The sequence below is a fragment of the Homo sapiens genome, chromosome 22, assembly GCF_000001405.40.
Source record: "Homo sapiens chromosome 22, GRCh38.p14 Primary Assembly".
In the NCBI taxonomy this organism is placed as follows: Eukaryota; Metazoa; Chordata; class Mammalia; order Primates; family Hominidae; genus Homo; species Homo sapiens.
The window spans coordinates 35,563,323-35,624,270 of NC_000022.11; the positions used below are offsets into that span (position 1 = coordinate 35,563,323).

Genomic DNA, 60,948 nt, shown 5'->3' on the forward strand with positions numbered 1-60,948 from the left:
GAAGGAAGGGGTGATTGCTGGAGAGGGGACTCTGGAGACAGAGGAAGTGCTGGGACCCAGGCGCAGGCAGACGGGTGTGACCATCAGGAGAGATGATGATCTGCAAGGAGAAGGCTGGGAGAGGAGACTGCAGTGGACTGAGCTGAGCCTGGGCTGCGGGGAAGCCTTTGTCCTGCCGTCCTAGGCTCTTGGCTTCCCGGTGTGTTGCCTGTTGGAGACAGAGCTTGGGCCCCAAGAGAGGACGTTCTCAGCTCTCTAGTGTTTTTATGAGAAATTAAACTTGAATTCGAAAAGCCCAAATCAATTTTATCTCAAATGAGAGGAAGTGAACAGAGACAAAGGCTTTGGTCCAGAAAGGCGGGGAGTGGAATTCATAGGACATTTAATATTCACTCCACAAACACAGAGCTCTCTCTGGGCCCTGGCGGCTCTGGGTGCTGGAGGCAGATGAATAAATTTCTCAAGGAATCTGGGGGGCAGGAGGGAAACAGACAGACATTGCAATTAAGGAATGTAATTGCTAACATGAATAGGAAAGTTTCTCAGAGGAGGTAACAATTCTAGCTGCCTCTAAAGGATTTATAGAGTTTTACCAGGAAACACTCCTAGAAGTGAAGAATCATATTATTCTACTTAATATAAGTGTAATTTTACTTAATATAAAAGCCCTTAGCTCGGTACCAACATACCATCAGCTTTCAATATCATTGAGCTATTAAAATATTATTATTATTTATTATTATTATTTTCAAGACAGGGTCTTGCTCTGTCGCCCAGGCTGGAGTGCAGTGGCACAATCATGGCTCACTGCAGTCTCGACCTCCTGCGCCCAGATGATCCCCTCCCACCCCGCCTCAGCCCCCCATGTAGCTGGGATTATAGGCATGCGCTACCACGCCTGGTTAATTTTTGTTTTATTTGTAGAGATGCAGTTTTGCCGTGTAGCCCAGGCTGGTCTCAAACTTCTGGGTGCAAGTGATCCACCCACCTCAGCCTCCCAAAGTGTTGGGATTACAGGCGTGAGCCACCGCACCTGTATCCCAATTTTTTTCTGATACTTACAATTACTGTGAGCCCTTGACATTCACATGAAATAAGACAAGATCTCTAAGAATCTCACGCTGGGAAATACTGTCTTCTGCATAAACTATCCCTCTTTAAAAGGAGCAAAGCGCAACTGAAATGTTAAGCTACTATCTTGGACATTTAATGACTATAAGAACAGAACCAAAGCCATTTCCACAGTTATTAACACATTGGAGGCCTGAAGCCTCCAATCTCACTTGAGCTGTTCTTTGCTGGCTCCAGAGGCTCTTGAGCTGCGTGGGGAATCACTTTTCCTGGTTTCCACTGAGAGCAGCATATGGTGGGCTCACTTGGACCAAAGATTCAAGCCAGGGCCAAGTTCAACTCTCCACTCTTTAATCCACTCCTTGCTCCTACTTTTCAGACTAAAAGCCAACACATTCCCAGATACCTTCATCTTTCTCTCCATTATTAGCACTAGCAATTGGAGTTCTTCTGAGGTCATTTTCCAGAAAGAAGCTGTGTTTATTGCCAGGTCATCAGCTGGCCTCACTCACTAGCTCAGTTCCACGCTGACATTTTTGCCCCAGCAAAATTACAAATTAGTACCAGCCACGGACCTTTGGATTATTTGAAACGACCCAAAACTGCATGTTAAATTCTTGAATGTCAAGGATTTCCTGGGCTTTCCAGTCTCTACCACTCCTGAACTCAAGCTTTAAGTCACCTAATGTCCCATTACCACTTAACACACATGCACACATCATGTGCACAAAGCCACGTGCATGCATGCTCACACAGACACATGCATTGGTACATGTGTATATAAAAATGCACATGAACACACAGGCATGTGCCATGCACATGTACACATGTACATATATGCACCCCCATACATGCTCAATGCATGAACACATTCATGCATAGTATGCACGCACATATCTACCCTCTGTCATCACACATGCTTACACGCATATAATGCATACACACAAATGCACAACACCATACACACAGACGTACACATGCATTTACAGCCATGCACACACACGGACATACAAATGCTTGCACACACATGTGTATAAGCACACACAACATGCATGCATACAGAGGCACAGCAGGCACAGGCTTGCCCACACACTCTGCCAAGAACAAGTCAGGAGGAGGAGGAAGGTAGACACATCATTCTTCTCCCTCTAGTTCAAATGACTTCTCTTCCTTGGCACAAACTTTTGTTTTGATATCTTTTGTTATTTTTTTAGATCGCAAAGACATGGGATGGAAACCAAATCCCTGGGGTTTCCAGATGGAAGATGTGGTTTCTAACAACGCATCTACTTAGGCAAACTGGAATAGCAAAAGAATCTGGAGGCCTCTTGGAGTGTTTGTGATATCTGCAGCACCCCTCCAACTTCTCCTCCCCCTCTCACCCGCCTACCCCACCACAGGGAGGCAATGCAGGGCTGGACGCCCTGCTCTTGCTGCTAACTGCAGCTCTGCCATCTTTTCACTGTGTGAACTCAATCAATCCCCTCCCCATCTCTGGTCCTTCCAGATTTGATGGGGAGTGGATAGACCGAGGTTCAGTTATCCCCATACACAGATGAAGAAATCGTGGCTGCAATAGGTGAAGAGGGCCTCCTGAAGGTCATACAACCAGAACCCACATGTTGCAGCTTCCTCCCAGTGCCCATCGCTACGGGGCTTCTCGTGCTTGAATGTGCATATGAATCTCCCTGGGGTCTTGTTAAAGTGCAGACTCTGATTCAATAGGTCTGAGGTGGACTTAAGCTTCTTTCTAACAAGCTTCAGTTTTAAGATTCTTTCTGGCTGGGTGCGGTGGGCCCATGCCTGGAATCCCAGCACTCTGGGAGGCGGAGGCGGGCGGATCACCTGAGGTCAGGAGTTTGAGACCAGCTTAGCCAACACGGTGAAACACCGTTTCAACTAAAAATGCAAAATATTAGCCAGGCATGGTGGTGCGCACCTGTAGTCCCAGCTACTCAGGAGGCTGAGGCACGAGAATCGCTTGAACCTGGGAGGCAGAGGCTGTAGTGAGCCAAGATCGTGCCATTGCACTCCAGCTTGGGCAACAAGAGTAAAACTCCGTCTCAAAAAAAAAAAAAGATTCTTTCTGACAAGCTCCAAGGTGATGCTGATGCTGCTGGTCTGTGAGTATACTTTTACTAGAAAATTATGTCACTCAGACCAGGCACCGTGGCTCACGCTTGTAATCCCAGCACTTTGAGAGGCTGAGGCGGGCGGATCACGAGGTCATGAGTTTGAGACCAGCCTGGCCAACTTGGTGAAACCCCATCTCTACTAAAAATACAAAAATTAGCCAGGTGTGGTGGTGCATGCCTGTAATTCCAGCTACTCAGGAGGCTGAGGCAGGAGAATCGCTTGAACCCAGGAGGCGGAGGTTGCGGTGAGCCAAGATTGTGCCATTGCACTCCAGCCTGGGTGACAGAGCAAGACTCGTCTAAAAAAAAAAAAAAAAAGAAAAAAAGAAAGTTATATCACTCTTCCATGGTTTTTAAAAAGGTGTAATGGGGCTGAGGTTTGACTCTCCTGCACAGCTCCCCACTCCCCTGGCTGGGACAGTGATGACAGCATCTTGTGTCCTCCCTTTCTCTTTGGTTCTAGGCCCCTGGTGCGACCCACCTCCCCTTCCTGAGCCATTTCCTCACCTATCCCACCTTTGGAGCTGAGGATGCTCAGTGGGATGGAGATCTGATTCCGCACGCTCCGAGTGCCTTGCTACCTGGATGCCTAGGACACATCCCTTCTCCTCCTGAAGCCTCAGTTTCCCCATCTGTACAGAGAGTGGGTTAGATTTGTCCTCAGAACTGGCTGCACCTCAGAAGCACAGGCAGAGTTTTTACGAAGTACCCTGGCCAGGATGCCACTCAGATTTTATTTCATTGGATGGGGGTGAGGCCCAGACGTGGATATTTTTAAAAAGCTGCCCAGGTGATGCCAACGGGGTGCCAGGGTTGAGAAGCACAGATCTGGTGATCGCTAAAGGTCAGCCCAGCGCCGACTGTCAGAGTGTGTGGTCCCATGGCCAGGTCTGCACACTGACACCATGCTGTCCTATGCAGCGCTCAGAAGCAGATTGGAAAAGTCTCAAAAAGATCTCAGTGCAGCTATTAGACAAGGTCACGCGCCCCCTCATGGGAAACGGCTCTTGAGTTGATGATCAGGATACAGACCCTGGCAGAGAGCTGAACTTTCTTTTCTGCTGACTGACACATGATGAATACTTTAATTAAAGACTCAACCCCACACATCAATCATCAGCAGACCTCCCCCACCAATGTGCCCTCCCACGGGAGGGCTGGAAAAGCTGTCTCTGTGTGCCAGGTGGGACAAGGGGAGGGTGCACCCAGGCTGCCGCTGAGCGCTGGGAGTTAACCTGACATCATGTCCAAACAGGGGGCCCGATTAGCAGGAGGACCCTTGGCTGCCTCACAGCAGAGACAGACCCATGAAAAGATTTTCTTGAAGCCAGCCGGTTGTACGTCTGTACAGTCCAGAGGTTTCCATAGCGACCCGTCTCTTCCTAAGGCTGACAATGGGCTCCAGCACCAGGGGAAGGCTTTCAACGTCCTGAGGATCCCAGCCCGAAATGGATGGGCTGAGCCTGTCTAATCTTGGCTCCACTGGTCCCTCGAGGCACGTCCTTTCAGAAAGGACACTGAACAGGCGGCAGCCCCGCCCCCACTGAGCCCTCAGAGGATGGGAAAGCAATCTTTAGGATGACAGCAGTTAGCGGGTACCTCTCCGTGGTCCCTCTCCACCAATTAGGGCGGTGGATAAGCAGCTGTACCCTGAAGTTAGACCACCCAGGATTCAAATCCCGGCTCTGCCACCTGGGTAACTATGGGCAAGTGACTTGATAGCTGCCTGCCTCAGTCTCCCCAACTGTGAAATAGGGATAATAATACTATCCTCTTCATAGGACTCTTTTGAGGATTACCTGAGTTCATTAAGGGAAGTCCTTACTACAGAATCCGGCACATTGCTCTCATTTTTTACAGCCCAATAGTCATAGATCATGAGACGGTCTCAGTCCCCAGGCTAGAAGGGCTATGCCAGGCCCCCAGTCTCTCCACTGCCCAGGGCGGTGTTTCTGAGGCTTGACCTGGAGGATTTTTAGTCACCCCAATGTCCAGTGCACCCTCCATCTGTGCACCAGGATCTCTGAGGGTGGGACCCAGGCATCTCTTTTTGGAAAACTTTGCAGGTAGTTTCAATGCTTAACCAAAGTTAAGAACAATGGAAATCTGTCAGCTTTTGTGCCTGTAAGGTTTATTTGGCCTGAGTCGTGAGACCCCATGGAGCTCCTGCAGCCTGTGTGGAATCAGGGGAGGGAGGAGTGGACACAAACAATATTTGCACAGTACTAGGCACCCTTTGTGTGCTCATTCATTCATTCATTCCACACAAGCACTTATGCACTTACAATGTGCCCATGCTGTGCCGATAGCCAGGAATGAGACAGAGGGGCCCCGCCCCATGGCACTTACTGACCCGTAGGGGAGGCAGACATTTATGGTTTATCACACAAACACGCTGGCAATGATAAGAACCACACAGAGCAGCTGAAGTGGTCAGGTGGCTTCCCATTCCAGGTGAGATCTGGAGGTTGCGGGGCAGTTAGCAAGTGGGAGAGAGCTGCATGCGGGGAAGGTGGGAGGCGTTGCAGGAAAGGTGAGGGAGACACAGCTGAGCTGTGGTGCTGGCCAGCTGGGGCCTTGCGCCTTATCCGGGCACTGTGACGGCCACTAACAGGTTTTAAGTACCGGAATGACATGATCGGATTTGTAATTTAACTAGATCCTTCTGACTGCTGTTGGGGGAACAGACTGTCAACCTCACAACAGCACTGTCAGCTGAGTATTAGACAAATGATGAACCTGGGCCCAGGGAGCTGAGTCACTCATCAGAGACGTGTGGCTAGCAAGCAACAGAGGCCAGGCCCATCCCAGGCCCCTGCTCTCAGATCTGGGTTCTTTGCACCCCCTCCCCTGGCTGTGTCCATCTCTCTCTCTGCTCCCCGTTTCGTCCCCATTATCTCAGGATCGACTCCAAACTCCCTGTGAGACAATACGATCATCCACATTGGATGACAGCCTTTCTCAAAGCCTCTGTGAGCACAAGTCTTCATTCTTTAGGGATCACTCTGATTTTGAGAAGCAGCCAAAGGCTTTCCAAGCCAAACTTGGCAGGATAAGGTAGGTGATTATATTAGTCACCTATTGCTATGTCACAAATTGCCCCAAAACTTAGTGGCTTAAAACAACAATAAACCTTAATTCTTTCACACATTTCTGTGTGTCAGGAATTGGGAGCAGCTGAGCTGCATAGTCTAGTTCTGGTCTCTCCTCTTTCCCAATGCCTCAGTTTCCCCAATTATAAACCAAGGTGCTTGAACCGGACCCTAATATCCCTCTTAACCTTGGTGCTTCCAGAAAAGGTTTGATTCTCCCACTCTTGCCAATTCCTCTTCCTCCTTAGGCGGTGGGCCCAGGCTCACAGAGAACTGCAGGTCATTAGCCAAACTTTTTTTTTCTTCCACAAAGAGCTTCGGCCTATAGCTGGGCGCTTTCTACCTACCTGCTGCAAAGGGCCGGAGGTGAAACCCTGAACCTGAGATGAGGTCAGAGCAAAAACCCAAAATGTCATCCCCCAAGACTCCTGAGCTGTGGCGGGGTGCACTGAGAATGGGTTGCAGACTTCCTTGTGGTCCGCTGCGGGGCCACTAACTGCTCTGAAGTGTCTTTGCCCTGAGTTCTCTGAAACACTGAGCACCTAAGGGAGAGCAGGCACGCGGCAGATGGGTGACAGCAGCCAGGCACACCTGCCGCACTCCGATCCCTCCTGGCTAGGGGCTAGGCATCTTGGAACGCTTACGAACGGGGTCTTCAGCTCTGCAGCCCCCAATCTCAAGACAGCTGGCTCTGTTCTGCCCATCAGGTCCTGAACCCGGAGGCAGGACCTGAAATACCCCAAGGCAGGGACTCACATCCACTGACCTGCTGTGTATCTGGGATTAACTGGAGTCTGGAAGACAACGGGGAGCCTCCAGCTCACCCCCAAAATGAAAGACAGCTCCTGGGGAGCTTATCATTTAGTAGGACAGATGGATAGTTGCCAAATAACCACGCAGGTAAAGGGACCATCACAAGTCTAGCAAGGGCTATGAGGAGCACAGTGGAGCTGGCTGTTAGTGGAGGGCCCCTGGCGAGGCCTCCTGGGGAAGGGATGGTTCAGCTGAGCTTACATCACAGGCAAAAATAAAATAGGGAAAAGAATATCCACCCTCCAAGGGCCCATTTAACTTAGCAAGGGAGAAATGGGGCAGGGAGATTAATGGAAAGAAGGAATTTGGTGGCCGTGCAGCAGGGTCCTGAGCGTCAGCGGCCCGTCATCCCAGTGTTCCTGGGAGGCCAGCACTGGGAGGCACTGGCATCCCAGCCAGCAGCCAGGGTCAGGATTCTAGCCAAAGAGACCTGTCAGGGCCTTGGCACCACCTTGGAGGGACTGCACCGTTCCGCTATCCATTGCTCCTGGAAGTGGCATTACCCTGCCTCCTGGCTGGTGCCGGCCCCTCTGAGCCTCAGCCTTGCTGCTGCTTCCCTGGCTGCATCAGATGCAAGTGGAACAGCAACAGGCCGGCACCCCCAGGGCTGTGTTCGGCCCCTCCGAGAGTCTGCCCTCTGTGGAGTGGAGTCCGGCTAGGACCGTCTTGGCCGCATGCTGAAAGCAGCCCCCAACCCCTCTGACCTACCAGCAACCCACCCACCAGCACGTGGTTGCAGCCTGCTTCTTGGGTCTCCCTGTTCTTGGTGCTTCACCCACCCAAGGCAGGTCATATCTCTCCCGGAGCCAGACCTTCCAAAGGCTTCCCACTTCACCCAAACAAACCCAAGATCCTTCCCCAGGCCTCCGAGGCACCGGCACATCTCTGGCCTCATCTGCTACTCCTCAACCCAGACCTCCTTGCTGTGCCTCCAACTCACAGGTACAGGCAGCCACAGGGCCTTGGTACCTGCTTTCCCCAATGACTTTTCTTCCAAATACACACGCGGCTTCATCTGTCACTTCCTCCACATCTCTGCTTAAATCCCGTCTATTCAAAGAGGGCTTCTTAGCTACTCCATCCAAAATAACCCCTCGGGCACTCTTTACTCCCCCTCTCTGCTTTTCTTCTTTATAGCATCTATTGCATTATATATATATATGAAATAAAAATTTTATTTATTATTTGTGTCTCCCCTAGAATGTAAATCTCAAAGCTCAGAACACTGGTTTTGTTCACTGCTATATGCCCAGTGCCGGCCAGATGCGGTGGCTCACGCCTGTAATCCCAGCACTTTGGGAGACCAAGGCGGGCAGATCATCTGAGGTCAGGAGTTCGAGACCAGCTTGGTGAACATGGTGAAACCCTGTCTCTACTAAAAATACAAAAATTAGCCAGGCATGGTGGTCCACATCTGTAATCCCAGCTACCCGAGAGGCTGAGGCAGGAGAATCACTTGAACCCAGGAGGTGGAGTTTGCAGTGAGCCGAGATCATGCCACTGCACTCCAGCCTGGGCAACAGAGCGAGACTCAGTCTCAAAAATAAATAAATAAATAAATAACCCCAGTGTCTATAGCATGGCCTGACGTATAGGAGGCCCTCAGAAAATATTTGTTGAATGAACAAATGAATCAAGCACAAATTAGGTTGTCAAAATACAGAATGGATGGGGGAGAATGCTATGATTGCCAAAATTGTGCCGAGTTGTTGGGTGGCAAATGTTTGTTGAATGACTATATGAATATATATTGACTGGGGGTGCCATAGGAAGAGTGCTCCTGCTGGGTACATGTCCCAGCTCTGCCACTGATGAGATAGGCCTGTCATAGGCCTATTCATGCCTATCTCCTTTTGAGGTCTTGATCTTCATCTGTGTAATATGAGAGAATTGTGTTAATATCAGGTCATTTTTTTTTCCATTTTTTAAAGCAGCTTTGAGGTGAAAACACACATGGCAACCCAATGGATAAAGCGGAGGTGGTGGTGTTGAAGGCAGGAATCTTAGAACCCTGTCCATTTGGACTCCTTTCTTTCCCTCCTCCCCTGTGCCCCAAGGTGGTTGGAAAGGCCCCTTCTGAGAACGGTTGAACTCCCCTGGACTCACAGTTCCCTAAATCCTGGTAGTAAATTGCATCTTTGTTTAGCAACTATTCATCACCAGCTCTGTCAGTTGATGTTGACTTGACTGCGTGACTTTATTTTCCCCCAAAATGTGGGCCCGTGTGACAACGTGATGGATTCCAGTGGAGGCTTTAAGAGGCGTTGCAAGTTCCTCCTACCACCTTGCACTCCTGCCCTGGGCCCTGGGATGAGAGACACGTGGACCAGGCCTGACTCTGGCCACAGCCCGCACTAGAGCTTGTGGCAGCAGTTCCCCCTGCCACTGGCACACAACCTGAGGAAGAAATAAAGATTTATTGCTGCAAGAAACTGAGATTGAGGTTGTTTCTTATGCAGCATAACCTGGTGAAAACGAGTACGAGCCCCTCTAGCTTTGCTGTGCCTGCAGCTTAAGTCTGGAGGGGGCTGTTGGCATTATTCACAGAGTATAGGAACCCAAATTTGGAATTTCTTTTGTCAAATTTTCAGCTGTTTCCTTAGCTTGTGATCTTCCCCTTAAAATACTTCTCCACCTTACCTTAATCAGAGATCTCAAACTGGTGGTTCCTGGCTACTTGTAACTCGAAGTCATGCCTTGTTGGGCTCCAATTAATTAATTAATTAATTCAACTTACTATCTGCCTATCCACTTACACGTGAATACAGATGATTGCACAATTGTAGTTTTCTGAGTGGCCATTCAGAAAAATCTCCTTTTCAGTAAATGCTAATAAGGTACCTACTCTGCCAGGGCTGCATAGATGAAAAAATAAAAGTGGTCCCTGACTCGTTGAAATTTAAGCTATTACACTCAGGGTATGAAAAGAGTCTGTCATAAATAAACCACCATCAACAACATTTAAAAAAAAACCCATCTTCATCTCGAATTCGAAAAGCCACCCATCATTTCTACTTAGTGAGGCTGGATAATTTCTGAAATTAACGGATGCTTATAGCATACCCAAGAAAAGCATTTTTGCAACAACAGAACCTTTTATCTGGCTTACAGGCAGCTAAAAACATCCCAACCCATCCTTCTTAGCTGTCTTTACTGAGACTAATTTTCACAAACATCGTTTTGAAAAGGAGCCGTAGTGTGCCAAAGCAGGAAGCGCGTGCCCCGGATTCAGGCACGCCGTGGGGCCAGGTGTCCTCGGGAAACTGGTTCTCTGAGCCTCACTTTCTTCATCTGCAAGGTGGGCTGTGTGAACAGAGGGGGCTGGGTCAGAGGACCTCTTATTATCTTAGGGCTCTTTGGCTGAATGCAGAATTTCTTTTCTTTCTTTCTTTTTTCTTTTGTTTTCTTTTCTTTTTGGAGACAGAGTCTTGCTCTGTTGCCCAGGCTGGAGTGCAATGGTGTGATCTCGGCTCACTACAACCTCCACCTCTCCGGTTCAAGCAATTCTCCTGCCTTAGCCTCCCAAGTAGCTGGGATTACAGGTGTATGCCACCACACTCAGCTAATTTTTTGTATTTTTAGTAGAGGTGGGATTTCGCCATGTTGGCCAGGCAGATCTCGAACTCCTGACATGACCTCAGGTGATCTACCTGCCTTGGCCTCCCAAAGTGTTGGGATTACAGGCGTGAGCCACTGCACCTGGCCGAACGCAAAATTTCAAAAGTGTGTTCCTGCCCATCTGCTAGGTTCAAGTTGTTACTGCCTTTGGGGTCCGGGGTCTCGGAGGAGTGATCCCAAAGAATGTCCCCTCTCCCCAGCTCCAAAATCAAGATGGCCTGAGGGTCCCCTCCCAGCCCCTCAAGCCCAGGATTCTGAGCCAGGTTCTCTACCATCCCCTGCCCCCAGCTTTCCCTCTCTGAACCCACCTGGCTCCTTGCTTGCCAGCCCCAGTGCCTTCTTGCTGGTTCTCAAACACATCAAGTGGGTACAGCCCCGGGCTTTGCACGCAGCATGCCCTCCTCCCAGAATGTGCTGGCCCTGATTGTCCATGTGGCTCCCCGCTGACTTCCGTCGGGGTCCTGCTCAAATATCTCCCCTGGAAGAGGCCTTCTCTGATTCTCCCACCTCACGAGCAGCCCAGTTATTCCCCATTTCCTTCCCCTGCTTGGTTTTCCTTCATAGTATTCATCATTATCTGCTCTCCGCCGTCTGACTGCCCCCCACCAGAATAAAGCAGTGGTCTTGCTCATGGCTGTTTCCCCAGCGCCTAGAACCTGGCACATAGTAGGTACTCAGAGGTATTTTTTGAAGGAAGGATTGAATAAGCAAATATGCAGTTCAACAAATATGGACCCTTATTTGTCTGCTTCCCCCAACAAATGTGGAGAAGATTCCCCAAACTTCACCCTCCCCGGCCCCTGGTTTTGCCCAGTAGACACCCCCAGCCCTGGAGGCTTTGCGATGCCCGCCCTGCTCACAGGTTGTTAAAGCTGGTGCAGGTCTCAGAGATCCAGCTGAGGAAAGGGCAGACCAAGGCCTGGAGTGGGTTTAGAGTCCATTCATCGAGCTCAGGCAGGCGCAGAGCTGGGGCCCTGAGCAGCTGTCCTGATGACAAGAAACTGAGATTTCTTCTCCCGCACAGGCCACCGCAGTCCACTCCAAGCCCCCAGCCATGGTCACAGCTAAACTCCTGTCCCTCTGACAAGATGCCGAAGGAGGGCACTTCCTGTCTCAGGCCTGAGTCCCTCTCAGCCTCCAGAGGGGAGCAGGGATGGGGAGGAATTGGTAGTTTTGAGAGCCTGCTAGGGGCTGGGGCTGCCACACACAGCCTCTTCCACTTGTCACCTTCACCACAGCCCCGCGCGGAAGGAGCCATTGTCCCCATTTTGTGGATGAGCAAAGTGAGGCCTGGGGAATGAAGACGCTGGCCCAGCTTGCACACAGAGCCAGGAAATGGCCCAGCAAATCACGTCTCTGTGTTCTAGTCTGTTAAAAGCCATCTGGTGCCGAGGACCGCAGCCTCAGGAGCTCCCTGCCTTCCCCAGAGAGAAAGCTGTCAGTCAGCGGGGGAGCCCATCTCCTCCTCCCTCCCACACCACCCGCTGGTGTCACATGGCATTGGGAGGGAGCAGCACCCACGGGGGTGCCTCCCCCTGGAGGCTGTGCAGGGAGACTTGGGAGCTGCACCTTGTGGGTGGCTGGGGTTTGGGGGGCAGGGGTTGCACACACGTTCAGGGCTGTCACGTGTTCCTACTCTCTGCAGCTTCTCTGGAGGCACGTCAGCCTGCTGGGTCCGCTGTCCCCAGACTGGGACTCCTGCAGAGAAGCCTCCAATGCCAGAAATGGCAGGGAATCTCAGAGACCATCCAGGTCAGCCCCCCTACTTTGCCTGGCTCAGACAAGAATAAAATCTAGAGCTTTGTATGCCAGAAGTGGGGCAAGGATGGGATGAGGTCAGGGTCCTTTAGAGAACACACATAGGGCAGGTCGGTTGAGGCAAGGTCTCCAGTGTCAGACCACCTGCATCCGAGTCCCGGCTCTCTCCTCAATGGTTGACCCTGGATAAATGCCTTCACCTCTCCAAGCCTCCGTTTCCTCATCTACTTTAACAGATCCTAGTTACGGAGTGCTGCTCAGGGACAGGCATGGCTCTGAGCTCTGCACCTGTGTGTCATCCTCCAAGCAACCCTAGGAAGGAGATACTATTGTCATCCTTCTTTAGCTCTGAGGAAACTGACGCACAGAGTGGTTAGCTAACCTGCCCAAGGGCACACAGCTGGGAAGTGATGGAGCCAGGATTTAATTCCAGACAATGAGGCTTTGGGATCCTGGAGCTCCATCACTATTTCATCTGCTGTCTACTGAGGATTAAATGAGGCAAGGAGTACTAAGAACCTAGAACTGTACTGAGTCAGCACTCAAACAATCATTTTTATAATAATGAGGAAGAAGGTCATGGACCCCCAGAAGGTCTGATGAAAGGTAAGGACCTTCCTGGTGGAAGATTTCACACACACACACACACACACACACACACACACACACACACACCCCAAACACTGCCTGCAATTTCATGGGGCCCCTGCTCCAGAAGTCAACCCATCAGTCCCCCTGGGGAAACTCTGCTCAAGTCAGCCCCATTATTTCCTAAGGAAGGGAGAGGAGAGGGTCCACATGTACGTTCCTTCATTTGATCCTCTGAGGTCGATCCACCTCAGGTCCACATGTACTTTCCTTCATTTGATCCTCTGAGGTGGCCATTATTAGCCCATTGCACAGATGAGAAAACCAAGGGCAACGGTGAGGTCCCAGGCAAGCTGGTGGGCAGACGAGACTTTCCTGTCCTAGGGGGCCTGCCGCCTTCTCCTTGGCTGGGTGTTACTTAGTCCAGAAGCCATGGTAAGAAATGGCGCCCGCAGGGCTCGGGCCTGTGGTACACACTCAGTGAAGATTTGTTGAGTGAGTGAGTAAGAGTGAGTGAGTGGGTCAGACTGGGTCGACATGGGGCCAGGCCATGTCCAAGGTCAGAGACTCAGAGCTCCCCTAGCCCAGCTCCTCTCCGGGGTGCTCATGGCTCTTCATGGGGAGGCAGAGGAAGAAGCAAAGGAAGAGCTGTAGGAATCCTGGCTTTTTAAAAGCTACTACTCCAACCCCCAGACAAGAAAATGGGGGCCCCAAGCCTGACTTGATGTATTCAGTCACACCCCGGGATGGCAGGAGCCAGGACTGGAAATCAGGTGTACTGGCACCCATGCCAGAGCTCAGGCAGTGGTGGTCGGAGGGAAGGGGTGCTGAACTCGAGTCAGAACACTTGGGCCACATTCTGCCTGTCATTCATGAGTGCTGTGACTTCAGGCAAACTGCATGGCCAAGTCTCTATTTGCAAAATGGTGATTGTATCTACCTTATAGTCACTGTTAAATCAAGCAGTTTGACAATTGTCTATTGAAAATTGTTTAGTGGCCGGGCGCGGTGGTTCACGCCTGTAATCCCAGCACTTTGGGAGGCCGAGGTGGGCAGATCGTGAGGCCAGGAGATGGAGACTGTCCTGGCTAACATGGTGAAACCCCATCTCTACTAAAAATACAAAAAATCAGCCGGGTGTGGTGGCATGCGCCTATAGTCCTAGCTACTCTGGAGGCTGAGGCAGAAGAATCACTTGAATCCAGGAGGCAGAGGTTGCAGTGAGCCAAGATCGCACCACTGCACTCCAGCCTGTGTGACAGAGCGAGACTCCATCTCCAAAAAATTATAATAAATAAAAATAAAAGTTGTTTAGCATTTTCTCCTCATTTGTCAAATGAGGATAGGTTAATGTGAGAATGTAGGAAATTCCCTGATGTAAAACAAATGTTCTGTAATTGGTAGCTTTTACTATTATTGGCAGCTATTATTACAATGTTGAGCATACAGGATAGGCCTCTATAAATGTCCCATGAATGGGTGGATGAACCAACAGACAGGCTAATAAGTTGTTTGGCAGACCAGTGGGAAGTGGGGTGGAGAGATGGATGAATGGGAGGAAGGTGGATTGATGGATGGGTGAGTGGGAAGTCGGCAAGAGGGTAGGTGGGTGGATGGATAGATAGACCAATTGACAGGCAGAGAGGTCTGTTTTGGGGAAGACCAATAGGTAGATGAGAGAGAGTGTAAGATGGACAAATGGCTGGCTGGATGAGTGAGAGGATGGACCAATAGTAATCAGACAGAAAGACTGGTGGTTTTTCAGAGCATGGAAGGAAGGAAGGAAGGCGGGAGGGAAGGAAGGAAGGTGGATGTGTGGGTGGATGGATGGATGGCTGGCTGGCTGGATGGATGGTGGATGGTGAACAGATGGAAGGAAGGAAGGTGGATGGATGGGTGGATAGATGGATGGATGGATGATGGATGGGTGGGTGGGTAGATAGATGGATGGATGGATGCTGGATGGATGGATGGGTGGGTGGATGGATGGATGGCTGGCTGGATGGATGGATGGTGGATGGATGGGTGGATAGATGGATAGATGGATGGATGGATGGTGGATGGATGGGTGGGTGGATGGATTGATGGAGAGATGAATGGATGGATGGATGGATGGATGGATATGTGAGTGGAATCATTGGGTAGGTGGGTGGAGAGATAAATGCATGGACCAATAAGCAGGCAGATAGAGAGGTGGGAGGACAGAAGACCAGGATGTGGATGGATGGCAGATATTCCTTCCCCTTGAACTGAAGCCAGAGGGATGATGGCAGCAGCTACAGCCTTACCATGGGCATCCTGAGGGTGAGGAAGAGAGGTAGGAGATGATTGTTCACCCAGGGCACCCCTGGAATGAGGCAGTGAGCAGTTGCTTACTGTACCCCAACATCCAAGGTTGGAATGGAAGCCCTAGGAGTGAGATGAGTGGGAGGAAGACACCCGGGCCCACACTCACACGCACACTCCCCTCAACACGGCATGCAGCAGGAGGTCGCCTGGGAGGGGCCCTGCACCCACACCAGAGCAGCAGGCTGCACAGCTTCTTCAGAAAGCGTCAGAGCCACAGCAGAGGAGGACCTCAGCTGCAGAGGCCTTCAGCAGGGCAATCCCAGTGTGCCCCTGGGGACTCCCTGGGTCTCAGCCAGAAGAACAAAATGTCCCCAGTGGGGGACCGTGGCTGCCTCGTGACCATTCCACTTCTCAGATGGCGACCCAGGGTCCAAGGGCCTATTTCAGGCCTTGCGGGTTTTGTTGACAACGAGGCCACCTTGCGATAGCCCCATTTCACGAAAGTGGAAGCTGAAGTCCACCAGTGGATACCATGGTCTGCAGGCTTGGCTGTACCCCCACCATCTCTTTGGTTTCTCCTGGGCCTTGTCCCACTGCTCACCCAACTTGGCCTCTCTGGTGTGGCTTGAACACTCCAGGCAGCCCCACCCCACTTGCTCTTCCGCCTACCTGGTAGGCTTTTCCGCCGAGGACCAACGCGGCCACACCCTCACTTCCTGCATTGCCTGTTTATGGTGCAAGGACTTTTGTCCGTTGGGTTCCTGATGCCCGGTGCATACTCAGGTATCATTTGCTGTAATCCAGTAACCCATGCAGGGATGGTGAGGGTGAGCAATAGTGAGGTGTTGCCCATGTGCCAGGCACAGTGCTCACTCATTTATCCACACAGTGCCACCATGAAGTAGATGCAGTTGCTATCTGCTCCCCTGCAGATGGGAACTCAGAGGCTCAGAGAAGGGGTTTGCTCAAGGTCCCACAGCAAGGCTGCCGCTAGAACATGCTAGAGTCATGTCGAGGGTCATCCCACAAGAGCTTAGGTCCCGAAGCTAGTGGAGTTCTAGCATTGCCACCATGGGACGTTGACCTTGGCAAGTCCCCTCTTTTCTCTGAGCCTTGTTTTTTTTTTTTTTTTTCTGAGATGGAGTCTTGCTCTGTCGCCCAGGCCAGAGTGCAGTGGCGCGATCTCGGCTCACTGCAACCTCTGCCTCCCGTGTTCAAGCAATTCTCCTGCCTCAGCCTCCCGAGAAGCTGGGATTACAGATGCCCGCCACCACACCCAGCTAATTTTTGTATTTTTAGTAGAGATGGGGTTTCACCATGTTGGCCAGGCTGGTCTCAAATTCCCGACCTCATGATCTGCTCACCTCGGCCTCCCAAAGTGCTGGGATTACAGGCGTGAGCCACTGTGCCCGGCCCTGAGCCTTGATGTTTTCATCTGTAAAATGGGACAGTAACAGCCTCTCCTTGGCAGGGCTGTTTTGAGAATCAAGGCTGGCAGTGGTGTGAATGTTTTATGGAAAAGAATCATGCCTGTGTCGCTGGGTGTTACGGCGCTACCTGTGTCTCCAGCTGCCTGAGCAGAGAGAGCCCGTGGGGCCCCTTGGTCTGTCACACAAGCCCAGGGTTCCAGGCTCAATTTAGGATAATCCAGAATAATGCTACCAACTGGCTGCAGATCAGAGGTCAAATTCCTTTTTCTGGGCCCCTCTTTCCTCCCAGCTCCACTGGGACGCTGCCTCCAGGGGACTTCTCACAGCTGTCTGGACCAGACCTGCCTGGGAGGAACAGGGTGAGCGGGGACAGGAAGGCCTCGGACTTTTCCCAGGCTGAAGACCTCCAAGAAGCCACTCTCCCATTCCTCCGCTCCAGCTGGGCAGGCTTCTGATGTGGCTTTCCCAGACCCTGCTGGCCCCTGTCTGCAGCGGATACACACAGAGGAACAGCGCTCAAGAGGGGGAGGGAAGGGCCTTTGAATAGGAGGACTCATGAGGGCTCCAGGCCTGCACACACCCTGTCAGCTTGGGGTGCAGGTTGCAGATCTCTCAGGCAATGCCAGGCCTCAGTTTCCTCACCTGGAAAATGGGTTTGGACTGGATGACTTCACCCAGGATGCCCAGTGCTAGACACTAGAACAGACCGAGCAGCCCAGGACCTTCCCCCAAGTTCGCTCCCTGGACCCCTTTCACCTCTGCAAGATAGGGGCCATTCCCTACCTCTGGCCTCAGTCTCCACCTCTGTAAAATGGGCTGGCTGAACTGGAAGATCCCGGAGGGTCCTTTCCTCTCTGCCATTCTGTTGTAGCTGGAAAAGGAAAACGGGGTAGTGCTGGGAAGGAAAGAACATTTAGTGAGCTGCAACTGTATACCGGGTGTTTTTATACGTTATCTCAGTTCTCTGTGCCTTATTTTCCTATTGCTTCTGTAACAACTTACTATAAACTTGGTAAATTAAAACAACACACATTTATCACCTTATAATTCTAGAGGTCAGAAGTCCAAAACTAGTGTCACTGTGTTAAAGGCGTCAGCAGGGCTGGTTTTCCTTGTCTTTCAAGATAGAATCAATGCTCTCTTCATTCCCACATCACATGGTCTTTTCTCCCGTTTCCTCAGTCTCATCTCTTTCTCTCTCTTTTTTTTTTTTTTTTTTTGAGATGGAGTTTTGCTCTTGTTGCCCAGGCTGGAGTACAGTGGTGCTATCTCGGCTCACTGCAACCTCCCCTTCCTGGGTTCAAGTGATTCTCCTGCTGAAGCCTCCCAAGTAGTTGGGATTACAGGTGCATGCCACCACACCCAGCTAATTTTTGTATTTTTAGTAGAGACAGAGTTTCACCATGTTGGTCAGGCTGGTCTCGAACTCCTGACCTCAGGTGATCTCTCTGCCTTGGCTTCCCAAACTGTTGGGATTATAGGCATGAGCCACCATGCCTGGTCATCTCATCTCTTTCTTCCTACTGCCACATGCCTGCCTCCCTCATAGAAGGATCCTTGTGGGGACATTAGGCTCACCTGACCAATCCAGGATAATGTCCCTATCTCCAGATCCTTAACTTAATTACATCTGCAGAATTCCCTTTGCTGGATAAGGTACGATTCACAGGTATTTGGGGGATTAGGACGTGGGTATCTTTGGAGGACTCTCACTCAGCTTGCCACATCCGTTCACACAAGGCTGTCATGGAGCTCAGCTTCCAACCCCAGTGCCTGTGACTTTGTAGCTGTGTGGCCTTGGGCAATGACCTAACTTCCTTGGCTCTCAGTCTCCTCATCCATAAAACAGAGGTAATGATGAGGATTATTAAGACAGTGCAGGGGCCAAGCACAGTGGCTCACACCTGTAATCCCAGAACTTTGGGAGGCCGAGGCGGGTGGATCACCTAAGATCAGGAGTTGGAGACCAGCCTGACCAACATGGAGAAACCCCGTCTCTACTAAAAAAACAAAAATTAGCCAGGTATGGTGGCAGGTGCCTGTAATCCCAGCTACTTGGGAGGCTGAGGCAGGAGAATCATTTGAACCTGCGAGTTGGAGGTTGTGGTGAGCCGAGATGTACCATTGCACTCCAGCCTGGGCAACAAGAGCGAAACTCCATCTCAAAAAAAAAAAGAGTGCAGAGGACTCTCTGAACACGGGGTCTGCTGCTGCTGCTGAGTGAATGTATACAGTGATAGTAACGCTGATAATGAATCACCCTTGTTTATTGCAGCTACTCGTACCAGACACTGAGCTGAGTGTTGAGTTTATGTAGGTGAGCCACGTTGACATGAGCCTGGCCCTCGTGGAACGTACTAGAGAACCAGGAAGACAGACTTAGAATAAATAGTCACACAAATCATTAGGGAATTATCAGAGCAGCCCAAAGCCACACAGCTGGGAAGAGGAGAAGTGGGTGGGATTCACACCCAAGTCTGTCTGATTCCCAAGCCCTTATTTTTCCATGATACTCCCAGCCTCTTGAGGCTGGTGGAGGCCAAGCCGAGGACCAGAGATGGGAAATGACTTGCCAAAGGTCACACAGTGAGAGAACAGTCCATTGCAGACCCAGATCTCTGGGCATCCTGCCTAAGGCTCCTCCCAGAGGAGATTCTGAGACGTAATACTAAATTACAAAGTAACACTAATAACTAGTGTGGCAGCTAATGCTGTGGAAGCTTGCTCTGTGCCCGGAGGCAGAATGGACATTTTACGTGCCCAGTATCATTCAGTTTCCACGATGCACAGGAGAAGAGACTTGGTACCCTATTTCACAGAGAAAGAACCTGAAGTCTCAAAGGGGTGCTATGAAATGCCTAGGGTCACCAGCGAACTAACTGCTAAGCAGAGAGCCAGGATGTTCTCTAAGAGCAGGGCCTGGCTCAGAACTCCCCAGTTCAAATTTGTCTGACCCCCACCCCTGTCCCTAACTCCTGCACATCCTGCCTGCGCCCACTGGCAGATCTTCAGGGGCTCCTGCCAGTGGGAGGAGGGAGGTGGCTGTGGTCCTTAGGGTGTAATCCCACAGGTGGAATTCCTCCTGAGGTCAGCCTGCAGGGAGACGGGTGACACGCTGGTGCCATCTAGTGGCCTTAAAGAGACATGCTGCTTCCCCCGGGAGCCGCAAGGTACCCCACAGAGATGCAGGGAGATAGTAATACATAAGGTCCTCATCCTCCACCCAGCTGGACCCCGGTAGCAAACTGACAAAGCTGAGCTAAAAGTGTTCGAAATGATCCTCCTCATTTTGCAGCTGAGGAAACAGAGGTTCAGAGAGGAGACCGACACACCCCAGCCCAGTCAGGGGCAGACGCAGGTGGCTGGAGGGACTGGCAGGGAGGTGGGGCTTGCCCTGAGCCTTAGCAGGGAGTCTGTCCAGCCACTGGGAGGCCAGGACAAGACAAGTGAGCTCTTCGTGGAGACTCCAGTTTTGGTCTGGGGATGGGTAGGGGGCACTGGCCTGGGACAAGGAGGAGGGTATGGCTAGTAGGAGCTGGATTATGGGCCAGTGCCTGAGGAAGGGAGGAAGAAGGCTGGTAAGAGACAGAGTGTCCTGGATGATCACCAAGGCTCCTCCGTAGAGAAATCCCATGATCTAAGGCCAAACATGGCTGGAGAAACCCCAGGATTCTTAGAAACAAACATGGCTAATGAAATTCCATCATTCTAAGGGACAAACATGGCTGGAGAAATCCCAAGATTCTAAGAGGCATAGGAACTTGATACATTGTTCATTCCATCAACAAACCATCACTGACCATGCACTCTGGGCCTTCCCCATAAGGGACGCTCAAGACCCACAGACCAACCAGATCTGGTCCCTGCTCTGCCGGATTCCACAGCCCAGTGGGGCAAATAAACAGATGACAGACTCTCAGAACCGGACAAGATAAATTCAAGTGGCCCCCCAGAGGGCCATAGGCTCTGCAGCCAGACAGATCTAGCTGATGATGTTAGCAAAAATAGCGGAAGGGCCGAGCGTGGTAGTGCACATCTGTAGTCCCAGCTACTCCGCAGGAGGATTACCTGAGCCCAAGAGTCAGAGGCTGTAGTGTGCCATGATCACACAGGTGAATAGCCACTGCACTCCAGCCTGGGCAACATAGCAAGATCCTATCTCTCTTTTGTTTTGTTTTGTTTTTGAGACGGAGTCTTGCTCTGTCGCCCAGGCTGGAGTGCAGTGGCGTGACCTTGGCTCACTGCAAGCTCCGCCTCCCGGGTTCACGCCATTCTCCTGCCTCAGCCTCCCAAGTAGCTGGGACTACAGGCACCCGCCACCACGCCTGGCTAATTTTTTGTATTTTTAGTAGAGACGGGGTTTCACCGTGTTGCCCAGGCTGGTCTCGAACTCCTGACCTCAGGTGATCCGCCCACCTCAGTCTCCCAAAGTGCTGGGATTACAGGCGTGAGCCACCGTGCCCGGCCCAATCCTATCTCTGCAAAAAAATTGTGGAGTGGCTAACATTTATTGAGTGCCTACTATATGCCAGGCACTAGTATAAGCACTTTTGATTAGCTAATTTAGTGAAACCCAGACTTTCTCTGACTAGCCATGTGACTTTTGGTAAATTACTTAGCCTCTCCAACCCTCCAGATTCTCGTCTGTAAAACAGGAGCCACGTGCCTACCTTGCTAGGCTATTGTGAGGTTAAAACGAAGTTTTGTGTGTGGGTGTGTGTGTGTATTTGTGTGTTACCTGGAATATAGTAAGTGCTCTATAGATGGTAGCCACCATTGAAATAGTAAGTGCTGTAATGCAGGAATGCCGAAGAGTTCCCACGATCTCATGCCTATCTGGAATTATCCTTTCTTTTTCTTTTCTTTTTTTTTTTTTTTGAGACGGAGTCTTGCTCTGTTGACCAGGCTAGAGTGCAATGGTGTGATCTCGGCTCACTACAACCTCCACCTCCCAGGTTCAAATGATTCTCCTGCCTCAACCTCCTGAGTAGCTGGGATTATAGGCATCTGCCACCACGCCCTGCTAATTTTTTATATTTTTTAGTAGAGATGGGGTTTCGCCATGTTTGGCCAGGCTGGTCTTGAACTTTTGACCTCAGGTGATCCACCCACCTCAGCCTCCCAAAGTGCTGGGATTACAGGCCTAAGCCATTGCGCCCGGCCCTTTTGGTGTTATCTTAGGGATGGGGGTAGTTGCATCTGAGGTCAGGGAGAGGAGGGAAGGGGAAAGCTCCCTGGAAAGGAGTGGAGACTTGGCCAGGACCTGGAAAGGGCAGGAGCCACCGCCCTCTTCCCCTCCTCTGCCCCTCCCCACCTTCTGCTCAGCTCCCCCTTCCCCTCTGGGGCACACCTCATCCCCTCCATTCGTATACCTGTTGCCCTGGGCCTGACCTCACCATCCCTTGCTTGGCCTTGTGTTTCCACTGGCCTCCCTGCCTCCACTCCTTCCTCCCTGTACCCAGAGGAAACTCCTACCACCAAATCTGTCCGTCCCTGCCTCCTCCGGCCCTCCTGCTCATTGATCCCACCCCACAGGAAAGCCCACTCAACTGTGACGGGCAAGGCCCACCCCATTCATTACATGAGTCTGTTTCCCCATCTCCTTCCTTGCGTCCACAGAGACCAGAGTTCCAGCCACCTGGAACTACATGGAGCTACCTGCTGTCCCCTGCAGACCCTGTGCTCCCTCCAGCCCCTATTGGCCGCCTAGAAGTTTCTCTGCCCACTCATCTCTCCAGATGGCTGTGCCACTCCCGGGGAAGCCTTCCCAGGCACCCCTCCCCTGCGGGGTCAGGAAGATCACCCTCCTCCCCCTTTCTCTCCCCCCCGCTGTGTTCCCAGACCCTGTCCAGGGTGTTCCAATGCTTGTCTTATGTGCCCATCTCCCATACTAGATCATTGCCTTCCATTAGGTGACACCACTGCTAGGAAATGCTTCAGATAGTGCCTCCCTCCATGTTAGGCCTCACAGTTATAACTCGGGCCAGGTCTTTGTCATCTTTGCGTGCCACTGTTGAATCGTGATGATGACACTCACATTTCTGAGCACTTGGTGCACCAGGCACTGCACTATGGACTTCACTCAAAGTATCTCCCTTAATCCCTCCAACCCCATAGGTGGTAGGACCTGTTATTATCCCCTTTTTTAGATGAGGAAACTGAGGTCAAAGAGGGTGGCCAAGAGGCATTAAAACCAGGCAGGCCAGATCCAGGGGCCACCACATTGCCACCTCTCTGAGTGTGCCTATGCTGTTCCACTGCCTGCAACACCCTCTTTCACTGCCTGGCCCCTGGTGGGCTCGTTTCACCCTCGGGCCTCAATCCCAAAGCCCCCTCCTTGGAGAAGCCTTTTCTATAACACCCTGTTATACAGCATCATGCCACTCTGTCTGTTTGCTTTGTAGAATATGTCTCAAGGTATTTCTTTGAGTTTGCTGTCTGTTGTTCTTTTGTACTCAACGTGCACGCACACACACAGCCACAAACACACATAGTCGTACTTGACTGTGAGAGCAATCACCGTGATTTCGCTTACTGCTGCATCCCTAAAGCAAAACAGAGTTTAGCCAGCCTCCCAGAGGGTCCCCAGAGATCCTGGCTTCTTGGTATGCACACCTTTGTGGAGTCCGCTTCCACGCTGAGCAGAGGACCTGTGCTACTGAGAGGACACTGTGTAAATGCCAAAGTGAGACCTCTGAGGCTGGGTCATGAAAGATATTGCACTTCCTCCTTGGCTCTCTTGGACCACTTGCTCTGGGAGAATACAGCTGCCATGTTGGGAAGACACTCAAGCAGCATTGTGGAGAGATCCACATGGTGAGGGACTGAGGCCTCTGGCCCACAGCCAGCATGACCTGGCCAGCCTTGTGAGGGAGCCACCTTGGAAGTGGATCCTCTCTCCTGTCCAGCCTTAGATGACTGCAGCCCTGACCAACATCCTGCCCACAACTTCATGAGGGATCCTGAGCCAGAACCACCCAGCCAAGCCAGTCCCAAATTCCTGATCCTCACACCTTGTGTGCAAGAAGAAATGCTGATTGTTTTAAGCCACTACGTTTTGGAGTACCTTGTTATGGAGCAAAATTGAATCCAACACTTTCTAAGTAGTTGTTGTATAAAGAGGTGGAGAGATGGATGCTGAATGAGAATAACAATGATTCTCACTCCCTGAGCCCTCTCTGTGTGCTAGGCATAGTGCTAAGTACTTTACATGTGAAACCGTCACACAGCCTTATGAGAAGGCTGCTACCCTCTACCCATTTTATAGATGGAGAAATAGGAACAGTGAGGTTAAATTACTCACCCAACATCCCACCAGCAGTCCTGGGGCTTTGCACCCTGGCAGATTGGGACCAGAGGCTTCACTGCCACATGGCACTGTCTGGGTGTCTCTTGACTCTTCCCAGACCCCCTCTCAGGCTCACTGGGGGCCTGGAAGAGCTCACTGTCACAGTCCGCGTGGCATGCATGCCCTGCAGAGCTAGGAATGCATGGCTCATGGCCTGGTGCCAGTGCCTCTTGTCCCACTGCTGGGAACACTGCCCTGTCACCTACCGGTAGAAGCCAGTTGGACAGAGCAGAAGGAAGAGGATGGCTTCTGTCCAGCCACACCCCATGGGACCAAGTGGCTGTAGGGGCAGGAGTGGGGGTCAGAGAGCTCAGATTCCAGCCGGCTCGTCATGCTGGTCTCCTTAGCAAACCTCCTAAGGTTACACACCCCAGGGTTCTGGCTGGACTCAGAGCCTTCGTCCTCTGGATCTGAAATGATATGGTTGGGACAGAGCTGGAAGTAACAACGGAAAACCCTGAGCCCTTCTTGTCCTCTGAGCAACGGAGGCTAAAAGGATGTTGGGGCCCAGGGAGCATGTAGCACTCAGGCCCACACCATCGTGAGAAGATAGTTGGGCTGGCACAGAGCTGGATGCCTTCTGAGAGGGTACAAGGGGCCTGGGCACAGGATGCCTGGGTCCAGGTCTGGTCTCTATCCGTCACAGTCACTGTGTGACTTCAGGCAAGTTCCTTAACCTCTCTGTGCCTCTAAACAATTCATCTGAACACATGCAGGTGGCAATAGCACCTATTCCCTGAGAATGAATGAGCCTGGTATGAGACAAACACTCATGTGTGCCGGGATGTTTGGTTTTCATAGCACTAACCTTTCCAACAACCTTGCAAGGCAGGTACCATTACTGCCATCTGCCCATGAAGAAACCGAGGTTTGGTTAGGTTAAGTCACTCTCACGGGCCACACACAGCCAGTCTGAGGTGAAGACAGTCAGGATTCAAACCCAAACGAGGTCCTTACCTCTGTGCCACCCTGCTCCTGTTCATTTTTGAGCCTCAGTGCCAGCCACTATGTGTGATCCCTGTTAGACACAATCACTGCTGTCTAGCAAACAGACAGAGTGGGTTGCTTGGGGAAGCAGGGAGCTCCCCATCCCTCCAGAGGTATGCAAGCATAGCCTGGGTGCGGTGGAGGCCTTAAGCATTGGGTCTGGTGTTGAATCCAGTGCCATTTAAGGCCCCTGCTACCCCTAGATTCTGGGGTTCTTCACTATCCTCCCCCAAAGACAGAGAGGGCTTAGCAGGGGAAACTGAAGCCCAGAGCCAGGATATGCCCAAGGTTACTTCATCAAGACGCTGTTGAACCCACCCTCCATCACGCCAGGAGAAAGGCGGGCCCCTTCCTCCAAGGGCCAGGAGAAGGAATAGGGGTAAAAAAAGAAGCCACAGGACCATGGGCAAGGTGAGGGTGAATCCTGAAGACAAAGGTGGCCACTCGGTGGGTGTTCAGAGCCAGGGAGCAGGTGAAGGTTGTCAGAAACAAGGTGAGTGTCAGACACCTTGGACTTCTTTTGGTTCAGTCCCCTCATTTGACAGATGAACAAATCAAGGCCATGGGGGGCCGATCCTCCTGTCCCAGATCCGTAATGCCATGTAGGGCACAGGCTGCTGCGGAAATAAGAGGAAAGGATGTGAAGGAGGTGGGCTGGACTTCACAAAGCCTGCCACTCTGGCACAAAGTGGATGGGATACGGGGTCTCTGGCCCACACTCTGCCCCTGCCCATGCCTCCCTCCTAGCAGATGATGAGCTATTTTCCAAGCATGTAGGATGCACTAAACCCTTCTTGAGGTGTCCTCATAAATTTGAGCCTAACAGCCGCCTGTGAGATAAGGACTGGGAATTTCATCATCTACATTTCTTCAGAAGAGGAAACTGCTGCCAGAGAGGTGAAATCACTTGCCCGAGGCCACAGAGCCAGCCAGGAAGGAGTGAAGCTTAGCAGTGGCCCCTGAGACCTCAGTCACCCTGGACTGGCGTTCCCCTTCCTGGGAGTAAGGGATGAGCACACTGGGTGAGAAAATCTCAGCCTCCGCCCTCTGGAAAATGACTCAGTTCTGGCCCCTGGTCAGGACATGGGGTAGGTGGCCAGACAGCCACAAGGTTGGGCTGTAAGCCTCTAGCGCCCAGGCAGCCCCGCTGCCACCCAGAGCAAGTCACACTCATACGCTCTCCTCAGTTAAAGTGCACAGGCTGAGTGCGGTGACTCAAGCCTGTAAACTCAGCACTGTGGGAGGCCAAGGCAGGAGGATCGCTTGAGGCCAGGAGTTCAGGACCAGCCCAGGCAACATAGTGAGACCCACCCCATCTCTACTAAAAATAAACAAATTTAGCCAGGCGTGGTGGCATGCACCTCTAGTCCCAGCTACTCGGAAGGCTGAGGTAGGAGGATTGCTTGAACTTGGGAGCCTGAGATTGCAACACTGCACTCCAGCCTGGGCAACAGAGTGAGATCTTGTCTCAAAAACAAACAAACAAAAACAAAGTGCACAGTTCAGTGAGTCTTAGCATATCCACAGGTGTGCAACCAGCACCACATCCACTTTAGAACATTTTCACCACCCCCCGAAAGAAACCCAGAAGCACTTAGCCCCCGTCGCCACAACCCGCCTCACCTCTAGCCCTGGACAGCCACATATCTACTTTCCGTATCTATCAATTTGCCTCTTCTGGGTGTTTCATATAAATGGAATCACACGATATATGGCCTTTTTGCAGGCACCGCTTTTTGAAGTCTTACAATAACATTTTGCAATAAAAACAGTGTTCTCTCAATTTTATTTTATTTTATTTATTTATTTTTGAGACAGAGTCTTCTCTGTTACCCAGGCTGGAGTCCAATGGTGCGATCTCGGCTCACTGCAACCTCCGTCTCCCGGGCTCAAGCAATTCTCCTGCCTCAGCATTCTGAGTAGCTGGGATTACAGGTGCCCGCCACCACGCCCAGCTAATTTGTGTATTTTTAGTAGAGACAGGATTTCGCCATGATGGCCAGGCTGGTCTTGAACTCCTGACCCCAGGTGATCCACCTGCCTCGGCCTCCCAAAGTGCTGGGATTACAGGCATGAGCCAGCATGCGTGGCCTGTTCTCTCAACTTTATAGATGAGGAAACTGAGGCTCAGAGTGGTTCAGAGCTTGCCCAAGGTCACCCGGCTCAGAAATGGTGGGTGGGATCTGGAATACGTCTGTCTGACTCCAGAGAACCTCAGCCACCCTTCTTAGGGCCAGAATCCAGAGTGGCCAGACAGCTTCAGGGGCCTAGGTTCAGGGATCTAGGACTGGAAGAAAGGCTGGGAGGGTCGGGGAGTTTGTGAGTCCTGAGGGCCAGGGCTGGAGGGTGAAGGGCCTGGGGAGGGGCACTGGTCCGGCCTCTAGACCCTCGAGTTACAGGGAGAAAAGGAAATATATAAGGCAGCCACTGGGGAAGGGGTGGGGTGGCTAAATGTACCTTCGGGAACTCCTGAGGGCCACCCCTTCTCTGGCACTGATTGGCGCAGTCACAGGTTCCTGATAATTACCCCCTCTCCTGCCTTACTTCCCCCATGGAAACGGTCCCCTCTGCCCACACTCCCAGCCCCCAGCAGCCGCCAGCCTTCCTACGATGACTCAGCCTGAGCCACTGTCCCCTCTGCCACCTCCACCCTCCCCCGACACCTGTCCCTTTCTAGCTGAAGCTGACCCCCAGGACGTGATTATCACCAGCACCCGGGTGGCTGTGCCAGGACTGGCCTGGCCAGCACCTGTTGGGGCTGGGAGACAGCTCTCCCCAGCCTGCCCCCTGGGTCAGCCTACTTGGGGGCCCTCACGCCCTTAGGGGGCTCTACCCACCCCATTCCTGGCAAGTCCCCTTAGGATAAACACAAACATTTCAGGCCCTCTTGAAATACTCTTTGTATTTGTATTATTTTATTTTATTTTATTTTGTGACAGGATCTCACTCTGTCACCAGGCTGGAGTGCAGTGGTGCGATTATGGCTCACTGCAGCCTCAACTTCCCAGGCTCAGGTGATCTTCCTGCCTTGGCCTCTCAAGTAGCTGGGACTAAAATATTATTTATTTTTGTTTAGAGGCAGGGTCTCGCTATGTTGCTCAGGAGTGGTCTCAAACTCCGGACTTCAAAGGATCCTCCTACCTCGGCCTCCCAAAGTGCCACAGTCATGAGCCACCTCCTGGAACTTTGTGTTGTTAAAACGATTACCATACCTCAACAGAAAGAAAGAAAATTTTGGAACATGCTCTTTCAGGCTGCTGTCTGCTTTGTACTCCCATGTTGACCCATCCCACCAAACCGCCTTGGGGATGGACAAGGCATTATCCGGCTGGGAATGAGGCTTAGCGTGTGAAGGAGTGGTTCCGCTCCCAGCACCACGGTCTCCTACAAAAGGAACTCTGAGGGTACGGTTGTGGGCCCAGCCTGCCTGTGTGTGTGGTAGGGAGGACTCTGTGACCTTCAGAGGCCCCAAAATCAAATGACAGCAGCAGCTGCTAGCTATGCTGGAGCACCAAACCTTTATTTTCCTTTGCATCCATTAATTTGTTTAGAGCCAGACAGCTTGGCTTGGAGTACCAGCCACACCAAACTTCATGCTCTGTGACTTTGGGCAATTCAGTTAACCTCTCTGGGCCTCAGTCTCCTCATCTGGAAAATGGGCGTGATGGCAGCTTCTGCTTCCTAAGCCTGGTTTGAAGATGAATGAGTGAGTATGTGTACAGTGCTCGGAAGGCACCCGGCACACCTTGTGAGCTGTTTGTTCTTGTTCTTCTTACGCCTGGTAAGTGCGTTGCAGGGGCACAGCCCCACCCACCCCACCGGGCCTCAAGGAGATTACAGGCAGTGGAGACTCAAGTAAGTCAGTCTGTCACCATCCAGAGAGGGGAGGGCCTGCCTCAGGGCCCGCAGGGAGGGCTCAGGTACTGTGGAGAGTGTCAGCTGGGAGGCCTGGGGCCCCGGCTCCAGCTCTGCTGCCCAACTGCTCTGTGACCCTGGCCAGGTCACTTGCCCACTCTGGGCTGCAGTTTCCTCCTCCTCTGGAGGCACTGGGCTGACTCTCCAGGGCCCTGGGCAGCCAGAGGTCTGGGAGGCCAGCCACCACTCCGGCTCTATTTTTACTGGGGCTCTGGACACTGTGCTGTCCTTGGACTCAGAACCTGGGTGGGTGAAAGGGAGCCCTGAGGTCATCCAGCCAGCCGGGTCTGAGCTGCGCTCCCTGGGCCTGTAAAGCATGTGCGGGAAGGTCCCCCTCATTCCAGAGGGCTTTGTGCTGGGGAAGCTGCCCTTGCCCTGTCTCTGCCTCTCTGTCCCTCCTCCATCTTGCTCACTCTTCTCACTGGTTCTCTCTCTCTGTCCCTCCCTTCCTCTCTCTCTGTCTCTCTCTGGCACATGTGCACAGAGCTCCACTTCACTCTCTAAGGCCCTGGCCTCACTGCACCCCAGTGAATTACAACCTGTTCTCATCCCTACTCTGTGCTTTTAAACTTTTTTCTCTTTATTTTAAATTGTTTACAAAATCTCAGAGAATTTATGGAATCAGAAATGGGAAAGAGGGAGGGACAGAGGGAGTAATGCAAGGAGCCATGACCCACAGCACCAGAACTCCTGCTTCAGAGACCAACAGGCATACCCACACCGATGAGAGAGGGAGGGAGAGAAGGGTGGGGGAGAGGGATGGAGGTGGGGGGACAGAGGGAGGGAGAAAGAGAGATTGACAGAGGGAGAGAGAGGGAAAGAGAGAGAGAGGGATGGAAAGATGGAAAGAGAGAGAGAGGGATGGAAAGAGGGAAAGAGAGAGAGAGGGATGGAAAGAGAGAAAAGAAGGAAGACAGGGAGGGAGTGAGAGAGGGAGAGAGAGACAGGGAGCTAGAGAAAGAGAGAGGGAAAGAGAGAGAGAGGGAGGGAGGGAGAGACCAAATAGAAAAAAGGAGGGAGAGAGGGAGGGAGAGAGAGGTGAGGGGAAGAGAGAGAAAGAGAGAGGGAGGGAGGGAGAGACCAAATAGAGAAAAGGAGGGAGAGAGGGAGGGAGAAAGGGAGGGAGGGAGGGAGAGAGAGGTGAGAGGAAGAGAGGGAAAGAGAGAGAGAGGGAGGGGGAGAGAGGGAGAGAGAGAGGGAAAGAGAGAGAGAAAGAGAAAGAAAGAGAGAAAAGGGAGAGAGAGGTGGGGAGAGGGAGAGAGAGGGAGGGAGAGAGAGGGAGGGAGAGGTGAGGGGAAGAGAGGGAAAGGAGAGAAAAGGGGAGAGAGGGAGAGGGAGAGAAAGAGAGAGAGAAAGGGAAAGAAAGACAGAAAAGGGGGAGGGGGAGAGAGAGAGAGAGAGAGAGGAAGAGTGGGAAGGCACAGAGAAAAAAGCAGAAGAGAAGCCAGAACGAGATGGAAGAAACAGAAACAGAGCCAGAGGGCAGTTGCGGAGTCCCTAGCACAAATCCTTTGAAAGGGGGAGGGCTTGGCGTGCAGGGCCTCCCTCTCACCATGGTAGCCTGATCAAGGTTTATCTTCTTTGGGCCTCAGCTTCCTCACTTGGAAAAACAAATCTGAGCTACGTGACCACCAAGGGCTCCCGGAACTCTGGCATTCAGACCCTGTGATGCTGAGGCCACTTGGGAATGGTCCCAGCCTCCTCATTCCTCAGATTTGGATAATGCTTTGACACTCAGTGCTCCACTGTTGGTTCAATATGACTGATCCCATGTAGCATATGGGATGCTGGTGCTTAGAGAGGCGGAGACGTTTTTCCGAGGCCACACAGCGACACGGTGGTGGGTGGGACCTAGGGGAGCCTGAGTGCTGCGGGCAGGACTTTCCACCTCCTTCCTCCCAGCCCATAGTTGTCCCATTACCGTGACTGTCCCCTCACCACCCCTGCACAGCACCTGCACCCCCTCTCTGGTCCTTGGTGCTCCCTGCACAGGGGCAGAGGTGATCCAGCCGAGCACGTGTCCTTCCCATGAGGCCTGTGGGCCCTCTCAGCAAAGGGTGAGACGTGGCGTGTGCTCCTCCCCCCAAGACCCCTCCTCCCTTCCTCAGTGAGAAACTGCAGCCTGGGATCCCTTCACTAAGGAAAGAAATACATTCAGGAAAACGGGACCCAGTTCCTGCCACCGTCCACCCCTGAGGCCACTCTCATTGATGATGGGGGAAGAACAAGGTGTTCTAGGCGCTTGGTGTGTATTAATTCATTTGATCCTCACAAACGCCTTTGGCATAAGTAATTAGAAGAAAAATTATTATTTTCATTTCACAGGTGAGGAAACTGAGGCACACAGTAGTGAAAAAACATGTCCAAATCACACCTCTGGGAAGAGGCAGACCAGGCTCAGGGGCTTGGGTGAGTGACGACTAAGAGTTGTGTAGCATGGGCTGTTGATTCAGGCATGAGCACGAGTGTCACTGGCATCCCAGCCCCGGGCTAAGGGCTTAGCACCTGCTACCTTATGCCATCCTCATGGCCAATGCCATCGGTTCCCAGCCCTCCCCAGCGGCATCCCATCTGCCCTGCCTGAAGAGTCTCCTGTTGGTTTGGAAGTTCACCCCCAATGGTGCTCACAGAAGATGACTTCAGTCTTGCCCCAAGGGTGAGTTACAGTTGCTCCCAGCCCATCATGGTGGTCTTGACTGTGACAGGCTTAGGCATAGGCATGTGACCCAGTCCTGGAAAATGGGAACTTAGAGAAAATCTGCCAGGGAGGAGGAAGGGGGCCTCTGGAAAGTTCTTCCATACCTTCAAATGAGGACATGAAGCAGGAATTGCCTCTTCCTGCCTTTGGATGTGGAGTGAGGATGTGATATCTGGAGGTGTAGCAGCCATCTTGTGGCCTTGAGGGAAAGGCAACTTGTGGGGAAGTAGATTGTAAGCCAAAAATAAAATTCTAAGCCATCCCATGACTGAATGGACCGCCTTTACAGCCAAGGGCATTCCAAAGTAAACCTGATAAAATAGTTCCGGCCACGAGGGGAAGGAGGGGTCAGACAGGCCTCATTATACCCTCCTCACTTTGGATTTCAGGTACAACTGACCAGCACTAACAATGAAACAGATTTTAAGATTGACAATACAGACTCTTTTTTTTTTTTTTTTTTGACATGGGGTTTTACTCTTGTCACCCAGGCTGGAGTACAATGGCATGATCTCGGCTCACTGCAATCTCTGCTTCCCAGGTTCAAGCGATTCTCCTGCCTCAGCCTCCTGAGTAGCTGGGATAACAGGCTCCTGCCATCATGCCCAGCTAATTTTTGTATTTTTAGTAGAGATGGGGTTTTGCCACATTGGCCAGGCTGGTCTCAAACTCCTGACCTCAGGTGATCTCGCCTCGGCCTCCCAAAGTGCTGGGATTACACACGCGAGCCACCATGCCCAGCCAATGCAGCCTCCTTATAGCAATAAGACACCAAATTCCAATCTGACTCCAGTATTGCATCACATGACATAGCAAGCCCAGAAAGAAAGCAAAGTGTTTTACCCCCAAAATATATTTCTTTGACATATTTTGAAACGGCCCTGCAAAACTATCTCTGATGGGGAAAATGTACAATCTATAGAGAATCCCCTTCCCTTTCCAGGTCTTGTCCTGACCCAAAAGAGATTAACTAAGAGTCTGGCACCTTTTAGAGACATTTACCATCTATTTGCTCTGAAGCCTGCTACGTGGAGGCTTCATCTGCACAATAAGAACCCTGGTCTCCACAACCCCTTATCTTAACCCAGACATTCCTTTCTATTGATTCCAGGTCTTTAGATAATAGCTGTTTCAACCAATTGCCAATCAGAAAATCTTTGAATCCACCTATGACCTGGCTAGGTCACAAAAAGCATCCAGCGTCTGCCAGGCTCCTTCTCCTGGGTCCTTTAATCTTGGAACCCAGTCGCCATGTCAAGAAGAAGTAGAGCGGCCACATGTCATGTATGCAATGCAATGGGTGCTTCGAGAAAGGGTTGTGCCAGAGGGAGGAGAGCCAGCTCCAGGCTGGATGGGCAGGGAGGAGAGGAAACACTTCCCAAAGTGAGGCTTCAAGAGTGCAAAGGGGCTGGGTGTGGTGGTTCACACCTGTAATCCCAGCCCTTTCAGAGACCCAGGTGGGCGGATCACCTGAGGTCAGGAGTTCGAGACCAGCCTGACCAACATGGCGAAACCCCATCTCTACTAAAAATACAAAAATTAACTGGGCATGGTGGCAGGTACCTGTAATCCCAGCTACTCGGGAGGCTGAGGCAGGAGAATCACTTGAACCCAGGAGGTGGAGGTTGCAGTGAGCCAAGATCGCACCATTGCACTCCAGCCTGGGTGACAAGGGTGAAACTACTCAAAAAAAAAAAAAAAAAAAAAAAAAAAAAAGACTCCAGCCCGCAAAGTGGGGCTGACATCCGAGAGCACTGGATAGTCCAGGAACAGCAAACCCAGGGCTCAGGCACTGTAGACTGCACATCAAATCAGGGTTCAGGAGGGAAAAGTTGGGCCACGTTGTCTGAACTTTTCTCCCATGCGCAATGAGAAGGAGCCGTTGAAAGTTATTTGCCCAGTGACTTGGGCAGAATTGCCAAGTGGTTTGGAGCGTGGCCTTGGGCTGTGTGTGGGTTTTCAAACTGACAGCCGGTTACATGATCCAGGCCCGAGGGGGTGGCTCTAGTTTCTGTGTGAGTGACCCTGAGTGAAAACCTGCTTGCTCAGCCTGCTCCATTCCTAGGGCCAGGAGAGGCAATAATAAGATACAGAACCGTTGTGTTTTAGCCATTATATTTTGGGGTGACTTTATTACTATTTATTACATACTATTTTTATTACTACGCAGCAATAGAAATTGAAACAATAAGGCCGGGTGCATTGGCTCATGCCTGTAATCCCAGCACTTTGGGAGTCTGAGGCAGGCAGATCACTTGAGGTCAGGAGTTCGAGACCAGCCTGGCCAATGTGGTGAAACCCTGTCTCTACTAAAAATACAAAAATTAGCCGGGCATGGTGGTGGGCACCCGTAATCCCAGCTACTCAGGAGGCTGAGGCAGGAGAATTGCTTGAAACCAGGAGGCGGAGGTTGCAGTGAGCCGAGATCACACCATTGCACTCCAGCCTGGGTAAGCGAGACCGTCTCAAGGAAAAAAAAAAAGGAAAAGGAAAAGAAATTGAAACAGTAAGTGTTTCACAGGTATTTGGTGAATGAAATGTATTAGGTACCTGATTAGGTGGAATTGAAAAAATATGTTTTTGTTGTTGTTGTTGTTTGTTTGTTTGTTTGTTTGGAAAGAAGCTGCCATTGAAAAGCATCCAAGAGTTTCAACTGAATGGCAGTGGCCTCCGGTTCGCCTGGAACGCTCACCTCTGATAAGTAGAGTCTTGCAATGCTCAATGGCCTCTCATGAACACTCCCGTGTAAGTGACAAGTGAGAAATGAGGCCCCAGGCCCTGGTAGCCATTGGGACATCCCCCAAGGCTTGAACTCCTGCCAGTCCAGCCTGCAGGTGCTTAGCAGGATTTGGTCACTTGGCTTCAGCTGGCGTGTTAGTGAGTCTTGCCCTGGCTCAAGCAAAAGTCAGCGGCTCTGCGTCAGGGCACCCACAGGATGGAAGGTGGGACTCACTCTGAACTGGTGTCATGATGCTTCCAACCGGCTCCAGGAAGACTACCAGCTGGGAATCCCCCGCAGCCTGGCGGAAGAGCCCCCGTACCAAGCTCCTGAAGAAGATCACCCTTCCCAGCAGCCTCAGATGCAAGAACTGGGGATGGGGCAGACAGACTTGTCACAGGGCTCCCGGGAGGCCTCACCCTTCCCTTCTGAGGGCCAGGGAGAGGAGAGCCACATTTTGCCGGAAGGATGCCTGGGGACTGGCTCAGCGAGGCTGGCATTCTCCTATTGAAGGATCCTTCGCTCAGCTCTGCAGTGTGAGGCCCCAATGCCCCTAGTCCCCGAGCCTGGGCCTTGAGTAAAATGACAGGGTGTGCAGCTTTGAGTGATAACCACCAGCCTTTGAAGCACAAGCTTGGGGCTCCCTGCAGCCCTGCAGGTGAGGGTCTGGACCAGGACAGAGGTTATGGGCACTGGACAAGGACTTGCCAGCTTGCCCAGGATGGGTGCCCAGAGCACAACTGCATGGTGGCGAAAGGGCAGCAGTGCCTGAAACTGGCCCCCAGGCAGGCGGATCAGGGCCTCCAGCGCCACCACACATGTGCAACCTGTCTGGCCCTCTTGGGCTGAGCCAGCCCCTGCATTCTCCGGCAATTCAGGGAGAGGAAGTAGAGCCCACAGGAGAAGTCAGACTTGCTGCTAATCTGGAAGTGGAGGCTCAGACTGATTTTACTTTGAAAAATGTGAAAATCGGGAGAATATTTGTCCCAAAGCTGATGAGGCATGCCACGCTGGTGGCATAAGCCTGTATGTCCTAGGGGGCAGGGTGCTGCAAGCATTTAAGAGTACAGATTTTGGCGGGGTGTGGTGGCTCATGCCTGTAACCCCAGCACTTTGGGAGGCCGAGGCAGGCCGATCATCTGAGGTCAGGAGTTCAAGACCAGCCTGGCCAACATGGTGAAACCCTGTCTCTACTAAAACTACAAAACATTAGCCGGGCATGGTGGTGGGCACCTGTAATCCCAGCTACTCAGGAGGACGAGGCAGGAGAATTGCTTGAACCCAGGAGGCAGAGGTTGCAGTGAGCTGCCATTGCACTCCAGGCTGGGCAACAAGAGTGAAACTCTGTCAAAAGAAAGAAAGAGAGAGAGAGGGAGGGAGGGAGGGAGGAAGGAAGGAAGGAAGGAAGGAAGGAAGGAAGGAAGGAAGGGCAGATTTCAGGTGCAAATCCCAACTTGCCTTCTTTTTAGTTGGTGGTCTTGGGCAAATTACTCAAACTCTCTCTGTTTTAGTTTCCTCATCTGTAAAATGAGGATCATTGTGGAAGTTAGTGTCCTCCAAAGAAACAGAACCAATAGGACGTATATATAGAGAGGTTTATTTTAAGGAATTGGCTCATGCAATCATGCGGGTTGGCAAGTCTGAAATCTGCAGGACAGACCGGGAGGCTGGAGACCCAGGGAAAAGTGATTTTGCAGCCTTGAGTCTGGAAGCAGAATTCCTTCTTCCTTGTGGAACTTCAGCCTCTTCTTGTAAGACCTTCAACTGATTGGTGCGGCCCACCCTCATTATGGAGGTAATCTGCTTTACTCTAAGTCTCTTTATTTAAATGTTACTCGCATCTTCAAAATACCTTCACAGCAGCATCTAGACTGGTGTTTGACCACACAATTGGGCACCATGGCTTAGCCAAGTTGACCCATACCAACATGATGACAATGATGATAATAATGCCTACCTGGTAGGGCTGTTGAAAGATTCAATGCATTGGACTATATTAAATATTTAGGCCTGGCCTGGTGGCTAACCTCTGTAATCCCAGCACTTTGGGAGGCTGAGAAGGAGGATCGCTTGAGTCCAGGAGTTCGAGACCAGCCTGGGCAACACAGAGAGACCCCTTCTCTTCAAACAATTTAAAAATTAGCCAGCCATAGTGACGTGCACCTGTAGTCCCAGCTACTCTGGAGGCTGAGATGAGAGGATCACTTGAACCTGGGAGGTGGAGGCTGCAGTGAGCCATGATCACACCACTGCACTCGAGCCTGGGTGACAGAGCAAGACCCTGTCTCAATAAATAAGTAAGTAAATAAATATTTAGAGTGGGCTGGGCCCTCCTCATAGCTGGCTTTCCCCTCCTCTTACTGTCAGTACTTTCATCACTGCAACAAAATACTCCTGATATCCAAATACAAGCCCCCCTGAGAACCATCCATCTAGGCTCGTGGTTTAAGCAACCCTTTCTTTTCAGTGGTCACCCCACTTGGCTTATTTCTAATGAAACATCATGCGGAACCCCAATAGATACGTTGGCCAAAGGTGCCGCTGCTCTGGCTGAAGCAGAAATGCCCAGTGCCCCTCACCCCCATGTCTGATCCCTCCCACATCTGTCAGAGGACTTGGTCCCTGTGCTCAAAACCTGGAGCTCCACATCACCCAGTTTCATAATTCACCAGGTCCGCAAAACTACCTCCTCTCTCTAACGCATGTGTGAAGGGTGGCCGCCCTGCCCCTGGGGGATCTTGACTCTGATACACGGTGGGAAAACTTCCAAGGAGGCTGAAACCTGCGCAGCCACCATGGGGAAGGCCACCCAGCAGATGGGAGAGGCTCCGCGCCTCGGAGCGGACGCTCGTTGTTTTTGAGGAACCGATGCCCTCTGATGACTGGAACATTTTCAGCAAAGATTTTGCCCTTCTGAGTGTGCTAACAGGTTCAGTATTTCTGTGTAAAATAACAGCATGGGAAGAATTTTTTTATTTGTGGGTAATCTGTGGTCAGACAAAAGCAACAGCATTGACAGAGGGCAGTAGAAGGGGAAGGTTTTGTGTCTGTTTGTTAAGATACCACTTTCACGTGTCTGGGAGCACACAATGAATGGTGTGCATGTGCGTGCATATGTGTGTGTGTCTGTGTGTGTGTATGCATGTGTGCACCTGAGAGAGAAAACACAATAGAATAGAAATATAAGATGCCATTTTCATTACTAATAAAATGGCAAACGTGTGTGCGTGTGTGCGTGCATGTGTGTGTGCATATGTGTGCATGTATATGTGAGAATTGTCTATGTGTGCATGTATGTGTGTGTTTGTGTACATGTGAGTGTGTTTGTGTATGGGTATATGTGTGTGATTGTATGTATTTGTGTGTACATGTGTTATGTGTGCATGTGTGTGTATGTGAGAGTGTGAATGTGTGTATGTGTATGTAAGAGTGTGTGTGCATGTGTGTGTATTTATGAGTGTGTGAGTGTATGTGTGCACGGGTGTGTGTATATGCATGTATATGTGTGTCACGTGTACATGCTTGTGAGAATTGTGCGTGTGTGTGTGCATGTATTGTGTGTACATGTTTGTGTATATATGTGTGTTTGTGTGTATGTGTGTATTTGCATGTGTGTTATGTATGTGTCCATGTGCAGGTGTATGTACATGTGTGTGTGCATTTGTGTGAGGGTGTGTGTGTGTGCATTGTGTGAGTGTGTATGTCTGTGAGCATGTATGTGTGTGTCTGTGTGTGAATGTATATATGTAAGAGTGTGTGTGTGTGAGAGTGTATGTGCGGTTGTGTGTATATGCATGTATTTGTGTGCCATGTGTACATGAGTGTGAGAATTGTACATGTGTATGTGTGCATGTGTGTGTACATTTCTGTGCATATATGTGTGGTTGTGCATATGTGTATGTGTGTTATGTATGTGTGCATGTGTGTGTGGTTGTGTCTGTGTGTATGTGTGTATGTATGTGGTTGTGTGTCTGTGTATTTGTATGTGTGTATTTGTATGTGGGTGTACATGTGCTTGTGTATGTGCGTGTCTGTGTATTTGTGTGTATGTGTATGAGTGTGTGTCTGTGTGTGTATTTGCATGTGTGTGTACGTTTGTGTATATGTGTCTGTGTGTATTTGCATGTGTGTGTACATGTGTTTGTGTCTGTGTATGTATTTGCATGTGTGTACATGTGTTTGTGTGTGTGTATTTGCATGTGTGTGTCTGTGTGTGTATTTGCATGTGTGTGTGCATGTGGTGTACATATGAGTGTTTATGTGTCTGTGTATTTATGTGTGTGTCTGTGTGTATTTGCATGTGTGTGTACATGTGTTTGTGTCTGTATGTATTTGCATGTGTGTACATGTGTTTGTGTCTGTGTGTGTATTTGCATGTGTGTGTGCATGTGGTGTACATATGAGTGTTTATGTGTCTGTGTATTTACGTGTGTGTCTGTGTGTATTTGCATGTGCGTGTATGTGTGTATACCTTATCAAGCCTGTCCCTCATTGTTTTGCTGTCACCTGATGCCCCAGCTCTGCTCAGCTAGTGGCTCGCTGTCCACGTTGAGGTCTCGAGTGAGTCACCCCGCACAGCTCTTCACGGTTTCTCACTTCTGCTCCCCAGATATTGCCCAAGCCCTGGTTTCTTTTACATCCTATCCAACTTCTCCAGGCTCCACCCAGAAAGCCACAGTCCCAGGCAGAGTCAGGAGGGCCAGATTTTAAAGAAGTTGCCTGGGCTGTCCTGGGGGTGACTCTTGTGGATTCCAAAGTGGCAGGTAATGTGGCTAGAAGCCAAGATCAGACCTGACAGCAGGAGAGTCAGACAGACATTGATACACTCAGACTCACACATGCCAACGCGCACACACACCCAGTGTGTGCCCAGAGACACGCACACACACAGAGCTCAGCTTCAGGAATCAGATGTTCAGAACTAGGGTCCTACTGGGACCTCCTGAACCATTTAATTTCTAAAATACTCTACAGTTTACAACATGCTTTTATATCCATATCCACATGTTATACTAGTGTGGTATCCCAGTAGGACCCTGGTTCGGTGGCTCACACCTGTAATCCCAGCACTTTGGGAGACCAAGGCAGGTGGATCGCCTGGCCAACATGGCGAAACCCCATCTCTACTAAAAATACAAAAATTAGCCAGGTGTGATGGCACATGCCTGTCATCTCAGCTACAAGGGAGGCTGAGGCACGAGAATCTCTTGAACCTAAGAGATGGAGGTTGCAGTGAGCCAAGATTGCGCCACTGCACTCCAGCCAGGGTGACAGAGCGAGACTCCATCTCAAAAAAAAAAAAAAAGTGAATGTAGAAAAGGCAACATGAACATTTATGTAGACACTTCCCGTTGGTTCTGTTTCTCTGGAAAACCCTGACTTATGCAGCAGCTGACTCTTTATGACTTTCATCCACCATGACTGGGCCCGCCATCACTCCCACACCTCATCTTCATACTCTCAGAGCCCTGTGCCTCGTCAGCTCCCCGAGGCAGGGGCAGGGCCTGTCTGCTTCACTGTGGCACCCCAGAGCCTAGCTCAGTGCCTGGCACCCTGCAGGCTTCAGGAAATATTTGATCAATGCATGTGTGAATATATGACTGAGTGAATTTGGAAAGCCACTCCTTAGGCAATTCCTACACCTGAAACTCTCTTCCTACTTCTTTTTTTTTTTTTTTTTTTTTTTTTTTGAGACAGAGCCTCACTCTGTTGCCCAGGCTGGAGTGCAATGGCACAGTCACGGCTCAGTGCAGCATTGACCTCCCTGGGCATAGGTGATCTCCCACTTCAGCCTCTCAAGTAGCTGGGACTACAGGCGTGCACCACCATGCTCAGTTAATTTTTCTATTTTTTTGTGGAGACAGGGTTTCGCCATGTTGCCCAGGTTGTTCTCAAACTCCTGAGCTCAAGTGACTTACCTGCCTCAGCTTCCCAAAGTGCTGGATTGCAGGCATAGGTCACTATGTCCGGCCCCTTCTTTGCTCATAAAAATCCTTTATTGTCCCCGAGGCCTAGCATGGGCTACTTTCTCCTTCATCCCCACACCGCGGAAGCCTCATGAGAGCAGAGACCATGTCTGCCTTATTCACGATTGTGACTTAGACTGAAGCCTAAGTCTCAGTCTGGGGCCTGGTACATGGTAGATGCTCAATAAATACTGGTTACATTAATGTAGAATACATGTCACAGCGGTAGGATATTTTTATTTATTTATTTTTTTGAGACAGAGTTTCCCTTTTTTTTTTTTTTTTTTTTTTTGAGATTGAGTCTTGCTTTGTCCCCAGGCTGGAGTGCAATGGCGCAATCTCAGGTCACTGCAACCCCTGCCTTCCAGGTTCAAGCAATTCTCCTGTCTCAGCCTCCCGAGTAGCTGGGATTACAGGCATGTGCCACTGTGCCCAGCTAATTTTGTATGTTAGTAGAGACGGGGTTTCACCATGTTGGTCAGGCTGGTCTCGAACTCCTGACTTTAGGTGATCCACCCGCCTCGGCCTCCCAAAGTGCTGGGATTACAGGCATGAGCCACCACCCCGCTAGGATATTTTTTAAATGTTAACCTCTATTCTTCCCCCAGGATTGCCCTTATTCCTTTTGCTCTCACCTCTTCTTTAGACAGCAAAGTATTTCTTTCCCTAAGCCTCAGGGAAGGATGTGACAGCTGAGAACAAAAAACCCATGTCTCTTGCCTGGATTTGCAGTGTCGAAAGCTTAGACTCAGAGAGAACCAGAAGGAATACACAGAAAGGAGAAAATACTTGGAGGAAATCATGAGAGTTTTCTGCTTTCCAGGCTGGAGAATCATTTTCTGAAACTGTCATAAAGAAGAGAACTGCAGAGAAAACACCCAGATTGCAGATGCTGGTAGTTCTCAGAGAAAGAGGCTCTGTCCCTGCTCATAAAGCACCTTGTGTGGGTTAGGAAAAGGCACCCCCCTGGGTGCACAGCTTGGTAACTGGAGCACAGTTCACATCCAGCTCTTATTACCCGCTTCGTCCAGGCACTCATGTGGAGTGCACAACCCATACAACCATACAGAGCCGCCTTGCACAAGCCCTACCAAGTCCTAAAAGAGGCAAAAAAAAAAAAAAAAAAAAAAAGTTCAGACAGGTCTGCGGGGTCTGAACACAGAGAAAATCCATGCCTCACATTCCAGGCAGAGACCTCATGGGGCAAGAGTGTTTCAGGGAGGAAGTGGTCCCAGGCAAAAGCGATCACAGTTTCCTACGCAGAGGATCTGATAAGGAACAATGACTAAGGACCAGGTGGGTGCAGCAGTCCTGAGGTCAACCCTGGGGACAGATGACAGCAGCCACCAGATTGCCACCTCCCCATGCACGCACACAACTTGGCACACATAAGCCCCTTGGAATCAGCCCAAAAACCACAGAAAAATCTCAAATAAATTGAGATTAAGTATTTGCCACTCATGCAAAATGAAGATTCAAAACAGAAGTCCCCTTGAGTCACAGGCGTGCACACACAAGCACACACACACAAAGAATAAGTTGCATCGTGTGCATCCAAGGTGCACATAAACTGGGAATTTTTTTAAAAAATTGCTCTGCTTAGCACACATTTGTTCAATGGATGCTGAATGAATAACAAGTAACGGGTGCATCTCTGCATCCTTAATGGTGTTCTGCCCTGATTTAATTATCAGAACACATCTGTCTCCCTGACTAGATTGTCAATGGCTTGCAGACAGGGACCCAGTTTATTCAACTTTAAATCCTGCACATGAATCCTCTACAGAACTGCTCATTGCCTGAGTGTTCAATTGAATTACTCTCTAAGTATGTGGAATTTTTCTCCAGGCTCCAAGATCAAAAAGCTCCCCTCACCCTGAACTCCCCTCCTTTCTCTCCCACCTCTTCATAGAGCATACGAATTCCCAAATCCTGGCGCAGAAAGGAAGAAGGTTCCCCTTTAATGCGGTTGTCTGGTGCCACCGCACAGCCTGGTAAATAAGTGTGCTAGGATTTGGGACGTGTCCACATCCAGCAGAGGAGCACTGCTCTGCCCAGCAGCCGTGAGCCTGAGCTTAGTCTGAGGTTTGGGGCAGTGAGGTCACGATTATCGTGGGGTAGGGGTAGGGCTGGACCCCAAGACAGATGCTCAAGGGCAGGGGGGCTCAAGGTCCCTTGTTCTGGGAGCTACTGGAGATTTAAGGTGCCCAGGACTTGGGGCTTCCCAGAGATGGCGCCCAGAGTCGTGGTGGCATTCTAGGACCTCATGGCTTGGGCACGTGGGCCGGTCCAGCCCACCAGGCCCTTTTCCAGGCCCCTTTCCACACCCTTTGCTGCAGCCTGCTTCCTGGCTGCCACAATTACATGCCAACATTTTATTTTTGGCCCTCGCAGCAATACTTACATTTTCTGCCCGTGCACTCTGCCTTCGCTGATATGGATTTTGTCTCCTGGCCTGTGTTTGTAAATTATTCCCCATGTGTCTGTCCTTTCTCTGTGGCCAGAAGGTCAGCAGCTGCCACTGGCTGGCCGCCTTGCTCTCTCCCTGGCTGGAGTCCCTGCTGCCTTCCAGGCCATAGTTTGAGTCCCAGCTCTGCCACTTACTAGCAGGGTGACCTTCCCATGTTACTGAAGGTATTGCAGCCATGATGATGATGGCTTCCCCTCTCCTCTGGGTTCCCACAGCCTGGCGCACCTGTCACTCTCTCCTCGTATTGCAGAGGTCTGTTCGCTGCCTCCCACCTCCCCCGAAGAGAAGGTGCTCCCAAGGCTGGGGCCAAGCCTGTCCCTTCCATTTCCCCATGCCCTGCACTGGGCCTGCCTCTGAGCGGTGGCCCAGGGAGGGTGGGCTCCTGTCCCTCTCACCCTCCTGCCTTTCCTCCTCCCCTTCTCCTCTTTCCTGAGGCTCTCTGCACACACAAGCCCAGGGTCTGCCTTCCTCCCATTTCTTCCTTGATGCTGGTGCTGGTGGGGGCATCATTTACTCTAGGAGATGAAAAATGCCAGGCAGAAACTGAGATGTTGCAGGTTGTTTTATTAAAACCAGGTGAGTCACTGCCATACCTGAGGAGGCACACACAAGTTCCAGATAGTCAAATGCTTCCCCAGCTGGCCCGCCCAGCCCAGATCTCCTCCTCATTGCAAAGGGACATTCTGCTGTCTTCAAGGGGCCAGTGATTAATCAGACAATTGCTACTGTCAGGTGTAGTTAATGGCTTGGATTTGGGGTTACAGCCAGTTTGGAGGTTGGAAGAAGTTCGGTTGGGATTTAGAAGAAAGGACAATTAATTCAGATCCAAACCATGCAGAACACAGTGAGCCAAGGGCCACTCCCGGTTCCCAGGGTGATGACATCCCACAGGGAGGCGCATCGCTGGGCATGCAAAGCCAACTTCAACACCCCAGCCCCAGCCCCTCAGCTCCTCCTGCCCACCTCTACTAAACAAAGCAGACACTCAGAAGCAAACTCTATATGGCTACACGAGATCAGACCCCGCTCTCTCTTGAACCCGGGGCCCAGATGGGTGGGGGTGGGAGCGGCAGGGGCCTAGCCCTGGAAGCCCAGCTCCTTGTAGTTGGAGGCCATGTCCTTCCGGAACAGCTCCAGGGCCTTGTTCATGGCCCCCTGGGCATCAGCACCAAAGTCCCCGGGATGCTTGCTCTGCAGAACCTGGATGATGCATTCCGAGATGAACTGCAGGGAGGGTGAGGAGAGAAAATGGTCACCAGGGTGGGACAAGCCAGGGGCCAGATGGGAGTCAGTTGTCCTCCTACCTTCTCTTTATTCCAGGACCGTGTATTGAGCACTTGCTAGGCACCAGGTGAGAGTCTGTGTGATCTCCACGGATGAACCCCTTTGATCCCCACAACCACTGTGAGATAGATACTACAACTGCCCTCGATTTACAGATGCAGAAACTGAGGCGAGGGGAGGTTGAATGGAAGGGACATTTGGACCCAGGAGGGCCGGCTCCGGAGCCCACGCTCTTACTCACAGCCCCCTCCACTCCATCAGGATGTAGACCCCACTGAAACCAGGTGAGAGCTCAGAGCACCACCCGCTTGGGGGCAGCAGAAAAGAAGGGAAATGCTCAGATTTCATTATTGTATTCAGGATTTTGCAATCAGAAAGTCTAGAAAGGAACTATTTCTATTTGTGTGTATGCAATTTTTGCATACTTAATGACTTGGTATGGTTATTGTTTTAAAGACCCTATTTTGGGGGCACAGCCTCCTATTTTTTATACCAAGCACAGAAACACTGGTGGGAGGGAAGGAGAGAGAGGAAGAAGACAGGGATGAGGCCCGCGGCTGGCTCCCAGGATGGAGAATGTCTGCTATCAGCCTCAGCATTGCCATTTGCTTTAGTACCCACAGTCTCACTGCCCGGATAACAGAGATGGGCATGGGAAAACGGAGATGTAGCATGGTGCTGCTTTAGGGATGGAAAGACTCATGGATGTGAAATGCGGCTGTGCTTTCTCAAGTTAACCAGATTTGATCCCAACCACAGCCCTGGCTGGTGCACCAAGGAGTGTCGTTTTACAGAGGAGAAAATCAAGTGGCCAGACCGAGGTCACGCAGGAAGCAGAGAGCAGAGATGGATTTGCGCCCAGGAGGCTGTGGGCAGGCCACTGCCAGAGCTGGGAACGGAGGCAGTGGCTGAACCAAGGCTGGGTTTCTCGTTTTCTCAGGGCCCCAGGGTGCAAGTGACATAAAGCAGGGATAGTCGCGGGTGGGACATGCAAAGGGAGGCCTCAAGAAGCATCAACACCCCATAAGCCCCTCTGCTGGGAAAGAGGGGCAGCTCCACAAACGCCTACTCTTGGGCATCAAGGTGGATGCTTGACTTCACCTTCCATTTCATGAATGCCACAAAACAAAGTGGGGGCTCAGGGTGTCATGGAGCAAGCCCTGTCCTTAGAGAACTTGAGAGAATCAAGTTCCAGGGCCACCTATGCCCCGACTCCATGTGTGACTTCACCCACCCAGATGGCCTGGTTGGGCCCCCAGCTCAGACTTTCTGGAGTCCATGGCAGAGCCACTCATATCTAGAAAACAGTGGAACGGAGCCACTGCATAATTGAGAAATGGAAACACTCTCGGCACCCACCACCCTGTACAGCCCCTCAGTCCCTCAGAGAGACAATCTGTCCACAGGTGAGGTGGAGACTGTCTTATGAACAGCGCAGAGCGAAGGTCCACCGTGAGGGGGAAAAGCAGACATCTGGGCTCTGTCTCAATTTTTTGCAGAGGTTATGCATCAGATTAAGCATGTTTTAGGGAGACCTGGGTTCTAGTGGCCAACTGGTTGTGATATCTTGGCTGCATGGTTTTTTCTATCCAACACTCGGCTTCTTCCTCTCTAGAGAGAGAACTCAGTCATTGGAAGTGTATGGTGAGCCAAACACGTGCCAGTGGGGCACAGAAATGGTAGCCCCTAGGGAGCTGAGTGTCTGCTGGGAGACCGCTGGGCAAAGAGACAAATTATCACACAGCCTGGCAGTGCCATGACCGGAGATGAAGATAAAGTGCCATGGTGCAGGGAGGGGCTGGCAGATGGAACCGCTGAAAGCCTCGTGGGCCTGGGGTTCCAAGCAGGGGAGATGGCTTCGCACTGGGCCTTAGTGGATGAACAGGGATTTGCAGAGAGAAGATGGGCAGGCAGGGACGGCCTCACATGCAGGGTTGTCTGTTCACGCTGGTGATGTGGAGCAGTTGGGCAGGCAGGACTCTGCGCAATTGTGGGGTGGGGTGCAAAGGTCGAAGTTAAAGAGGGGTGGCGGTGGTTGTCAATGGGTGATATTGTGCCACAGTGGATTCAGAGCCTGGTTCCAGAGTACCATGGATCTGACTGTACCTCCTGGCTTATCAGCTGTGTGACCTTGGGCAAGCTACTTAAACCCTCTGAGCTCTCAGTTTCCAAACCAGCAAAATGGGGATGAGAAGGGTACTTGCCTGGGGCAGAGACTGCTAATTACGTCCACAATATCCATTTCCCTTTCTTCCTTGGTAACAGAACACTAGTTGTATTTGGAGGGGTGATAGACTACCTTTCCCAGCTTCCCGTGCAGACAGGATGGCTCCGTAACTAACTTCTGGCCAATGAGATGTAAATAAAATTGTTGGATGAGATTTCTGGGACTCCTTAAACTCCTCAAAAGAGAGCATTCCTCTCTTTCTCCTGCTTCCAGTTGGGAATATAGAAGAGGTGGCTGGAGCTCTTGCAGTCATTTTGGCCATGAGGCAACTTTGAGGATGGATGCCATGTGCTAGGCATGGCAGCAAATGCTCACTGTGGCCCATCCCAGCGGGTAGCTATCACCACATCCTAATCCTCATGGCTGCACCAGACTTCCTGCTGTTTCTACCCTCGGGGGATGCACCTGTCCCTGTGGTCCTTCATCCCCAGCTCCCTCCTCTCCCCAAATCGCCTCCTCCCACCAGTTATAGACACACAACCTGAAGCCCAGGCTCCTGCCCCCAACCCTGATCCACCCAACTTTCCAACCCATCTCAGGAGGTCCAAACCAATTGCTTGTGCTGGAAACCGAGGTCCTGTCTCTTCATCTGTGAAGATGCTGGAACCAATAGAGCCAACCTGCTGGTCACCCCCACCCCAAATTGAGCCCCACTTGCTGAGCTCCTGCCACATAAGTCCTGCATGTACCAGACTCCCAGTGGCACAGCAGTTAGGGGCTGGGGTTCTGTAGTAATAGAGACCTGCGTTTGAATCTTGGCTCTGCCATTATCCACCTCCTGTGACCGTGGACAAGCTGCTTAACCTCTGTGAGCCTCAGTTTCCCCATCTATCAAGTGGATATGATAATGGTACCTACCCATGGAGAGGATGCAAATTTTGCACCCAATATCCCCTCTCCCTTTCCTCTTTGGTAATAAGATGTGAATTTGGCATACTAAATTAAAAATGCTAAGTGTGTTCATTCTCAACAATCCCAGGAGGAAGGCAAAGTGGGTGGCAGTCCCCTTTACAAATGAGAAACCTGGGGCACAGAGAAGAGTGGCATAGGTCATCCCACAAGTTAGTGGCTGAGCTTGGACTCGAACCCAGATCCCATTGCCCCACCCGAGGCCTTCCCCGCATCCTCCCACCTGCCCAGGCTCTGCTCCTACCTCCAGGTACTTCACGGGGATCTTGTGCTTGGTGGCATGCGACTGTGCCAGGGGCTTAATCTCTGCCTCATGATGCCCCTTCTTCTTAAGGATGCCACCCAGGGCGGTGAGCACGGTGGCACCATGCTTCTTTAAGTCCTCAGACGCCTTCATCTCGTCCTCTGACTTCAGGTGCTTGAACTTGTCAAACTTCTCCAGAGTCTCTGGGTGACCCTTAAAGAGCCTGTGGGCACAGGGAAGGCTGGAGTCGGCATGGGAGGTGCGGTGTGAGGTCTGGGGGCAGCCAGACTAGAGTTCAAGTTTAGCTCCCTGTCTTCCCAGCTGTGTGACCTTGGGCCATTCACTTCACCTCTCTGTGCCTCAGCTTCCTCATATAAGGGATGGGGATAACTTGTCCCTACTTGAAGGATTAAGTGAGATAGTGTGTGCTATGTACCAACAGGGTGTCTGGCACATAGTGAGTGTCATATAATTCCCATTTTACAGATGTGGAAACCGAGGTTCTGAGGCGTAAAGTCACCAGCTCACTATTGCAGGGGTGCTGTCCAGAGAAGCCAGGCTGGAATGAGGTCTGAGTGACCAAAACAGCAGTTCTAGTCCACGCTGCGACCATCTCTGCAGCTTCCTGCCCAGGGATTGTCCTTCAGCTGCTTAAATACCTCTAGCTACAGGAGGCTCACTCCTACCTGTGAGGGCCATTCCACTCCAGAGCAATCCTCACACTCAGAAACCTCTTGCTTGTTTTGAGCCCAAGCTGTGACTCTCTGAACCTCCCAGTCCCCTCACTGTGCAGATGACGAAGGGTCCTGGTGGGAGCAACTCAACCCAGCCCTGAGACAGGCACCCACTCCTGCCAGGCACTCAGTGAGGTGCCCCAGAGGCCTCTGCTGGGACTCTGAGCAGCCACCTCCAGCTTTAGACCTCGGTCCTTCCTGCCCACCTCCAACTTTAGACCTTGGTCCTTCCTGCCCACCTCCAGCTTTAGACCTCAGTCCTTCCTGCCCACCTCCAGCTTTAGACCTCAGTCCTTCCTGCTGTGAGCAGGTGGGTGCTGGTTAAAGGGAGTCAGACCTGCCCTCTGGGTAGGAGTGAGTTTCCGCCTTTTACTCATGGAAGACCACAGAGATAAGTGGCCAAGGTCACTTGGCTAGCTAGCGGCAGAGCCCAGACCTAAACCCAAAATGGAACAGTTTCATAACTCCCACCCTTTCCCTTGTGCCACAGCTGAAATGTTTGGCACGGGCAACCCTGTCTGCCCAGGGCTCTCTCTCCTGTCTAATGGTTTCAGTTCCTTGAAAAGCTCCTCTTTTATGATACCCAGGCTCTGTGACATCCTTGTAAAAGTACACAGTATGTATTGTGGCCACACTCCAGTTTGCGCCCTGAGCCACCATGCCCAGAAGTTGTCACAAGGAAGCACCTGATCCCCGTAGTCTCCATCCCAGGGTTTTATGAGGAGGGTATTTCACAACCAGGATGCTGAGCTCCTCAACCTGAAAATGAGTTCATGGTTTTTTTGTTTTTTGTTTTTCTTTTTTGAGATGGAATCTGGCTCTGTTGCCCAGGCTGGAGTGCAGTGGTGCAATCTCTGCTCACCGCAACCTCCACCTCCTGGGTTTGAGCAATTCTCAGAATTCTCCATGTTAGGCAGGATGGTCTCGATCTCCTGACCTTGTGATCCGCCTGCCTCAGCCTCCCAAAGTGCTGGGATTACAGGCGCCCAGCCATATTAACTGATTTTAAAATCCTGATGGGGTAGACGCCATTTTGCAGAGGAAGAAACAGAGGCACCGAAAGACTAACTAGCTGGGGATTTAACCCAGGCAGTCTGGCTTCATGTCTATACTCTTGATGACTATTCGGACTTTGTTATTGTTACACAGAGATATTTACAGGCAAACTGATACCTACATGGACATGTATCAACACCTCACACGTGTACATGCATGCAGGCTCTCACAGATGTGTGTGCACACTCACATATGGGCCTGCACACTCACACAGAGGTACACATAAATATATCCCAGCACACGCCATACTCACCTGCACACACACACAGAGACACGCACAAGCCTGAACCACATACACTCCCTTCCCCCATGTTGGGCATGGTCTGCCGCCGTGCCCAACATTGCCACCTCGCTCCAGGACCTTATCCAAATCCTCGTGCGTCACTGACGGCTTGTCTCTGACACCTTTCATCCAAGGGTCCCTGAGCTCCTGACTATTATTATCTGGCGACAATGATCCTTGAACTCCCGCCTGACAGATGCAAGACCTGGCATGCACAGGCGATGGTCAGAGGTCAGGACGCTGAAAGCAGACTGTCTGAGGCAGAGCAGGGCCAAGAATTTGGGCCACAAGGCAGCTGGGGGTCTCAGACATTTTGGGGCCTGCCCCTGCCCTCTGATATCTAGGGAAGAGAACATGGGACTGACAGTTACGGAAGCTGAGTTCCGGTCCCAGTTCTGGCGCCAATGTGCTCTGTGATGTTGAAGTCACTTAGCCTCTCTGGATCATTGCTCATCCATATGTAAACCAAAAGGGTCTAGACCCGCCAATGCCTTTCTTTCCACTCAACACCAGACAGCCAGGGAGAGAGCTCATATTTACTTTATTAATATTTTTTTGAGACACGGTATTGCTCTGTTGCCCAGGCTGGAGTGCAGTGGTGTGATCTTGGCTCACTGGAGCCTCAATCTCCTGGGCCCAAGTGATCCTCCTACCTCAGCCTCCCGCGTAGCTGGGACTACAGGCACACACCACCACGCCCAGCTAATTTTGTTTATTTTTTGTAGAGAAGGGGGGTCTCACTATGTGGCTCAGGCTGGTCTCGAACTCCTGGACTCAAGCGATTCCCCGATCCTGCCTCCCAAAGTGCTGGGATTATAGGCCTGAGCCACCCCACCCCACCCCATATTTACTTTAAACAGCAGAGCAGAATCGGGCTAATTTGTCTCCCCGCAAGATCATTCCGGCACCACACAGCTGCCTGCCTCCTGTGGGCCCAGGCCTTGCAGCTAGGAGCCCCCCAGGCAGCCACAGAAGGCCATTCTCCTGGATTTGCCTGATCCGGAAAATGAACAGATGAAAGCCCCTCAGCCTGTGGAAATGGACGGAGGGCGTTTGCTCTAGTATTTCAGAAAGCCCCGCTGGCCTGTGTTTCCAGCTTCAACCCTGCTGTCAGTGGGCCTGGTTCATCAGACAGATCTTCAGTCCAAGTCAGAGAGAAGGGAGGCCATTTTCCTGCTGTTCTCTGAACTGAGGCCCAATTGGACACTCACATGGAACATGGAGCACATTGTCAGATCCATGAACACCCCTCTGGCTCTACTAGAATAAAAGAACCAGAGCGTGGGTGGCAGCCCGTCTTGCGTGTGGCAAGGTCATGGGGCAGTATAGCATAGTGGTCAAGAGCAAGGATTCTGGGCCGGGCTCATTGGCTTGTAATCCCAGCACTTTGGGAGGCCAAGGCGGGCAGATCACCTGAGGTCAGGAGTTCGAGACCAGCCTGGCCAACATGGCGAAACCTAGTCTCTACTAAAAATACAAAAATTAGCCAGGCATGGTGGCATGCACCTGTAATCCCAGCAAGACTCCATCTCAAAAAAAAAAAAAAGGAGCAAGGATTCTGGATCCAAGCTGCCTGAATTTGAATTCCAGCTCCTTTCTTACTTGCTGTGTGACTTGGCGTAAGTTACTTAACCTCTCTGTTAAATGTGGTGATCATAATCATATCTACCTCATAAGATTGTTGTCAGGCTTCAGTGAGTGAAACACTTAAACAGAGCCCAGCAATCAGTATGTGCTGAATAAATGGTTGCTGTCTTTCTCCTCCTCATCATCTCTACCATTATCATTATCATTATCATTATCATCACCATCACCCAGGAATTTTTGGTCCTGCCTGTGGCTGCCATTAACCGGTGGAGACTCTCAGGCCCAGTTCCTCCCTGTAATGAGAAGTAGTGACCACCACTGGTGATTTTCAAACATTTTATGACCTTGAAATCCTTTGTTCCCCCCGCTCCCCAAAACAGCCAAAGTAAATAAAACAAAAAAGGTTTGAGTAAAGAAAGGAAAAACAGGGGTGTGGAGCCCACTCAGCAGCCCCCTCCCTTCCGAAGCCCCACTCCTGGAGCCAGAATCTCCAAGTGACCTTCCAGCTTCTGTGTTCTAGAATTTTATGTTTGTGTACGTGCAGTGAAGGCCTCAGTGTTTTACAGACTGGGCTTCATGGAATTTGCCCTCTTTTACAATCAGAAGATTGGAGACATAACCTTTCAAGGTCAGTTAGAAAATCCAGAGTCAGTATCTAGAACAAAGTCAAGATGCCAACTCTCACGGGTGGCATTTGCAGTCCTGGGCATGAGCCTCCTCCACCCTGCCCCCAGGGAGGCCATCCTCCCTGTACCCCAAATACTGAGAGGGCAGAACCAGCTGGCACAGTCTCTGCATGTCCCACAACCTAAGACGTGACAGGGCACCAGGCCTCTGGGACCTTTCAGGGACCAGCAACCCTAGGCATTATGTCTTATCCCTGGCTCCCGGCCCCCGGCAAACCTCCGTGATCCTCCCTGATGATGCAACACCCTGAGTCTCTTTCAAGACGTACAAGTCACTGCCTTAGGTCTGGCAGCTCCCAAATCACCTTGGAAAGACCTCTGCTCTGCAAACTCTGGTCTCCTACCTCCACGCCTGACTGTCCTGCCTCCTCGCCAAAGGCAAAAGTGCATCAAGGACTCAGAGAATTCTAGGGCATGAGCGTGGGACGGGATCTCGGAGACCATGGAAGACAATCCCTTCGCTCAACCAGCAGAGAAATAAGGCCCAGAGGTGGAGAGACTTGTCCAAGGTCACATGGCATATCTGTGGCCCAGGAGTTGATGTCAATTTGTGTGTGTGTGTTGGTCGGGGGAGCACTTTGTGCAATCCAACAGGGCCTGTTGCAGCCAGATGACAGGGACAGGAGAAGAAAGACATAAACACACTACGATGCCATTACAGTCAACAGAAAACTCAACTCTTCTTCCTCAAGTGTTTCTAGCACGGATCACCAACGGCTCAAATTTTAGATAACGGAGCTTCCAGGACCAGCCATGCTCCCGAGGTAGACGGAAGCTGGAAATGGGTAAAGCCCAAGGGAGACCCAAAGGACGACGGAGTGGAAGAGGAAAATTGGCTCTGGCTCACAAATAAGGAGAAATTAATCTGCAAATTAAAGTGCCAAAGACAATCCATTCACTTGTGGCAACCCCGGCGCCCACTTCCTTCCTCCCGTTGGCAGAAACGTTGATTCTTAACCTATTAGACTTCTGAGGGAACCAGCTCAGAATGGTGAGGGAAGGGGCCAAGAGAAGAGTGTATCACCTTTGGGATAGAAGGCAACGAGGAGATGAGCTTCTATGTACAAACCACAGCCACCCTCTATTTACAAACCTCAGAATTTTGTTTTCTTTGGTGTATTCTGGAATCCCTTGTGGTAGAAGGCAGGATATACTTGCAGACCACATCATTCAGACCTCTCAAACTAGAGACATACTCAACATCGAAGGTCACTAATGAGCCTCTATCTTCTGTTCTCTAATTGCAATGCTTTGAAAGGTCCCTAGCCTGGGCTTCATCAGTAATAGCTACTAACATTTCTAGGACTCAGTATATGCCAGGAACCATGCCAGGCCTCTTGCATGCATTATTTTATTTAATTCTCACATCTCCTCTAGGATATAGATATTAGGATATCCCCTCACTGTACAGGAGAGGAAATTGAGGCTCCGAGAGGTTGAGTACTTTCCCAAAGGTCACCCAGTGGCTCAGTGGCAGAGCCAAGTCTAGAACCAGATCTGTCTCCCCTTGAAGAGCATGTCTTAACCTTGACACTTTAAGAGCATTTAATGAGCTGTGACTCTGGAAATGTCCTCCCCTTCTCAGTCCCTTTTTGTCCTCATCCTGTAAGAGAGGTGGCTGTACAAAATCTCTCAGGACCCTTGTTAACTCTGACTGTCTATAATTCTAAAATTCTTCCTGGTGGACTCTGAGCATCCTAGGTTTGATTCTCATGCTTCCTCCAGCTGCTGACATCAGCCTGAAATGGCTCCTTTCCCTCTCCTGAGTCCAATCCCTGACACTTAAAAGCAAAGAAAAAGCAAGTGACCGTTCTAACACCCTTAACTAATGCAGCCAACTGACCTACCCCACGTGCAAACTTTCCACCTTGCAGCTGAACACCCTTGATCTTAGGGTGTGGGTGGCAGGGGCAATGGAATCTCTTCCTTTTACCTGATGAGGACTTCCTGCCCATGGCCTGGGATGTCAGCCTCCACCTTCCCCCAGACGTTCAGCACCAACTGCCATTCCCCGTCGCTGAGCCCCATGGCGCAGTCTGAAGAAGACAAAAAGAGCAAGTATGGGCTCACTGGGTGTCCTGGCCCCAACAGCTGGGGTTTGAGGCTGCCTGGTCCCAAGGGCGTTTTTATACCTTCTGGGATGCTTGACAAAGATCGCTCAATGGCTCGCTGTCCCCCTCCCCTGCCCTCCTTCACTTTCTCTCTCTCATCCAGGGAGGGTCTAATCTTTTCCTTTCTCTAGCCCTCACATGGGAAGCTATTTTAGGGCAGGTGCCATTGTGGCGAGGCAGGACAGCTCAGGCCACAGGGGGTGGGGTGGTTGTGCGTGTGGAAAGAAGGGGAGGAGGTTGGGCACTGTCTGGACTCTCATAGCCGACAGAAAGGGCACCACAGAAGCCGACGCCAGCAGCCTGAAACCCAACGCTCCCTGCGGTCAGCCCTCCCAAGAGGACCTGTCATGTTTCTAAGCTTGGCCACCAGGTGCCCCGGCTGGCCCCAGGACAGTCCTGGCCATTCGCAACCTCTCACGCACCTTCTGCCCCTTTGCCAGAGACCCCTCACCCAGCCAGAAGTGACAGAAAGGAACCGGATGGTTTTGTGCTTATAGCCAGGTGGTCCCAGGCAAGTCCACAATCTCTTAGAGAACTCCTGTTTTCATGACCCTGCTCAAAGGTTTCCCTCTGAAAAGTTTTTCTTGACATACTCCTTTGAGACACCACTAATTGCTTCCTCCTTTCCTTTCTTTGTGTAAGTTCCTGTTGCATTGCTTCCCAAAGGGCATCCTATTTCCTGGTTTTCATGCCATCTTCTCCATTAGGATAATAGCAGCCAGCACTCACAAGAGACTTTGCTGGGTGCCAGGCCCTGTCCCAAACACTTGGCATTTGGTAACTCATTTAATCCCCGCAAGACCTCCCAATGTGATAGGTACTGACATTATCCCTATTTAATTGAGAGAAAGTAGGGAAACATCACTGATGTACAACTAGTCGCTGGCAGAGTTGGGATTTGAACTCAGGAAGCCACGCCCCTTTCTTTGCAGTTTTCAGGAGGGCAGGAGCTCTGTTTTATTAACCCACGTATCTCTTGGGCCTCACATGGTGCTTTGTGCCAAGTTTGAACTGAATAAATGTTTATTGAGTAAATGGGTGGATGGTTTTGCAAAGAAAGAGAGTGGAGGATGATTAGCCTTATCTTACATCCATGCATCCTCCTTCAATCCATTCAGGTATTCAACCATCTATCCATTTATCCACTTGTCCATCCAGTTACTCATCCATCCATCCATCTGTCATCCCTTAATTCATCCATCCATCATCTCTTTGTCTATCCATGCATTCACTCATCTATCCATCCACCACCCATCCATCCAACATCTATCAATCCCTCCATCTATCCGACATCCCTTAATTCATCTATTCATCTATCCATCATCTCTTTGTCTATCCAGGCATTCATTCATCTATCCATCCACCCATCCATCCAAAATCCACCAGTTCCTCCATCTATCCATCTATCCATCCATCCATGTGTTCATCCATCCATCCCTCAATTCATTCATCCACCCATCATCCCTCCATTCATCCATCCACCCATCCCCTCATTCATCCATTCATTATCCCTCCATTCATCATCCCTCCCTCCATCCATCTATCCATCCATCACCCACCCATCCCTCCATCTATCTATCTGTTCCTCCATCCCTCCATCCATCCATCCACCCATTCCCTCATTCATCCACTCATTATCCCTCCATTCATCATCCCCCCTCCATCCATCTATCCATCCATCATCCACCCATCCCTCCATCTATCCTTCTATCCATCTGTAACTCCACCCATCCATCCATCCCTCTCACAGTGATAGAGCACCTACTGTGTGTCAGACACTGCTACATGCTGAGGATAACAAAATCAAATAAAACACCTTCCTGTGTTCAAGGAACTCAGAGTCTTTTTAGGGAGATAACTAAGAGGAATGAAAATACAGTACAGTTTGTTTAGTGCTATGATCAAGGTAGGCACAGGCCCTTCCTTCCATCTGCATAAGACTATACAGTTTACAAAGTGGCTGCTTGGCAAGATTACATCTAATCTTTACAACACCTCTGTGAGGTAGCGAGCACCACCCCGCTTTACAGCTGTGGGAGATGAGATTCAGAAAGGATAAGCCAGTGTTTGGGCCATCCTGGGTCTGCACTGGATTTGTCAGTAATGACTGCCCCACCTACACAGCTTTTTGAAGATAACTGCCCTGCCCCAATCTTGCTGAGGTGCAGGTGTAGCCAGTCATGTTCTGGGACACACAGTTCTCCCGCAAACCTGCTGCCAGTCACAGCCAAGCTGAGAAAGCCAATGTCAGGGCTCCATCTGAATAGTCAGCATCTACTAGCTCTGCCAGTCAGATCCCAGCTTCAGAATGTGAACAGAGATGTTTGGTAAGAATTGGACAAATAATAGGAAATGTAGCTAGAAAAAGAGTTAAATTCAAAGAATCCCCAAACTTGGAGTTCCCCAGTGCAACTTTGGGTCAGAACGCCCTCTGTGTGGGTCTCTAAAGCCTGGCTGGTGACCATTCTAGGATTGCCATGAGCCGCCACTCCCTGGAGGAGCCTTGTGTCTCCATTCAGTGAGTCCTGTGTACTGAGTCGGCTGACTCCTAGCGACCAAAAGGGTCAGAGGCACCGGCTGCACCTCTGGCGCCCCTTCCCTAGTGACCATTCCAGAAGTCAACCCCAAATGCTAGGCCAGCCGACCTCCAAAGGCCCATCTCTTTAGCAGTGGAAGAAGCAGTAACAAAATAAGTAGCTAAAATGCCATGGGGGGCCGGGCGTGGTGGCTCACGCCTGTAATCCCAGCAATTTGGGAGGCTGAGGTGGGTGGATCACAAGGTCAAGAGATCGAGACTATCCTGGCTAACATGTTCAAGCCCTGTCTCTACTAAAAATACAAAAATTAGCTGGGCATGGTGGCACGAACCTGTAGTCCCAGCTACTTGGGAGGCTGAGGCAGGAGAATCACTTGAACCCGGGAGGCAGAGGTTGCAGTGAGCCGAGATCGCTGTACTCCAGCCTGGCAACAGAGCGAGCCTCCATCTCAAAAAGAAAAAAAGAAGCCATGGGGATGCCAAAGGGGATCTCATTCATTCATTCAGTCAGTCAGTCATCTGTTTGTTCCTTTGTTCATTCATTCATTTGAAAGCCCATTACTGAGGCCCCAGTCTGTGCCAGGCCCAGCCTCAGAAGGAAAGACAACTCTGAGAGGGTCTGCCCCGGTCTCAGACTCTCAGCAGTTTGACCCTTACTGCTGGTCACTCGCTGGAGGTGAGTCCAGGGTGTGAGAGAGGAGGGCAGAAAGAAGGAGATGGCATTGAGCTGTGCCACATCTGACCTGGGGCCCCCTGCCTGGTGCGCTGGGGAAGGCCAAGAGGCAGATCTGAGACTCCTGGAGATTGAGACGCAATGTGCGGTTTTCAAATGCTCTCTGGCCTGTGCCCTCCCGAGAGTGTCAGAACACCCCTGAGGGTGCGGGGCAGGGCAGGGCTGATTACTACCCGAATCCCAGCTCTTCTCCCGTCTCTGGCCTCCTGAGTTGTCTGGGGATGGCCTGAGCATTTAAAATCTCATCAACCCATTACTGATGCTGAAATGTTTAATATGAAGCTATCACCCGCTTGGCAAGCGCCCCCATTAACTGGCATGCTCATGGAAACCTGTAGCTTTGAAGTTGATGGACCTTTTAAGTTTTACCATTTAAGCTAATGGGAAGGCACCGACATCTGTTTGTACTCACACATCTCTACAACAGAGCAGCGTTACCTCACAGTTGCTATGGCTACCTGGAGTCACCAGCTCTGTTTGGGGGCTATTATTATCCCTGTGACAGCCTTCATTATGGCCAGGGCAGAGAAGCTGCAGACACATGATAGGAAAGCCAGGCTGCCTTTGTGTGCAAAACTTTCTACAGCCTTACACGCTCATGCTACACACACGCACACACACGCACGAATGCAGGGCACATTAGTCTGATACCCAGTGGGGCAAAACTGGATCCCACCAAGTCAGACCTCCTCTTTTTCCCTTTCATATCACAGGATCCTTTGAATCCAAAACTGAGACTTGTAGAATCATCCTCAAGGCTCCCAATTCTGGAATCTTGAGATCCCAGAATTAAAATTCTAGAGTGTCAAAGTCTTCAACTTTTCAGCACCGGAGAAACTTGGGTTCTAGATTCCAGACTTATAGAGAGCTAGAAGCAGAGAAATCTAGAATTATAGGGCCATAGTATCTTGTGACTAAAAGAGGCCTTCAACGGTATTTTGTCCAATTTCCCACTAAACATAGTTTTCCCTACAGATCATCATCTGGCATCTGCTTGAATACTCCTGGGAGTGGTGAGCTCACTACCTAAAGCTTTAAAAATCCTTTTTTATGTCGAACCAAAAGATGCCTCCATGTCACGTGCACTTCCTTGCGGCAGCTCCGCCTGCTCCTTGGGGATATAGAGGCCCAGCTGAGTCTGCCTCACAAGAGAAGGAGCAGGCTCACCCAAGACTTTTCTTGTCCAGACTGAACATCCCAGGACTTCCACTGAGCACCCTCCCCAGGCAAGGCAAGTCGGGGGCCTCAGTCTGGTGGAGAAAGACGGGCTCTGCCATCTTCGGTCTCCAGCCACTCTCACCTCTGGTCACATGCACACAAAGAGAACGCTATAGCAAAGGGGATTCCAGCACCCACCTGCACAGGTTTGAGCCCCTCAGGCAGCTGTGCACCTGGCCCACAGTTTTTATGGTCAGAAAATCCAATCTAGGTGACCTAGGAATTTGCTAGCCCTTGGACAGCTGACAATTCCCTTTGGTAAATCTGGGCTTAAGACACCACCAAGGGAGATCAAAGATGTGGCAAGAAGGAGAACTCTGGCTCCTCAAAGCCAGGACTCCCCACGATCTTCACTACTCTCTTCCTCCTCCTTCTGGGAACCAGCCTTTGGAGGCCAGTCTGGGCAGTGCCTCCCTCCTGCCAGCAGGCCCTCCCACCCCACCCCCAGCTTAGCTTGTGCCTCCCTGGCAGAGTCTACCCTCCTGGACCAGCGCCAGGCCAGGGCTCAGAGCAGGGCTGAGGCCTGGGAGTTGCAGGACCTGCTCAAGGCCCTTGATGGGGCAGCAGAACCCCCAAGCTTGCTCCAGACTCCCAGGAACCCACCCACCAGGGCTGCTCCTCTCCAGCCCCTCAGCATCCATCATACTGACCACAGCTCCCCTTCTCCCCAGCTGTCCTCGCAGAGCCTCCAGCCAAGCGGCCAGGGCTGGGGGTGGGGAGAGGTGTCTTATAGCAGCCGGGGAGAGGCACAGGGAACTAAAAATACAGTTTACATGGCAAGGCTCCTCCTCTCCCTGCAGGCCCAGAGGGGCTTATTGGAGGAGGGCTGGCAGGGACACAACATCCTAATCCCTTAGTCAACAGGTGTGGCCTGGGACACCGACCTGCCTCCCCCCTCCACCCTCCCCAGCCTTGGAGGCTCCGAGTGGCTCCTCCAGCTCCACCATCCACCTGTCACCTGGACAGAGACCAGCCCCGCCTCCACAGTCACCTAACCCCACATCCACCCATCCTCCCCTTCCTTCAAGGCCCATTGCATAGGAACGGCTCCCCTGCCAGGACTCCTCCCACCCCGCTCTACCCATTCCCAGCAGATGTGCCCTCTTCCCCACTCTGGCTCCAGCATGGGTGCAGCCTTCTCATCTCTCTTGCTTTGGGGTGCACCTGTCTGGACTGGCTTCTCCCCATTTCTACCCTGTGAGTGCCTCAGAGGCAGGAATATAAAAGCCACAAACTCATATTGTACTTAGTGCACACCAGGGACACCCCTCCTCCCAGCAGCCCTTTCTTTTGCAGGAGACACTTTTACAAGCGTCACTTTACACTTGAGAGAACTGAGGCACAGAGAAGTTAAGTAACTTACCCAGAGTCACACAGCGAGGAAATACCAAGCCCAAGATTGGGACCCAGGTAGTCTGGCTTCAGAGTCTCTGCTTCATGGCTAAGAACTGGTCTAATTTGGAGTCCTTCCCCCTCACTCTCTCACCTGCTCTACAGTACCTAGCAAAGGACCAGGCCAACATGCTCTTTGATTGTTTATTTTTGGATTGAGTCTGCCCAGGGTTTTGGCTTGCTGGAGGCAAAGGCAAAGACAGTCGGTGACCTTGCCCCAGGGCTGACAACGGGTGCCCTACTGCCATCTAGTGGCAACAAGGAAAAAAGCCTGCACCTCTGCCCTTCCATCTGGGCTCTCCAGTCCCTCAACCCAGCCAGTGGGGAGGGGTCTTTTTCTGTCTCTATATTCGTTATATTCATGGCGCCTTGCTTAGAAGACCATGGATGGCTTGCCAAATTATTAGAAGATGAATTGTGATCTTTTAATATTGTGATCCAGGAAAAGTGGCATAACTTTCCAAGGGCGCTTTTTTTTAAATCTGTAAAATGGAAATTTTGAAAAGAATAACCTACCTCAAATGTCACTATGAGGACTGAAAAAGGGAGCACTGGCCAGGCGCAGTGGCTCACGCCTGTAATCCCAGCACTTTGGGAGGCTGAGGAGGGAGGATCACTTGAGGTCAGGAGTTCAAGGCCAGCCTGGCCAACATGGTGAAACCCTGTCTCTACTAAAAATACAAAAATTAGCCAGGCATGGTGGTGCACTCCTGTAGTCTCAGCTACTCAGGAGGCTGAGGCTGGAGAATCGCTTGAACCCAGAAGGCAGAAGTTGCAGCGAGCCGAGATCACACCACTGCACTCCAGCTTGGGTGACAGAGTGAGACCCTGTCTCTAAAAATAAATTAAATAAATAAATAAATAAATAAATAAATAAATAAATAAATAAAATTAAGAAAAAGGGAGCACTGAATGTGGTGGATACATAGTGATAAAAGAAAAACTTCAGCCAAATTAAATGTAAAGGAGTTTAACAGAGCAGTGAATGATTTGCGAGCAGGGCAGCCTCCCGAGCCAGAGTAGGTCTGGAGACTCCACAGCTAAATAGTGG

The 60,948-nt window shown here is 51.1% G+C and overlaps 1 protein-coding gene and 1 long non-coding RNA gene across 10 annotated transcripts, besides 11 other annotated features; both read right to left on the reverse strand.

Moving 5' to 3' along the window:
- Positions 1-10,245: 10,245 nt before the first annotated feature.
- LOC107985590 (uncharacterized) lies at positions 10,246-25,454 on the reverse strand. The gene is made up of 5 exons (XR_007068163.1): positions 25,448-25,454; positions 24,406-24,552; positions 24,098-24,344; positions 17,578-17,689; positions 10,246-10,414 (listed from the first exon to the last, which is right to left on the reverse strand). It is a non-coding gene; the product is annotated as an uncharacterized LOC107985590 (long non-coding RNA).
- Positions 12,195-12,314: an enhancer, noted in NCBI's record as "active region_18910". NCBI's record gives its function as "activates an Ori minimal core promoter by ATAC-STARR-seq in GM12878 lymphoblastoid cells {active_cell/tissue: GM12878}" and the evidence as "EXISTENCE:reporter gene assay evidence [ECO:0000049][PMID:35858748]".
- Positions 17,214-17,713: an enhancer, noted in NCBI's record as "H3K4me1 hESC enhancer chr22:35976583-35977082 (GRCh37/hg19 assembly coordinates)". NCBI's record gives its function as "activates a minimal SCP1, AML or CMV promoter by ChIP-STARR-seq in naive H9 embryonic stem cells {active_cell/tissue: H9 hESC(naive)}" and the evidence as "EXISTENCE:reporter gene assay evidence [ECO:0000049][PMID:30033119]".
- Positions 19,688-20,189: an enhancer, noted in NCBI's record as "H3K4me1 hESC enhancer chr22:35979057-35979558 (GRCh37/hg19 assembly coordinates)". NCBI's record gives its function as "activates a minimal SCP1, AML or CMV promoter by ChIP-STARR-seq in primed H9 embryonic stem cells {active_cell/tissue: H9 hESC(primed)}" and the evidence as "EXISTENCE:reporter gene assay evidence [ECO:0000049][PMID:30033119]".
- Positions 19,929-20,008: a silencer, noted in NCBI's record as "silent region_13658". NCBI's record gives its function as "represses an Ori minimal core promoter by ATAC-STARR-seq in GM12878 lymphoblastoid cells {active_cell/tissue: GM12878}" and the evidence as "EXISTENCE:reporter gene assay evidence [ECO:0000049][PMID:35858748]".
- Positions 25,903-26,878: an enhancer, noted in NCBI's record as "H3K27ac-H3K4me1 hESC enhancer chr22:35985272-35986247 (GRCh37/hg19 assembly coordinates)". NCBI's record gives its function as "activates a minimal SCP1, AML or CMV promoter by ChIP-STARR-seq in primed H9 embryonic stem cells {active_cell/tissue: H9 hESC(primed)}" and the evidence as "EXISTENCE:reporter gene assay evidence [ECO:0000049][PMID:30033119]".
- Positions 28,618-29,179: an enhancer, noted in NCBI's record as "H3K4me1 hESC enhancer chr22:35987987-35988548 (GRCh37/hg19 assembly coordinates)". NCBI's record gives its function as "activates a minimal SCP1, AML or CMV promoter by ChIP-STARR-seq in primed H9 embryonic stem cells {active_cell/tissue: H9 hESC(primed)}" and the evidence as "EXISTENCE:reporter gene assay evidence [ECO:0000049][PMID:30033119]".
- Positions 34,978-35,719: an enhancer, noted in NCBI's record as "H3K4me1 hESC enhancer chr22:35994347-35995088 (GRCh37/hg19 assembly coordinates)". NCBI's record gives its function as "activates a minimal SCP1, AML or CMV promoter by ChIP-STARR-seq in primed H9 embryonic stem cells {active_cell/tissue: H9 hESC(primed)}" and the evidence as "EXISTENCE:reporter gene assay evidence [ECO:0000049][PMID:30033119]".
- Positions 42,245-42,745: an enhancer, noted in NCBI's record as "H3K4me1 hESC enhancer chr22:36001614-36002114 (GRCh37/hg19 assembly coordinates)". NCBI's record gives its function as "activates a minimal SCP1, AML or CMV promoter by ChIP-STARR-seq in primed H9 embryonic stem cells {active_cell/tissue: H9 hESC(primed)}" and the evidence as "EXISTENCE:reporter gene assay evidence [ECO:0000049][PMID:30033119]".
- Positions 43,442-60,032, reverse strand: MB (myoglobin). Of its 9 annotated transcripts, none has more exons than NM_001382809.1 (5): positions 59,869-60,032; positions 56,887-57,002; positions 53,841-53,943; positions 47,562-47,784; positions 43,442-44,121 (listed from the first exon to the last, which is right to left on the reverse strand). In NM_001382809.1, exons 3-5 carry the CDS (start codon positions 53,933-53,935, stop codon positions 43,975-43,977), a joined length of 465 nt encoding a protein of 154 aa, NP_001369738.1. In that variant the 5' UTR covers positions 53,936-53,943; positions 56,887-57,002; positions 59,869-60,032; the 3' UTR covers positions 43,442-43,974. The 9 variants fall into 9 exon arrangements, with proteins under 9 accessions (NP_001369738.1, NP_001369739.1, NP_976311.1 ...); NM_001382810.1 differs by lacking the exon at positions 59,869-60,032 and adding an exon at positions 59,156-59,207; NM_203377.1 differs by lacking the exon at positions 56,887-57,002.
- Positions 48,718-48,767: a silencer, noted in NCBI's record as "silent region_13659". NCBI's record gives its function as "represses an Ori minimal core promoter by ATAC-STARR-seq in GM12878 lymphoblastoid cells {active_cell/tissue: GM12878}" and the evidence as "EXISTENCE:reporter gene assay evidence [ECO:0000049][PMID:35858748]".
- Positions 58,746-59,261: an enhancer, noted in NCBI's record as "H3K4me1 hESC enhancer chr22:36018115-36018630 (GRCh37/hg19 assembly coordinates)". NCBI's record gives its function as "activates a minimal SCP1, AML or CMV promoter by ChIP-STARR-seq in naive H9 embryonic stem cells {active_cell/tissue: H9 hESC(naive)}" and the evidence as "EXISTENCE:reporter gene assay evidence [ECO:0000049][PMID:30033119]".
- Positions 59,920-60,214: an enhancer, noted in NCBI's record as "tiled region #11360; K562 Activating non-DNase unmatched - State 13:Ctcf". NCBI's record gives its function as "activates a minimal TATA promoter and a strong SV40 promoter by Sharpr-MPRA in K562 cells {active_cell/tissue: K562}" and the evidence as "EXISTENCE:reporter gene assay evidence [ECO:0000049][PMID:27701403]".

Excerpts from the sequence above, each read along its gene's own strand:
- MB (NM_203377.1), bottom strand. The coding sequence starts at position 53,935 with ATGGGGCTCAGCGACGGGGAATGGCAGTTGGTGCTGAACGTCTGGGGG. Across the intron at positions 47,785-53,840 it reads GGGCAGGAAGTCCTCATCAG|GCTCTTTAAGGGTCACCCAG; the intron begins GTAAAAGGAAGA and ends CTGTGCCCACAG. Across the intron at positions 44,122-47,561 it reads TCCCCGTGAAGTACCTGGAG|TTCATCTCGGAATGCATCAT; the intron begins GTAGGAGCAGAG and ends CCCTCCCTGCAG.